This window comes from Cetorhinus maximus, chromosome 10 (assembly GCF_964194155.1).
Source record: "Cetorhinus maximus chromosome 10, sCetMax3.hap1.1, whole genome shotgun sequence".
NCBI classification, from domain to species: domain Eukaryota; kingdom Metazoa; phylum Chordata; class Chondrichthyes; order Lamniformes; family Cetorhinidae; genus Cetorhinus; species Cetorhinus maximus.
In genome coordinates, this window is record NC_135888.1 from 22,110,401 (window position 1) to 22,180,461 (window position 70,061).

The 70,061-nt window shown below is 43.2% G+C and overlaps 1 protein-coding gene and 1 long non-coding RNA gene across 3 annotated transcripts; both read right to left on the minus strand.

Moving 5' to 3' along the window:
- Window positions 1-6,686: 6,686 nt before the first annotated feature.
- pomt1 (protein-O-mannosyltransferase 1) lies at window positions 6,687-56,640 on the minus strand. 2 transcript variants are annotated; one of them, XM_078550139.1, is made up of 20 exons: window positions 56,569-56,640; window positions 53,521-53,658; window positions 51,136-51,242; window positions 37,290-37,340; window positions 33,759-33,905; window positions 31,919-32,030; window positions 31,755-31,820; window positions 30,630-30,723; window positions 28,748-28,903; window positions 25,959-26,089; window positions 25,003-25,098; window positions 24,528-24,620; window positions 22,274-22,370; window positions 20,873-20,965; window positions 18,899-19,019; window positions 16,841-16,938; window positions 10,852-10,965; window positions 9,440-9,566; window positions 8,188-8,365; window positions 6,687-8,012 (listed from the first exon to the last, which is right to left on the minus strand). In XM_078550139.1, the coding sequence occupies exons 2-20, from the start codon at window positions 53,640-53,642 to the stop codon at window positions 7,838-7,840; spliced, it is 2,178 nt and encodes a 725-aa protein (XP_078406265.1). In that variant the 5' UTR covers window positions 53,643-53,658; window positions 56,569-56,640; the 3' UTR covers window positions 6,687-7,837. The 2 variants fall into 2 exon arrangements, with proteins under 2 accessions (XP_078406265.1, XP_078406266.1); XM_078550140.1 differs by lacking the exons at window positions 51,136-51,242; window positions 56,569-56,640 and having other exon boundaries at window positions 53,521-53,650.
- LOC144685535 (uncharacterized) lies at window positions 42,779-49,130 on the minus strand. Its single transcript, XR_013577743.1, has 2 exons — window positions 45,897-49,130; window positions 42,779-45,347 (listed from the first exon to the last, which is right to left on the minus strand). It is a non-coding gene; the product is annotated as an uncharacterized LOC144685535 (long non-coding RNA).
- Window positions 56,641-70,061: the final 13,421 nt, after the last annotated feature.

Genomic DNA, 70,061 nt, shown 5'->3' on the forward strand with positions numbered 1-70,061 from the left:
ATGAGTAATTGGGGATAGGCAGGAAAGTGGAGTTGATGTAGGAGTTCAACCATCGTATTGACTGACAGATTGGGCTCGAGAGGCCATGTGGCCTACTCCTACTTTTTATCTAATAACAACGACTTGCGTTTATATAGTGCCTGCAACATAAAATGTCCCAAGGTGCTTCACAGGAGAATTATAAAACAAAATTCAACTCAACCACATAAGAATTTAGAGCAAGTGACAAAAAGCTTTGTCAAAGAGGTGGTTTTTAAGGAGTGTCTGAAAGGAAGGGAGGTAGAGAGACAGAGAGGTGTAGGGGGGGAATTCCAGAGTATAGGGGCTAGGCATGCTGAAGGCACAGCCGCCAATGGTGGAGTCATTAAAATTGGGGGGACATGCAAGAGGCCAGAAATAGAGGAGCCCAGATATCTTGGAGGGTCGTGAGGCTAGAGGAGGTTACAGAGATAGGGAAGGATGAAACCATGGATGAATTCGAAAAGGATAAGAATTAATAATTGAGATTTTGCTTAACCTGGAGCCAGGGTAGGTCATCTGCTACAAGGGTTTGATGTAAAGTTGGTACACGGACAGCAGAGTTTTGGATGACTTAGTTTGCGGAGGGCAGAATGTGGGAGGTTGGCCAGGAGTGCATTGAAAGAAAAAAGTCTGGGGTTATAAAAGTATCGATGAGGGTTTCAGCAGCAGATAAGCTGAAGCAGGAGTTGAATCTGGAACACATTACCTGAAATGAGCAGATTGAATAGTAATTTTCAAAAAAAGGGAATTGTACGTATACTTAGAAAGCTAAAATTTCCAGAGCTATGGAGAATGAGCAGGGGAAGTGGAGCCAATTGGATAGCTCTTTCAAAGAGCTATCAGGGGTACAATGGATCGAATGGCCTCCTTCCATGCTGCATGGTAGTATAATTGATATTAGATGCTATAACAAAATAAATGCATGAGTACCTAGGATGTGAAGGCGGTTTGGGGACTTAATGGAGTCCAGTGCCCCTCTGTTTAAGGAAACCTGACTTCAACAGTGCGAGTTTGGGTGAAACATTGCAGCAGCCATGGGGGGCCCACTGGGTGTTTAGTCCCCTCATGATATTTTCACACGGAGGAAGCACAGACTCCCAGAGAGCAGTGCGAGGGTCAAGTCAAGACACACACACCTCCCACTACCTGTCCTCTTGCTTGTGATTGGCCCATTAATAATAAAAGCAAAATACTATGGATGCTGGAAATCTGAAATAAAAACAGAAAGTGCTATAAGTACTAAGCAAGTCTGGCAGCATCTGTGGAGAGAGAAAAACAGAGTTACGGTTTTGAGTCGAATATAACTCTTCAGAACTGGATTGGCTTATCTTTGTTGTCCGTGCCCCAAAGCTTCAGGCTGGTTGGGTGTAATGACTGGACACTCTGGAACTCCTCCCAAGTGGCTACACAGAGGCAGTGGCAGCAGGTGGACGTGTGCAGGGACTATCACTCTGCCTGATCAGGGTCAGCAGGAGGTGTCTAGTGGTAAAGTGTGGCACAAAGTCTTTCGATCATTCTCACACCAAGTCACCAGCAGCCCACCTCATCACAATCATGATTGTCACAAGATGTGAACAAGTGTTCTGCCCGACAAACTAACATGTCATGGAATAAAAGCCAAAAACTGCTGGAAATACCCAGCAGGGCAGGCGGCATTTTCTGTTTTTATTTCAGGTTCCCGGCATCTACAGTATTTTGTTACTATATCATGGAGTTGTTAGAAACATGCAAGAGATTACAGACATTGAAACTATTGCTCTAATTGTCCAGCTTCAAAAGAACCCAAATGTTGTATTGAAATTTTAATTGCTCAATTTCATATCTTTTTAATGAGACAATGCACTTGGACGTGGACAATATCTCCCTCAGTTGTTGAAGAACTGAGACTTATTGTGCTGTCCACATTTGTGATAATTTTATTTAAAATTCTAGGTTACCATAAACACGATCGTATACCCAGACCTCGTAGTCCCGTTTGAGGGAATATTGTTTTTTTTCCATCAGGCAAAGAGAGACATAGAAACATAGAAAACATAGACCATTAATAAAAACATATAAAATAAAAACAAAAAATGCTGCAAAAACTCAGGTCTGACAGCATTTGTGGAGAGAGAAACAGAGTTAATGTTTCGAGTCTGCATGACTCTTCTTCAGAGCTAAAGAGAAGTAGAAATGCGATGGATTTTATGCTAAGAGGGAGTGGAGCAGGAAAGCAGGATAGGTCAGTGATAGGTGGGGGCTAAGGAGAGATTGACCAAGATGCCATGGACACAAGACAAAGGCAGTGTTAATGGTGGTGGTGAAGACTAAAGAAGGTGCTGATAGTGGCACCTATCCTGCTCCACCCCCCTTAAACAGTATGAAATCCATCACATTTCTACTCTTTAACTCTGAAGAGTCATACGGACTCGAAATGTTAACTCCGTTTCTCGCGCCACAGATGCTGTCAGACCTGCTGAGTTTTTCCAGCATTTTCTGTTTTTATTTCAGATTTCCAGCATTTGCAGTATTTTATTTTTATTTTATTAAAGAGGGACCTTTTCTCCTTTAAACCGTTCATTCACCTGCACTCCGATGTGGAGCTCTCCTTGGAAGGTAATGGTTACTGTAAATGCACTGGTTCCCAATGATGTCGGTACCCATGTCGCAGAGCAGAATACACAAGTATATAAAGCAGATTGCATTTTCTGTTTGAGTCCTGTGACTTGATTTATTAATGGGAGAAAAATATTTACATAACCTTTAGTGCTCTGAGATGCAAAGTGAGGAAGGGACCTGGTACAAATTCTGGTTTAGTATAGGACATTGTGAAATCTGTCAACAAGGAGTTTTCTTTATCAGTAGATAAAAACAAAAAGCTAAAAGCTACTGCGGATGCTGGAAATCCAAAACAAAACAGAATTACCTGGAAAAACTCAGCAGGTCTGGCAGCATCGGTGGAGAAGAAATCAGTTAACGTTTCAAGTCCTCACGACCCTTCGGCAGAACTGAGTATAGTTAGGAGAGAGGTGAAATATAAGCTGGTCTAAGGTGGGGGGGGGGCGGGGGGACAAGCAGAAACTGCTTGCTTATCCCCACAATCACCCCACCCTCAACTTCTCTCTCCCCCCGCCCCCCCACCTTAGACCGGCTTATATTTCATCTCTCTCCTAACTATACTCAGTTCTGCCGAAGGGTCGTGAGGACTCGAAACGTTAACTGATTTCTTCTCCACCGATGCTGCCAGACCTGCTGAGTTTTTCCAGGTAATTCTGTTTTTGTTTCTTTATCAGTAAGTTGCTGTTGAACTTTTAAATTCACTTTTCTCTGAGCAATTCCCCCACATCGCCTATTTATACCTACCCTGACTCTACATTGGATAATGGAAGAACCAGGCATGACAACAAGAGTCCAGATGGATTTGTACAGTTTCTTTTAATCCATTTAAAGAAATCATACAATTGCACTGCCCGAGTAGTTGCATTGGCTGTGAGCACGGCCAAGGAATCTTTTTAATATTCAGTTGAGCCACTGAAACTGGTGCTTTAAACTGACCACTTCATGTGATCTGTCTGATGAAAGTCATCGACCTGAAACATTAATTGTTTTTCTCTCGCCACAGATGCTACCAGACCTGCTGCATATTTCCAGCATTTTCTGGATTGGCACTTGAGAGAAATAAACTTGCAGGGCTATGGGATAGAGCAGGGAATGGGACTGATTGGGTTCTCTACAGAGAGCGGGAAGGGTCTGGATGGGCCAAAACGGAATCGCTCCACCAAGAGCTGGCATGGACTTGATGGGCTGAATGGCCTCCTTCTGTGCTCTAATTATTATCACTCTATTTCAGATTTCCAGCATCCACAGTATCTTGCTTCATTTCTTGTCCCTCTCCTGCTAGATGAGAGAAACCATATGAGGATCACTGTGGGTATGGGTGACTGTGAACTGAAGAAGGGATAATAGGAAACAATAAGAGCGATAAATAATTAATAAATTATAAATAATAATTAATAAGTAATCATTAGAAAAGCAAAATACTGTGGACGCGGCATCTGTTAATAATACCTTTTTTCATCTGTTTGTCACAGCATAGAGGAAATAAATGGTTTGACCAGATGGATGAGAATTTCTTTTCCCATTTGCATTGATGTTAAGCACCAGGTTTAACACAGATTGGTCAGGATTTTTCGGCCCAGTAGTGGTGGGGCCCACCGCGGGAGATTCGGCGGCCCCCACCAAAAGTCCATTGATCTTCAGCAGGACCGGACGATCCTGGCGGCAGGCAGGGCAGGGCGGGAAAATCCCACCCAAAGGCTTTGATTCCTGACTCCTGCCACATAACGATTCCAGTTGTTAGTTCTTTCAAGTGTTATGCTGCTTAAAACCGGTTGAGTCTTTCTCATTTTCCTCCAAAGTACTTCAACCCTCAAATGTAATTTAATACATTGATGGGGAACGCACGGAATATACTTCATCCCTAAGAGCCACCTCATGTTGTGGCTATGTTGGTCAAGTGGTTTGCCCAGCTCTGTGCCACATTCAGGTTGTAAACCTGAGAAAGCCAGAGGAGTAAAAGAAAGTTTGAACCTAGAATAATAAGCTTCAAGGTGTGCCAGTCAGGGACAGAATCAATTATTTTCTTCTGTTAAGCAGGTATTAGGGTAAACACACTGCATGTCAGGCAGCATCAGCTGAAAGAGAATTAACCTTTCAGGTCAATGACCTTTCATCAGAACTTAGTGCTTGCATATAATATTGGGCTTCTGAGATTTGGAGTTGACTTTTATTCTCTCCCCCTCTAATAGAAGTGGAACAAAGTGTGTCACGGTTCACAAAACATGAAGAATGAGGTGGTAGTGGGGAAAACTGCCCAATTAATAGAAGTCAGATATTAGGGTTCAAGTAGCCAAACTAAGGGGTGCAGAGCCACACTGGAGTCTGGTTCCATGGCTGCTGGTTTTTGATCGTGCGTGTGTTCTAGGTAAATCAGAATCAAACTTGGTCTACCAAATGCAGAGAAAATTTCTTTCCTCCCAATGGTTTTTGGTGGTGGTGGGGTGGGAAATATATGGAGGCAGAACTACAAAGCTAGTAGCCAACATTCTTCCTCAATTGTTCAATAATTACTATTGATGTAGGAGGACAGTAGCGGATCTCTCATTTTCTTGTCCTTCTTGCTTTGAACCTTTTAAAGCCTTGCATGTAGTAGCCTCTGACACAAAAGGCAGTTCTGTCTGCTTCAATAGGCAGGGCAGCGTGATGTGAATGCGTTAGGGAAAGCCACTTTGGGAAGGAATGACCTTCAGACCAGATCTGGGTTATTAAAAGTTCATTTCCATATGATTTGCAAAGTGATGGTTTCCACTGAAGGGCAATGTCAAAGTAAGCGAACTCGAAATGAGATTGAACCAAGTACAGACTTTGTTTCAGGTCACCAGAATGGGAAACGAAAATCAAAGTTTAATGTGTCAGGATCTGTGAAGGTTATCCAACTTAAAAACTCATGGAGGCACCAACTGAAAACACAAGTTAGGTTTGATTTTTGAAGTCTTTTCCCCAATTTAAATGAGTAAGAAGCAGTATGCACTACACCTACACAGTCAACCAGCAATTTAGCAACTCAGTTGATGGTTATCCATTGTTGTTTGAATGTTCTACTGTTTGGCCTATCCTCCAAATTCTAAACCTGAACTTCTTCAAAACTCTGCTGCCAGTATTCTGTTTCAATCACCTACTGCCCGCCTCTTCTCTGGCTCTTGGTCTGCCAGTGTCTCAAATTTCAAGTTCTCATCCTTGTGTTTAGATCCCATCATGGTACTGCCCCTTCCTATCTCTACAATCTTCACCACCTCCTCCCCTGTACACTCCATTCTTCTGACTCTGGTCTCATGCCTTTGCCCCACCATTGGTGGCTGTGCCTTAACTCACATTGGCCCCAAATTCACTCCCTAAACCTCTCTGCTCCTCAAAACCCAATTCTTTGACCAAGTTTTTGGTCACCCCTGCTACTGTCTCCCTTTTTGGCTTGGATTCCATGTCTTTGTGATGCTGATGACAGGTCATTGACCTGAAATGTTTAATATGTTTCTCTCTCAACAGATGCTGCTAGACTTGCTGAGTGTTTCCTGCATTTTCTGTTTGTTATTTCAGTATCTACAGTATTTTTCTTTTGTGATTATGCCTCTGCATGTTTTGGGGCATTTCTCTATGTCACAATATGCTACATGATGAAAGTTGTTGGGCTACTAAAGTCATGCCTGTATGGAAAAACAATCACAAAATAATAATACAACTTCATCAATCTGTCATGTCACGCTAAACAATTTACAATTTTGTTCTGTAGAAACATCTTTCAGAAATGTGGTAACCACAATAAAAATGACAATTTTAAATTTCCAAACAGTATTAGCTAGAAGGGAAAACCATACTGATTTGTGCTTTCATAACTATAATTTTCAAAATGGCTTTCATCACCAATGAACTATCATATAAAGAAGCATCTTTCCAAAAATACCTACATTTTATTTTCATGTAAACTGGACCTTAAAGGAGAGGGTAAAATTCCTTTGTTTTTGGTCAACTTTACATTATTTTGTCTCAGCAGAATCAAGTCTAGATTTGCTGAGCTCCGGGTGCTAGAGGCAATACTTAGATTATGAACTAAATGCAAACACCACATTAACTCAGTGCTTAATTTTTAATAAATGCTCCAGAACTACATCCATTTCAGTGTAATACTGCGCGTTTCAATCTTTTCACAGTATATCCATACAAAGCCTCTATAAACTTGCTCAGCTTCAGTTGCACTCAGAATTTGTCGGTTCCTCCTTAGGGCCAATGTTTCATCAACTCAGATTTTACCATAACTGACCAAGTGTACATTGAACAACAGAACTTTAATAGGCAGTCATAATGAATACAGTACAAATATACAATCTACATACTTGTCTAACAGTAATATGTATCACACATCATGTACACAATTTCTATTCCTGATTTTAATACCATCCATGTGAACCACTATTTAGAAAAAGCAAGGGTAAGTTTGAAATTCTAAGTATTAATTGCAATCGTGTGGGGAGTGATCACTGCAACCCAGATGTTCACAGTTAGTTAGCTAGTCCAATAAAAATAGAAAACTCAATAAGTCAATCAACTAATTTACAAAGAGCTGGGATAGACAGGTTTAAAAATAGTGTACATGTACTTTCAGATCCTTCAACGAACTGGATGAGCCATGAATGTCATTTTACAATCAATCAGTCTGCAAGAGGCTCCTTTACAGTTAGGCAAGATTGGCAGTAGCAGCATTAAACTCTCACTGAGAGCTCTGCTGTCATAAGGCACTAAACCTGTTGCAACAAAGAGCTTTCAAAATTAATCACAATTTGGTTAAGTTAGAAATAACCATAATACTTAAAGTCATGGCAGTCTGGCTCATACTGTAGTGTTATAACCACCAGAACACTGCAATATCTGCTAATATTAATCTTTACCTCAAAAAAGCAGGAAGAGGCATTGGCAGTTGAGGATCTCCCTTGGCAACCAGCATTAGCATTAAGCACCATACGACACAGAGTGTTGGGTCTGATGCACTTGAGAGCTCTCAATACTTCATGGCAACGCAGCATCATATTGATATCAGAAGTCCATTTCACTGCACCAATATAGGTAAATTATTAATGGTCAATAATCCGAACTTTTACTTATCTGCCCAGATTACAAAATTATCGTAAATCGATGTAAACCATAATCCTTTAAAGTGCCTGAATTTTAAAGTACGAGCTCACTCCTTTCTTGCAGCCAGTGTACTGTCCTTTGCCTCAGACCAGTGCTATCGTTTACGTATGAGAATGTCCCAGCTGTCTTTCCAGCGCAACGTAGTTAACTCAGATGCTGAAAGAGCTGGATATCCATAAGTAAGAGGGCTAAAGGTCTGATACACCAAGTAGACAGAGGAGATCCAAGCTAGGACCACAGCACTGAAGGTATTTCTAGTGGCAGAAGACCTGAAATGGGAATAGAAGCAGTTCAGGATTTCGTAATAGTTAACGCTGGATTAGATTTATGGCTATGGTGACGTTTTGTTGCTAAGTAGGTTATTGAAAATGTAACAAGAACTTTGGAAGATACAGCTCAGATGATTAGCAGCTTTCCTTCAAAATGATTGTGCACTGTACATACCTGAGAATGTGATGGTGAATGTGCTCAAGAATTATGGGCAGCAGGAGGATTTTGAAGGTGAGACCAGGCAGGTAATGGTACAGAAAGAGTGTTTTCTCCATCAAGAAGAAAGGCAGATAATTAACAGCCCATCCTCCAACACAGACAGCTCCAGCCAGAACAAAGTGCTCCCAGGAATCTAACAGAGCACAGACAATGAAAGTATTCAAATCAAAACCAGCAGCAGTGAGACACTAAACACATTACATGAGTGGATATTTATGATATGTCAATACTTCTTCAACTGGAACTTAACCTAGTACAAGTAATTCACAACTTCTTCGATTTTTTAAAGTGCATTTATATAAAACGTATTCAAAACTACTTTTAATGAAATACATAAAAAATAAAAATAAATGCACTTTGGGAGGTTGCTTGGTTACAAACTGCATCGGTGAACACTCACTCTTACCACAAACTCCATTAAGTAAATATAGCTGGGCGAACAAGTGCATAATGTTTTCCTTTAACTGTGAAGCAGCATAATCAATGACAACAGTCAGTCATTTATTTCAGATTAATTGAACCCAGTTTCACATCATGTCATGGTGGTTTTGGTACTCAGGACCCCTGGGGTGTTAGTACAAATCATAACCACTGCCAGGAACCAAACTTACCAAATGCTTGATAAGTTAAGGCAGATGGGTACACGTAATCTGTTTTATCAGATGAGACATTGGAGCTACTGTAAAACAGAAACTTCTCAAATTTTAATGCGCTTAACAAGCAACTTAGTCACCTTCCCACTGAGGGAGTGCTGCACCGTGGGAGGTGCGTGTTCCGGATGATTTAAATGAGGCCCCATCTGCCCTCTCAGGTAGCTGTAAAAGATCTTGTGTCTCTGGAAGAAGAGCAGGGAAGTTCTCCCTGGTGCCCTACCCAACATTTATTCCTCAACTAACATCATAAAGACAGTGTGTCTGGTCATTATCTCATTGTTGTTTGTGGGAGCTTACTTGGTGCAAATTGGTTGCTGCAATACACACTTTATAATAGTGGCTAGATTTCAAAAATACTTCATTGACTGTAAAACACTTTGGGACATCCTGAGGTCTATGTAAAGTGCCATATATATGCAAGTTCTTTCTTACTTCCACATTTGAAAGGCCAAGTGAGTGCATCAAAGTGCTGTCTGTAGGGGGAGCTGCTTAAACTTGATGCACTTTTAATCTGAAATGTACCTAACAAAAAAAATTAAGGGAGCAAAAGTTACCTTCCGGGATGGTGTAGATTCTCCGGCGTTGCCTCAGCAGATGCCAAAGGAAAAGTACCAAATAAACAAAAATTCCAATAGTTGCCGATGACCACGTCACAATATTTCCAATCAGCTGTATCTGTGCCTGTGGAGTAAGTTTCGGAATTCAAAAGGTAAAGATGTTGTACAAACTATTAAATGTAATTAGGCTTATAATATTCCTGAAAATATGGTTTAGATCTTTTAAAATAAAGTTTTCGCAATTAGAATTATCTGTTCATTCAAATTGAAGATACTTCCTGTCCTGTTGCATTTTAATCACTTAATTTCAGCTAGTGAATAATTCAAATCTTTGATTATATAAAGCAAAAGACATAAAATTAACAGGAGTGGTCTATAGCTGGAAGGCCAGTGATGTATGCCGTTGCCCTGGGACTCAGACTTGCTTCAGTCATTTTCTCCATGGGGAGTTCCAAGTCTCAGCTGAATTATTGAGGAAGTTATTGAGTGGAGGCAAGTGCACTTCTCCATTGAGGAATATCTATTACAGGAGACATTCCCATCTAGAATTCCTGATTATTCCCACGTAATAAGGGAGGTAGCTGTTCACTGGAAATAAAGGAAAATTGTCACACTCCAAGCCACCAAAGTCTGTCTTCCATATCTTTTTAAGCTAGTTACAGGCAATTATGGGAAGTACAACATTGTTCATCTCAGCCTAGGAACTGTTTTTTTAAAAATTCTTTTGTGGGATGTGGCCATCGCTGGCAAGATCACCAGCATTTGTTGCCCATCCCTAATTGCCCATGAACTGAGTGGCTTGCTAGGCTATGAGGACAGTTAAGAGTCAGCCACATTGCTGTGGATCAACAGTCACATGTAGGCCAGACCAGGTAAGGCTGGCAGATTTCCTTCCCTAAAAGACATTAGTAAACCAGATGGGTTTTTACAATAATTGATGATAGTTGTCATGCTCACCATTACTGAGACTAGCTTTATATTCCAGATTTATTAACTGAATGTAAATTCCACCAGCTGCCGTGGTGGGATTTGAACCCTTGTCCCCAGAGCATTGGCCTGGGCCTTGGTAATACTAATTACTAATAATATTAATCACTGGATTACTAATCCAGTGATATTACCACTATGCCATATTTTCGCTAATATTAGCAGGGCACCATTATAGAAGCAAATACTTGTTTTTTAAAAAAGCTTTCTGGTTTAAGCCTGGTCTCCATTTATGAGACATTCACTTCAACATTCAGTCTGCACTGGCATTTTGCACCAGAATTGAGCCGTTTATATGCTTCGAAGAACAAGAGGAAAGCTAGTAAGCAAATCCCCAAGTAGTACAAATATGAACTGAAAATATCAACCACACACTTTTACAACAAAAATATAAGTATTGTTCAGTTAAATCTGTTCATTACATTGGTGCTGGGGTGCAGCCAGTAAGCAATATTGGTATCCATGTTTATCCATTCCAGAGGGGATGAGCTGTACTTGTGTTCAGTCTCTTCACTCTTCAACATCATCATCTTCAGCTGGAGAAAAGATAGAAGTTGTTCATATTACATAGAAAGTACAGCACAAAACCAATCCATTCAGTCCTTGCCAGTGTGTATGCTTCACATGAGCGTCCTCCCACCCCTCTTCATCTCACCCTATTACCATAAACTTCTATTCCTTTCTCCTTTATGTTTTTATCAAGCTTTCCCTTAAAGGCGTCTATACTATTTACTTCAGCCACGCCCTGTGGTAGCGAGTTCCACATTTATACCACTCTGGGTAAAGGAGTTTCTCCTGAATTCCTTAATGGCTTAATGCAACAATGCTGATTTATAATCTTCTCAGCTCTTCCTTCGCAATTTCAATGAGCCTTTGAATTAGGTATATATCTTTGTCAAGTTGTTTAAAAATTATATTTTCCTCTTGACATTCTTCATGCTGCTGATGGACAGGTAGCCTGCACCAAATTCCCTGCAAATGCCACTGGATAACTGGTCACTGGGAAAAATGCAAGAGCGCCATGGGTGATTCCCTGTCCCATGTTCCCAGCTTCCTGCATGGAGGCAGCTGTGCTCATCACCATTACAGGTATCAGTTTTGGCTCAGTGCATAACGCTCTCACCTCTATTTCAGAGGTCATGGGTTCAAGCCCCACTCTAGAGACTTGAACACAAAACTTAGACTGACACTCAAGTGCAGCACTGAGGGAGACGACAAATTTTGGATGTGACGTTGAACCAAGACCCTTGTCTTCCCTCTCAGGAGGATGTAAAGGATCCCGCGGCACTTTACAAAGAAGAGCAGGAGTTTTTTCTTCAGAGCATGGGCCAATATTTATCTCTCATCCAACATAACTAAAACAGATTAATTGGCCATTATGACATTGCTGTTTGCGGGAGCTGTGTGTAAATTGGGTGCTACTTCTGCTACAACAGTGACTACACTTCAAAAGTGCTCTGGGACATCCTGAGGTTGTGAAAGGCACTGTATAAATTCAAGTCTTTATTTCATTCTTACTGTGATGGCAAGGCTGGATTACAAACTCACTGAGGGAATCAAGTAAATGGACCTGTATTTTAGCAAATTACAACACAGGACGTTACAGTTCCAACTCTCTGCTTTTCCTGTATATTATGTTGGACTTATTGTGTAGAAGGTAGTTTACAAAATAAACTCTACACTTCAGAGTCCATATTCACCTGCTTTTACACAAGTGAGGGTAGAGGATAAGTACTTTGTTAGTTTGCAACTTTACATTTCTTCTTTATACTCGCTTTTAAAATCAACAAAAATATCAATGCAGATGGTTTGCTCCTGAAATGCAGTTAACATTTTTTGAGCATATACCCTTCAGTAAATTGTTCAAATTTTTCATACCAGAATGCACAAGTTGATGCTTCACTGATTTTTACATTATTTTTCAATTAATGAAAGCCCAGGGATAAACCTAAGAGGGGCAGCATTTGTACCTCAAGGTGACACAGCACAGAAGGCAGTGTTTGAAACCTGGAATGTGAGCACTTTCAGCATGTTTCCAATTCCCTCTTGCCTCTGATACACCCAGACCTCATATAACCTTAAAAGTCTAAGTCAACTTTCATCGAAAAGTCTCCCTCCTGTTCAATGCCTTAAATAGGAATGCCATCTCCTGATCATGGTCTCTTACAGAGAGAGACACGTGCAGCAAATATTGGTTGAAAGTGCATGTAGCCTTCACAATCTGAATTTTCCCCGGAGTGGGAAAAGACCAGTTTCCGATTGGGAGAGAAGCTGGAATAGCTGGTAGCCCGGTAGTAGTCTCAGTTTTCTCTCTCAGTGTAAGAGGTAGTGAAGAGGCATTTTTATGCCATGTTGAGCAGAAATGAGGATTTGGTGCCATATTTGGAGGGCTTTGCTTGGGTCAAAGGAAGAGCTCTGGAGCACAATGAGTATGAGGGATTCTTTTTAAAGTGCCTCAAGAACACCACATTGCTTGAGCATCAAGTGTTCATTATTGTTGAACTGCATCTCAGTAGGTATAGGATAGAATGTTGAAATCCTCATTCGTCAACTTAGGTTCAAAATCTGCCTCAACTGGCATTTAAATTTAGTTATTCTGAATGGACGTATATTGGCAGATCTGAATTAGGTCAGTTTAAGTGAGTTTTTGTGATGGTGAAATGATCTGACTCAAATTCAAGTGGTTTGATTTAAAAGGGAAAAGGAGGAGAAAAATATCAGTGAGATCTACAACACATCCCATTGCCTGGTAGTTGGCAGCATTGATGCCAACCAGGCACAAGTAGATTTAATGTTAGTCAAATAGAGACAACTTCTGACTGCATGATGAAGCTGAGTGGGACTGGCAGGGTAATAGGAAATTAAATGCAGAGAACATAAAAATCTAAGATCTAAAAGTAAAGTGGAAATACTTGCTTAATTTCTTAAACTAAATGTACTGGGGAAAAAAATGTCACCAAATCTGACTGCCTACCTACTAAGAGACTTGATTTGCATTTAATCTGGCGTCTGCTTCATATCAGAGGTAGCACTCTCGTCTCCAAGTAAGGTGGTCATGGGTTCAAACCCCACTCCAAAGACTTGGAATATATTATCTCGGTTGACACTTCTTTGCAGTACTGAGGGAGTGCTGCACTGCCCGAAGTGCTGATTTTTGGATGAGCTGTTAAACTGATTCCCTGTCTATCATCTTGGGTCGATATAAAAGATCCAATGGCACTTTACAAAGAAGAGCAGGGGAGACTGCCCCAGTGGGTTGGCCAATATTTATCCCTCAAACAACATCACCAGAACAGATTACCTTGCCATTATCTTATTGCTGTTTGTGGAACCTTGCTGTGCACAAATTGGCTGTCACTTTTCCTGTGCTACAACACAGGACTTTACTGTTTGTAAAGCACTTTGGGATATCCTGAAGTTATGAAAGGCACTAAGTCTCTTTATTTCCTTCTTTTTGTGTGTTATGCCTACTAGCTCACAAAAGTGAAGTCCATAAAATTAATAAAAATACCTGGAAAAACTCAGCAGGTCTGGCAGCATCTGCGGAGAGGAGCACAGTTAACGTTTCGAGTCCGTATGACTCTTCAACAGAACTAAGTTAAATTAGAAGAGAGGTGAAATATAAGCTGGTTTAAGGGGGGGTGGGACAAGTAGAGTTGGATAGAGGGCCAGTGATAGGTGGAGATAACCAAAAGATGTCACAGACAAAAGGACAAAGAGGTGTTGAAGGTGGTGATATTATCTAAGGAATGTGCTAATTAAGGGTAGAAAACAGGACAAGCAAGGTACAGATAGGCTCTAGTGGGGGTGGGGTGAAGGAATCGAAATAGGCTAAAAGGTAGAGATAAAACAATGGTTGGAAATACATTTAAAAATAATGGAAATAGGTGGGAAAAGAAAAATCTATATAAATTATTGGGAAAAAAAGGGGGGCGGGGATCGGAAAGGAGGTGGGGATGGAGGAGAGAGTTCATGATCTAAAATTGTTGAACTCAATATTCAGTCCGGAAGGCTTTAAAGTGCCTAGTCGGAAGATGAGGTGCTGTTCCTCCAGTTTGCATTGAGCTTCACTGGAGCAATGCAGCAGGCCAAGGACAGACATGTGGGCATGAGAGCAGGGTGGAGTGTTGAAATGGCAAGCGACAGGGAGGTCTGGGTCATGCTTGCGGACAGACCGAAGGTGTCCTGCAAAGCGGTCACCCAGTCTGCGTTTGGTCTCTCCAATGTAGAGGAAACCACATTGGGAGCAACGAATGCAGTAGACTAAATTGAGGGAAGTGCAAGTGAAATGCTGCTTCACTTGAAAGGAGTGTTTGGGCCCTTGGACGGTGAGGAGAGGGGAACTAAAGGGGCAGACGTTGCACCTTTGGCGGTTGCATGGGAAGGTGCCGTGGGAAGATGGTTGAGGTGTAGGGGGTGATGGAGGAGTGGACCAGGGTGTCCCGGAGGGAACGATCCCTGCGAAATGCCGCCAGGGGGGTGAAGGGAAGATGTGTTTGGTGGTGGCATCATGCTGGAGTTGGCGGAAATGGCGGAGGATGATCCTTTGAATGCGGAGGCTGGTGGGATGATAAGTGAGGACAAGGGGGATCCTATCATGTTTCTGGGAGGGAGAGGAAGGTGTGAGGGCGGATGCACGGGAGATGGGCCGGACACGGTTGAGGGCCCTGTCAACCACCGTGGGTGGAAAACCTCGGTTAAGGTAGAAGGAAGACATGTCAGAGGAACTGTTTTTGAAAGTGGCATCATCAGAACAGATGCGACGGAGGCGAAGGAGCTGAGAGAATGGGATGGAGTCCTTACAGGAAGCGGTCGAGATAGCTGTGGGAGTCAGTAGGCTTGTAATGGATATTGGTGGACAGTCTATCAGCAGAAACTGAGACAGAGAGGTCAAGGAAGGGAAGGGAAGTGTCAGAGATGGACCATGTGAAAATGATGGAGGGGTGGAAATTGGAAGCAATATTAATAAATTTTTCCAGGTCCAGACGAGAGCATGAAGCAGCACCGAAGCAATCATCGATGTACCGGAGAAAGAGTTGTGGGAGGGGGCCGGAGTAGGACTGGAACAAGGAATGTTCCACATACCCCATAAAGAGACAGGCATAACTGGGGCCCATGTGGGTACCCAGAGCCACACCTTTTATTTGGAGGAAGTGAGAGGAGTTTAAGGAGAAATTGTTCAGTGTGAGAACAGATTCAGCCAGACGGAGGAGAGTAGTGGTGGATGGGGATTGTTTGGGCCTCTGTTTAAGTAAGAAGCGGAGAGCCATCAGACCATCCCGGTGGGGGATGGAGGTGTCGAGGGATTGGACATCCATGGTGAAGAGGCGGCGGTTGGGGCCAGGGAACTGGAAATTGTTGATATGATGTAGGGTGTCAGAGGAATCACAGATCTCCGGAATCTCCGGGACACCCTGGTCCACTCCTCAATCACCCACTACACCTCAACCCCCTCCCACGGCACCTTCCCATGCAACCGCAGAAGGTGCAACACCTGCCCCTTTACTTCCCCTCTCCTCATCGTCCAAGGGCCCAAACACTCCTTTCAAGTGAAGCAGCATTTCACTTGCACTTCCCTCAATTTAGTCTACTGCATTCGTTGCTCCCAATACGGTTTCCTCTACATTGGAGAGACCAAACGCAGATTGGGGTGACCGCTTTGCAGAACACTTTCGGTCTGTCCGCAAGCATGACCCAGACCTCCCTGTCGCTTGCCATTTCAACACTCCACCCTGCTCTCATGCCCACATGTCTGTCCTTGGCTTGCTGCATTGCTCCAGAGAAGCTCAACGCAAACTGGAGGAACAGCACCTCATCTTCTGACTAGGCACTTTACAGCCTTCCGGACTGAATATTGAGTTCAACAATTTTAGATCATGAACTCTCTCCTCCATCCCCACCCCCTTTCCAATCCCCCCTCTTTTTTCCCTAATAATTTATATAGATTTTTCTTTTCCCACCTATTTCCATTATTTTTAAATGTATTTCAATCCATTGTTTTATCTCTACCTTTTAGCCTATTTCGATTCCTTCACCCCACCCCCACTGGGGCCTATCTGTACCTTGCTTGTCCTGCTTTCTACCCTTAATTAGCACATTCCTTAGATAATATCACCACCTTCAACACCTCTTTGTCCTTTTGTCTATGACATCTTTTGGCTATCTCCACCTATCACTGGCCCTCTATCCAACGCTAGTTGTCCCACCCCCACTTAACCAGCTTATATTTCACCTCTCTTCTATTTTTACTTAGTTCTGTTGAAGAGTCATATGGACTCGAAACGTTAACTGTGTTCCTCTCCGCAGATGCTGCCAGACCTGCTGAGTTTTTCCAGGTATTTTTATTTTTGTTTTGGATTTCCAGCATCCACAGTTTTTTGCTTTTATCCATAAAACTAATGGTTCCAGTACTTGCAATTCCAGAAATTTAGCCATAAAGCTGATGTTTTTGCTGACATCCATCTGTGCTGGAGTTTGAAGCTCTAGCTCTCTCTCCTTCTGTTCCTCACCTCAGGGAGAAAATGAAAAAAAAAAAGTTTTAAAAAACAAGGCACCTTCCTGAAATGTAAAAGGGCAAACAGAGATACCTGAAGGTTTAAGGGGAATTATACCATTGCATTTCTAAGCTCATATTCACAATTATTACAGGACAATTATAGATGTTCTATTTTTATTACTTCCATTGACTAATATTTTAGGAAATCATAGTGGTTAGTGATTGCAAGGCAATATTCTGATCAAGCACCTCAAATATCACACCACATAGGTGAAATTTCTGCTTTTTTCTGCCCTTTAATTCATTTTTCAGAAACCTGATGGTAAGGCACATTTCAACAGAATGTTGTTTGCAGAAAAGTATGTTTTGGATGTTGGTGTGTTGGTGTATATACACGGGGATCAGTGTGTGTTTTAGTGATCAAAGCCAGTGATTTGCTTGGAAAAGTAATGAGGGGAGAGGGAGAAAGTAGAAACAAAATGGAACTTTTACGATGAGCAACAGTCCTGCCTTTTAAGGGAGAGATGGTCTGCACTGTTTGCATGGTTTCAAATAGGGCATCGATATGGATTTATTTCCCTCTGCTGTATTGACCTGCCTGCTCCTTCTAGGGCATGGTGTGGGTGTTTGAGGGATTTAAGGGGATGGGGGTGTTATATGTGCCTCCCAGTAGAGGTACTAACTACTGCGGACAAGTAGCATTTTAAACTCAAAATTCATCTTGCTCAACTTTCTAATGAAGTTATGGAAACAAAATCTTCCTCATTTCAACTATTTGATTGTACTTATATACAATAAGTCCTCACTATAAGTCGTTTAACATGATTTACTCTTTAGGATCTGTTTTCAATTGACGTCACCATTTTTGATTTTACGCTGTCTGCTCGCTGGCCCCATCCCCCCATGAAGAACTATGAGCCAGCTGCCGCCATGTTCTGATGCAAGAGCCACCACTGCAGTCACCAGAGGCCCAGGTTGTGGGGAGAGAGCAAGGTCCGAGCTCCCGGGAACAGGAGGACAGGGCAGGGATGGGAAGTTGCTGGCCGCTGATCGGGCGATGAACCCAGGCCGGGGTGGCAGGATGGTGGGCGACAGAGCCCTCTGGCTCCTTCCACGGGCCCACTGCCCCCCCGGCTCCTTCTGTGGCACCCCCGCACCGGCTCCATTACGACCCCGTCCCCTCCAATCCCCACCCCAGCCTTAATCCATGGTACCCCGCAGGACAGGGTGGAAAAAGAGAGAGGGAGAATGTGGGCGAGAAGGAGAGAGTGAGAGAGATGTGCTACTTGGCTTGGGTGATTTAATGTTATCTAATTTCAATGTATATAGTATTTCTGGTATATTCAGTAATATATTTTATTTTGCAAGTTATTCCAGCTAGGAATGCACAGAGCTGCACACATACAATACAGTATTTCAACTTGTACATTGGTTTTGCTGGATAAGAAATGTCTGAAGGAACCTAACTCTGGCTTTAAGCATTGATTCCTATGGGAAAACAAGACTGTTTCACTTAAAGTCTCAATTTTCAGGAACACAACCACAACTTATAGCGAGGACTTATTGTGGCGCTATTAACATTGCAAAACATCCCAAGGTGCTTCACAGCAGCGCTATCAAACATAGAACCACATACTGCAACAAAAGGTAGGATTTAAGGATCGCTTAAAAGGGGGGAGCTGGAGAGACAGAGAGGTTTAGGGAAGAAATTCCAGAGCTTAGGGCCCAGGCAACTGAAAGCATGGCCGCTAACGCTGCACTGAGTAAAATCTGGATTGCGTCATAGGTCCAAATTGGAAGAGAGCAGATATCTGAGAGGGTTGTAGGGCTGGAGGAGCTTACAGGACATAGAGACGCAAAGCCATGCAGGAATCTAAGCGAGGGTGAGAATTTTAAAATCCCCAACTCTGCAGGTTTGGATGCTTCAGGATTCTTTTTTATATCCTCAACTTAATATCAACAAAGAGTCTTACTTTTCCCGTATCGGTGTTCCTCGACATTCCATGCCATGTTCTGGTGATAAACCTTAGAGCTTTTATCTCCAACAATCTCCAACTGGCGATATCCCCAATCAGGCAAAGCAATACCACTGAGCTATAAGGGAAAAGCACAACAAAACAATTACAGGACTGAGATGTTTGCAAAGTAGAGAATAGTTCAAAATGGAACTAATCATGCAAGCTTTGATCACATTTTCTCAAAAGCTGAAAGGGGTAAAGGCAGCGGCTTCCCAAATGAAAAGGTATTTACACACCCAATAGGAAATGGACTTAGTGCAGGTATTAATGATATCGCTTTGCTTTATTCCTTTTATGAAGAAATGCACCATCAACTACAACCCAAAGATGAACAGTTAGCATTGCGTTTCCTATTGCAATACCTGAGACTTCACTCAAAACTCAATGTTAATTCAGTGAGCTGTAAACTCTGCACAGAAAGATTTACTTTCTGGCTTTCTTTGTGGGAATTCATCTGGCTCCTCAATGGTGCAGTCAAGGTAAGGAATCTGGAGTGTAGCAAATGGGAAAAAAGCACATCGACCCCTCCCCGTTCCAAGGCAGCATCTTCTGTTACAGCATCAGACAGGTACCCTTTGCAATTTCATAATGACTGGATTGCTCTACAGAGTCAGATGGGCTGAATAGCCTCCTTCTGTGCCGTACTGATTCTATGACAAGGATTTTCAAGGTACGAGCATCAAAAATAAGGTTCTCGGAACAAATCATATTATTATAAAAGGGGTGGAAACCTAGCACTCGCTCCCGGAGGCAATTTCTTTGAACATTCTCGAGTCAGTAACATGCTGAATAATTTTACTTGGAACTTTCCACCAGCCTCAGTGTCTAAATTTTCTTTAAAAAATTAAACATCCCAAAACTCTGAACTTTGAAGGCTTATTAACTCTTTAAAAAAACTTCCTCCCAATCTCAGCTAACAGTATGGCACAAAGGAACAGTTTATGCCCTTCAGTTCAACAACTATAGTGCAATACATTCTTGTCTCAAGAGGCTGGCAGACAGTAATAAACATGACTGAAAGCACTAGGGAGCTATCTAATCCAGCAACCATTTAAAATGAGCTGAAGTGGGGAATTAGCATCATTAGTTTGAACCCTGTGACAGTGACCTGAAATAACTTCATTCTTCAAAAGCTAATGGACATGTTAACACAGATATGCAGCCTCACTGTAAATAGTATCAATGTTTACATTCTAAGATTACTGGTCAGTCTTGGCGGGATGCTAAACTCCTCTCATTATTTCCATCAAGGAACTCAAAACATTGCATCTTTACTGAACATAAATCCCTATACTTTACTCCTGATAACTCAATCATTTTCCCACCAAAAATGATTTGAATTAAGCAATGCAAATAACAAAAAACTGAGATATTTGCTGCTAAAAACTTGAATTATCAGATAATTTAAATCTTTGAATTAATAGTAGACTCTACATCACTGGAAATCACTATGTCCAGAGAGACATTAGGTAGCATTGTATGCAGCAGACATAGATTGTTCTTGAAAAACTGGACAGGTTTTATAAATTTAAAGGTAATAAAGCCAAGTGGTGAATCATTAGAGATATAAATTGCAATTGTGAAGTGATATGCACAACTGCAGTATATTATGTTGAGAATTTTGGATATATTCATCCAAGTGTCAAAGGAGTACATAGACAAATTCAGTCTAAACATTAAGTGTTTGTACAAGAACAGCACATGGCCAGAAAATACAAGCCCTACAAGAGACCAAAGGAAGTAAGCATTTATAACGGGCTGTTAAAGCTTATTATCAAACAAATGGCAAAAATGTGAAGGGCTATGAATGCGCATATTCTCCAGATCCTCCAACTCCTGGGAGGATAACACACTCAAGATGCAACAAACAAAGATTAGAGCTCAGAACATCAAGGCTGTTAACAGCCTGTGCGTATCCCACAAACGTACCTTTAACACTGCAGATGTGTTTACATGCAAAAGCTTGACTTCTGATAAGATGGTTTTCCACACTTCATTGTTAGTGTCACGATTGACAATTTCCTGGAACATCAAAATACATGGAATTAAAATGTAATGGGAGACATTAATAAACTATAATCTTGAGGATTATTGGTGGTGGTGGGGGGCGGGGGGGTGCAAGCTAGGCACAATGGCACCTCATTTCCATTTCTATATCCCTAACTGTGTCTTTTGGAAAACCAAAATCTTACTGAGCTTAAATAAATTATGCAACTGAAACCAATGATACTGAGTTTCAGTAACCAGTTTTAAATACAACATCATGCAATAATTCATGGGGGATCTGGTCTAATTGCGTGGCCTAGAGGAAGGATAGATTCCGATGTTGTGCAAAATGAGTTAATACAAACGTATTCTAAAAGCAGGAATTAAAGTGGGACTGTTGGGATTTACATTTCAACTAATCATCATAATGTTGGTATGTTCACTTTAACAACTGCTATGCTACAGCCTGTGCAGCAAGTAGAAATCTAACACCATGCTTTTCAGACTTGAGTTCCTGGATGCTAATGAGTCCATGAAATCCTGAAGCTCATCCGTTTTCTGGTTGCCCTTTATCTGTTACATAGAATTACAGTATTTACAGCACAGAAACAGGCCACAGTCCAACCGGTCTATGCTGGTGTTTATGTTCCACATGAGTCTCCTCTCACCCTATCAGCATATCCTTCTATTTCTTTCTCCCTGTGTTCCCCTTAAATGCATTTATGCTATTTGCTTCAACCACACTCTAATGATTCTCTGGGTAAAGAAGCTTTTCCTGAATTCCCTATTGCCTTTATTGTTGACTGTTTAGTGCTGATGGCCCTAGTTGGTCTCGCTTACAAGTGAAATCATTTTCTCTACACCTACCCTATCAAGCCCCTTCATAACTTTAAAGGCCTCTATCAGATCACCCGTCACACTTACTAACTTCTTACAGCTGTCCCTTCAGCTGCCTCAGCCCCAGGTTCTGAAATTCATTCCCTAAAGCCCTCCATTTCTCGCCTCTCCTTTAGAGCATTGCTTAAAACCTCCCTTTTTGATCAAGCTCTGGTCATCTGTTCTAATATCTCATGCAGCTTGGTGTCAAATTTTGTTTGATAATACTCCTGGGCATTTTACTATTTTAAAGGCGGCGCTATATAAATGCAAGTTATTGTTGTTATTTTAGCAACTGTACACTAATGAAAACTGTTAACGCCAATTCCAGCAGTGTTTTCTTTTTGGGCACCAGGCCAAAGTGGGCTTGGAGCATTGTTAATTATCTGCAGGGGCTCTCCCACAAAGGTTTGAAAACCACTGATCTAATCTTTGTGATAGGCCGGACAAATCCCACTCAGAGCTTACCACTTTCCAGAGGTTCTGTGATGGCATCGAGACATTGTAATCAACGTAACAAGAAATCTCCTGCCAGTGAGGGCTCATAGGAGCTGCAACATCATGCCTAAAATCAAATCACCAAACTTCATAACAGTCAAAAATAAATGCATTTTATTCATCCAATATCTTAATGCAATATGAATCAGTATCCTGAGGTGATTTAATGGCTCAGTTGCTGTCATTACACTGCATATCATATTATAGTAGATTCTAAAATGACACTGGGGGGAGTGCATTTATGGCATCTTATCACATTACTCAAAGACGCCAATACACTTCACATACAGTAAACAAGTTTGAAGTTTTAGCGATCTGGGTTGAGGGAGGAAATATAGCACTGAAATCTTTAATGCCCACGCGAATAATCAGAAAAGGCAGCTGGGAACTCCATTTAAAGCATCATCCTGAAGACTGATCCTTCAGCAATGCAGCATTCCTCAGTACTGCAGTGGAAGAGCATCAGCCTAGAATACACACAAATCCTATAGCCTAGTTTATGTGCATAAATCCCACAGCAGCTCACAACCCACTGACTCAGGGATGACGGTGTGTGACGGCTGTTTACAGAGACATGTAGAATCGAACCAGGCTGATACACCAAATTAGGAGAGAAACAAAACAAAAATCGTCAGGGGCAGAAGGGAAAAATTTGCAAGGTAATGGGGAATGAGGGCAGCGGGACTAATTGGAAAGCTCTTTTAGATAGCCAGCACAGGTGCGATGGGCCAAAGGGCCTCTATCTGTGCGTCAATATCTCCACCAACTTGCGCACATCCTGTAGTGACCAATCAAAAGCGAGACATGAAGACAGACCCAAGAACTGGTTCTATTCTGTTTGTTCTGATGAATAATTGTGTGTGCAGTAAGTAGGAGGAAAGGAGGATTTTACTGTCTGCAATTCTGGTAAAATAAGTTTAGTCTTTTGTCAGGGTCAAAAATAAATTGTTGCGATTTAAAATTCAGTCAGACAAACGTATAGAGATTTAAATACAACATAAATTTAGCATACCATCTTCTTGTTCAGAGAATTATGCTGAAACACAGCAAGTGCATCACCATCAGATGATGTTCATGGATCTGCTATGTGTTTCCAGCATTTTCTGCATTTACTTCAGGTTTCCAGCTTTTCTCTATTATTGATTACCTTCCAATTCAATTGGCTAAATATTCTGAATTAAGGTCCAATGTATACAAGGTTTTCTGCTAAGAGTTCATATTTAGGAACAGACAAACTCAATTATTCCACTGTCCAGACTGATCAACACAAATGTAAAAATAGTGGTTTGGTAGTGCAGAACTTGAGAAGTGCTGAAAAAAAGAGACATGTCAAAGCTTTTTGTCTTGCACTCATCAGGACACCATATGTGAAAAGAGCACTGATTGGTTGGCATGTGGACTCTGATTGCTGGAGGCTTTGGCATGGAGAATGCACCATTGATAGTGACTGACAGTTAACTGCCAAGCATCATTTGAAATTTAAACCAAGCAGCTTGACCATGATTGGTCAAGGCATTGCCCTGAGGAATGAGTCAACAAATCGCTGTCACTTATTTTGTTTAGCTGAAACAGGCGCAATGCAACATGTTCGCAACGGGCAAGGTACAGGCCATACCCAACCAGCCTGTGCTTCCAAAACCCAGAACACAGTGTCCAACATTAGATTTGATTCCGCGATTGGATAAAATTTGCTAAATAATCCTCAGCGTGCTAAGATATACACTGACAACCAATTTAAGATTGTCAGTTGAGCTCACAGTGTGGCATATTTGCATGTACTGGATGCTACATATATTAATACATGGGGCCCTGTTCTTTGCAGACTGAGAGAACATGTACACACATTACGTCCATTTCAGCTAAACAAAATAAGTGACAGCCATTCGCTGACTCATTTCTCATGGCAATGCCTTAACCAATCAGGGTCAAGCTGGCCTGGTTTAAATTTCAAACAATGCTTTGTAGTTAACTGTCAGTCACCATCACTGGTGCATTTTCCATGGCAATGCCTCTTCCAATCAGAGTCCACTTGCCAATCAGCACTCTCTTCACATACAGTATAAATTGTTGTTTTCTCCTTATATTGGTATTCGTGAAGTGTCCTGATGAGTACACGACAAAAAGCTTCAATATGTCTCTTTTTTCAGAAATAAAAAATGTAAATGTAAGATGATGTAAAGTACAGAAAACGCCAACAAGGTAAGAGCAGGTATTCCGAACGTACGTGTTGAGGTAACGTGCTGTCATCCCATGGACTAGCTGCACAATATCACCATGGCGAACTGGGCGAGGGGGGTCGCTGACAATAAGCTCCTGTCTGACAAAAGCAAATAATCACATTATAGAGTCTACAAATTTTAGATTAAGATAACGGGCTAGATGGCCCTAACCGGGTTTAATTTCCAGTCCCATCTGACGTTTTCCCAAGATTAAAATAGTTTGGGCCACAGCATATGTCCCCTGCCGAGTGCTAAGATTGGGCTTTCAGAAAAGTGAAAGAATCTTCTGTTGCAGATGATCTCTGCTCCTGCCTCCATTTTCCTTTAGTTCTGGATTACCACTAATGCTAACAGCAGCAGCAAACATGCAGTATAACTACATGAATAGAAGTCGCCATTTACACACTGAATAGGTGCCTAATTTTCCTTAAATGCCACCCATTTCACAGTCACGTTAACAAGCAATCTGCTACCACTTACTTGCCAGGGTCCTTTACAATCCACCAATTGTTCACATCCTTAAAAGGATAGCAGGTTACTTGCTGCTGGTGGGAACTACCTCTGCCACTGTCATACCTGCAAAAATAAAAAAACAATTTTAGTTGAAAGATGGCACTTCTGAAAGTGCAGCACTCCCTCGGTATCTTATGGAGATGTCAACAGAGATTATATGCTTTCAAGTCACTGTTCTTCATCTTTTGCCACCCCAGGATATAAGGTTACATATTTTGGGAGCATGGTGTAGAAGGTTGCACCATCTAACGGACAGGGCGAACTCAATGGACCTTGTCAGCTACTCTTGTCCTCCTTTACCATATGCATTCAGAATTATGCTGCTTTACCTGCACCAAGTCCTGTTGAACCATCGCCCCAGTGTTCGCTGACCTACACTGACTCCCCTCCAGGTAATGCCCCAAATCTAAAATTCTCATCCTACATATCAAATTCCTCCTTGGCCTCACCCCTCCCTATCTCTGTAACCTTCTCCGCCCCCATAACCCTCTGGGGTCTCTGTGCAGCTGCAATTCTGGCCTCCTGAGCATCCCTGATTTTAATCACTCCACCATCAGCTGCCTGCGCCCAAGCTCTGGAATCCCTCTGCTAAACTTCTCTATGCTTGGAACGTTCCTTCAAATCTCCTTATGTGGCTCAGTGCTAAATGTTGTTTGATAATGCTCCTGCAAGATGCCTTGGAATGTTTTATGACATTAAAGGTGCTATAGAAATGCAAGTTGTTGTTGTTACATACACAGCACAAAATCGCCCTGACGAAGCTCATTGCATATTGATGGAAGATTCAAGCACTGCAGCAACTGTACACACAAACAGTGGGTGCCAGAATCATCACCAGCTCCCCAGAGAACATACATGCACCCAGAGTTCATAAATAACGCTATTTCACAGAAGAATGTTTTCTTTGTCACGTGAATTTCTACCTGATAGGGTACATGTTCTTGTGGGAATGGAGCCAGCAGGGAACAGGTTTGCTCCACACATTCCGCAGTGTAATCTGGGAACCATAGGCTATTTCTAGAGGTTGACCCTGTGTGATCCTTGCGAGTCCACCCTGTAAAGGAAACAAAGTGCAACTTTCTGACCCGTTCGGGAAATGCTGTTCAAATATTACATATCTTTTGGTGAATGTTATGCTTATGAAGGTGAGGAATATCAGCAGCTCACTGGAACAGATTATTTCTGCATTCCTTCCTACCAGAGTTATTTCCTGCCATCCTCCTCCCCTGAAGTTACTGATTCCTCACTGGATATAGCTCCACAGCTGTTCTCTGATACCTCTCCAAGGTGGTCCTTCTTGTGTTAGCCTCAATCATGAATACTGGCAGATTGTTCAACTCTGATTGCTCAATTCTGAATGCCTTTGGAACTCATCTCCTCATCCTACTGAGTGAAGAAATTTTTCCTTATCTCAGTCCTAAATGGCCTGCCTCGTATCCTGAGACTGTGGCTCCTGGTTTTCGACTCCCCAACCAGGGGAAACATCCTCTCTGCATCTAGTCAGTCTAGCCCTGTTAGAATTTTATACGTTTCAATCAGATCCCCTCTCATTCTTACAATTCTTGATTTCCAAAAGAGGTTGTTGGATAGCCATCAACTGCAGGAACATTGTCTGCTTTGCCTCTTCCCAATGAAGGGACAATGAAGCCACTGCCTACTGTGTCCCTTCTGCTATGCCAGCTGACCAGAACTACTGCTCCTTATTGAAAGACAAACTAGTTCCCTTAACTAAATCACAGCAAGGCATACTGCAATTTCATAGAAATTTACTGCATAGGAGGCCATTCAACCCATCATGTCTGTGCTGGCTGGGAAAAAGCTATCCAGTCTAACCAACTTTCCAGCTCTTAGTTTGTATCCCGGTATGTTAAAACACTTCAAGTACATATCCCAATATTTTTAAATAAGCTGAGGGTTTTTGCCTTTCAGGCAATGTGTTCCAGACCTCCATCATCCTTGGGGTGGAAAAAGATTTCTCAATTAATCTTTCAACCAATTACTTTAAATTTAGGCCTCTTGGTTATTGAGCTCTCTAAGGAAAATAGGCCTTTCCTATCCACGCCTCTAGTTCCCTCATAATTTTATACACCTCAACTGAATCTCCCCTCAGCCTCCTCTGTTCCAAGAAAAACAAAACCACAGCCTATCCAATCTTTCCTCACAGCTAAAGTGCTCCATTCCTCTGTACCTTCTCTACTGTGATCACATCCTTCCCATAATGCAGTAACAAGAATTGTAAGAATGAGAGGGGATCTGATTGAAACGTATAAAATTCTAACAGGGCTAGACAGACTAGATGCAGAAAGGATATTTCCCCTGGTTGGGGAGTCTAAAATCAGGAGCCACAGTCTCAGGATACGAGGCAGGCCATTTAGGACTGAGATAAGGAAAAATTTCTTCACTCAGTGGGTGGTCAAGCTGTGGAATTCTCTACCACAGAAGGCTGTGGAGGCTGGGTCACTGAGTATACTCAAGAAAAAAACTGATCATTTTTTGTATATTTGGGGCATCAAGGGGTATGGAGAGAAAATGGGAATATGGCATTGATAGAGGATCAGCAATGATCATACTGAATGGCGGAGCAGGCTCGAAGGGCCGAGTGGCCTATTCCTGCTCCTAGTTTCTATGTTAACTGTATGCAAAACTCTAGCTGCAGCATAACGAGTATTTTAGCTTAACCTCCCCAATCTTACATTCAATCCCTTGGCTTTTAAAGGAAAACATAAAATACATGTCGCAATTATAATTTGGAACCCGTTTAGAGCTGTGATAGTCAATGAGAAATTCTGCAAAGTGTTTGCATTTAACCTTCCTGTTAGCCTTGAGGCGAACTAATCCAAGTTATTGCAACAGACTTGATAACTAGTGCATCCTGGTGCCAAATTAAATTGCTTACGTAAGGATTGTGTACAGACGCTTAAAACATTCTTCAAGCAATCTGATCAATGTCTTGTTTCTGAGAACCACAACACTCTGTCAAGAGTCACTTTAGAACCACATTGCTTATGTAGCATTCAGCAAGAAAAATTAAGCACACAATGCCAGAAAGAAATAAACAAGCATGGGACCATAACAAATGAGGGGGAAACAGTGGCTTGTGGTAATGTCACTGGATTAGTAATCCAGAGGCCCAGGCTAATGTGTGACATAGGTTCAAATCCCACCACGGCAGCTGGTGGAATTTAAATTCAATTAATTAATCAATTCAGTTAATTGAAAGTTAGTCTCAGTAATGGTGACCGTGAAACTATCACCGCTTGTTGTAAAAACCCATCTGGTTCACCAATGTCCTTTAGGGAAGGAAATCTGCTGAACTTATTTGGTTTAGCCTACATGTGACTCCAGACCCACAACAATGTGGCTGACTCTCAGTTCAAGGGCAGTTAGGAGTGGGCAATAATGAAGCCAACATCCCATGAAAGAATTTTTAAAAAGGCCAGCTCACAACATATGCATTTCAGACTCACATCAATTCCCCACCATTCCTCCGGCTCCTAGTTCTGCTCCCAATCTTCTGTGCTTTCATTTTCCTTTAGTCCTCCCTCATCTGCAGTCTTCACACTGCCTGCAGCTCTCCAAACTCTCATCCACTTTTTTTTCAATACAATACTTTCTACACACTTCTCTTTCTGCGCCTCTATTAACAGGTTAAATGCAAAACAGAACTGGTGCAGTGACAGCATTGTCCAGCATGTGCACATGGTGCTCTTACCTCCAAACTGGCTTGGAATGTGCTTGTCATTATTTGGTCATGTGGTCCAGAGCGGTACAACAAGGTTAGGTGAACGTAGAAGAATCCCAAATACAGGATTACTGGGAGGACTAAAAGTGCACACACTCTCGCCAGAACATGATAAAGCACTGTGACCTAAATGAAGATTGCAAAGAAATTACAAGGTTTAAATCTGATGACCACCAAAACCCCCTCCCCTCCAAAAAAACCAAACCAATCGATCATTTAAATTTACAAATAATGCAATCAACTAGTGAATTTTCTGGAATCCACAATGCAAGGACTGAGAACATGTAGTGCCACTTCCATGTTCAGAGTCCTGCTTTAACTGCTCAATCCTAATTCAACCAATAAGCAGATAACACATGTTAAAATGGTATGAGTGAGAGCTTGGAACATTTTTACTAGTTAAAATTAAAAAGAGAGATAGAGTCATAAGAATGCGCAACATCCTGTGACAAACTTCACCAGGACAACTGGTATTGGTTAAAATGCTGTCAAAATTGAAATCCATTTGAAACCTGCTATTCAGTGCATTACCTCTCTGTTTGCTGTGTTGTTACGATAGTAATATCAAGTGGTATCAATAGTATTGCTTCCTTTCCTTCCGTGCTGCACTTTAGTGGCCAGTTTGAATGAGTCTCAAAACAAATAATGAACTCAAGTTCATATAGCTTTGTTAGAACTCAAGATTTCAAGGCCACTTGAGAGATCCTTCTCCAGAAGCCAGGGGCAAGCAGCCATAACTGCGATCAGTGTCTCAGGCAGGCTTTCATAACCTGGAGCCAAAAATTTACAAGCAGTTACAACTGCCTTCTAAAATGGGAGCAGCTACAATTCCCAAGTAGCATAGTGATTACATTAATGAATGAGTAATCCAGGGGCCTTGACTAATGATCCAGAGACATGAGTTTAAATCCCACCACAGCAGCTGAGGAATTTAAATTCAATTAATTAAATAAAAATCTGGAATAAAAACCTTAGTACCAGTAATGGAGACCATGAAACAGAGTATTGTAAAATGTCATTTGGTTTACTCATGTCGATTAGGGCAGGAAACCTGCTGTCCTCATGTGATCTGGCCTATATGTGATTCTAGACACTGAGCAATATGGTTGACTCATAACTGTTCTCTGAAATGGCCTAGCAAGCCACTCAGTTGTATTGGGATGGGCAATAATGCCCACATCCTATGAATGAACGAAGGAATAAAAAAAAATTCCTACATTCACAGTTTAGATTAGTTGTCTGTGGGGAATACATGAGCAATGGCTTTACATAACAACCCCCGTTATCAGCCAAACATCTCAACTGTTCTCCCGACTCCATTCGACCTGTTAGCAACACAGTTTGAAAATACTCTTAAAATGTTATCACCTTTGTGATTTTTCTGACCATGGACGGGATCCAATTTACCAGAGACTGCATACAAGTGTTGACACCTTGCTCACATTGTTGTTTGTGGGACCTTACAGTGCACAAATTGGCTGCCATGTTTTCTATATTACAACAGTGACTACGCTTCCAAAATGTACTTCATTGGCTGTAAAGCATTTTGGCAGGTTGTGAAAAGCGCAGTAAAAATGCAAGTCTTTTCCTTTCAACCTTCTAACCCACCTCAGAATGCACCTATATACAGCATTCAGATTCTGTGGCTTTAATGGAAAATTACACCAGTATGAATACGATATTACATGGTGTATTACTCTTGTCCTAATCCTGTGATTTATTGTAGCAGTGCCAAAAGACATCTGCTAGTAAAGATGCGTATTCAGGCTCCAAAATTTTTTAACCAATTGATGTACTAAATAAAACCTCTGCCATACAAAGCTAAATTAAAATCAACAGCAGAGATACCTACATTTGATAATGTTGTATCCCCAATTATCTGCCATGTATGTACTCCAGCAATAGTCAATAGAAGTAGGTAAGTGAACAAGCCCATATATTTGACCCTGTAAACACAAAGTAAAAGTCAACTTACTCTTTTAATCAGGCTAATAACTGAAGATCTAATTTTTCACAGTAAAGAATAAATTATAATGAATCATTATCTGACAGACAGAAAACACTGTGGCATTCATATTCCAGGTACACATGAACTTTTTGTTAACTTTTTTTTGAAGAATCATTGGAACAGAGCAGGTGAAGAGATGGACTAAGATTTTTAAGGTAAGAGGTATTGATAGAGTAGATAGAGAAAACTACTCCCTCTGGAGAATGGGTCAGTAACCCAAGGTCATAGATTTTAAAGTCATTGGCAAAAGATCTGCAAGGGGGATTAAGTGAAATTTATTCACTAATGAGTTGTGATCTGGAATGCTATAGCTGAGCACTTGGTGGGAGTTGACTCCATCAGTAATTTTAGAAGGGAATTAGATAGGCACTTAAGGATGAGAAACTTACAGGGCTATGGACACAAAGGGAGTGTGGAAACAAGCACAGCTGTTCTTTCAAAAAGCCAGTACAGGGCACAACAGGCCAAATGGCTTCCTTTGGTGCTGCAAGTTTCTATTACTCTATGATAAAGCTCACATGAATTTACCAAGATGGGTCACCGGAAAATGATCTGGATTAGAAACCCGAGCTGGATCAACTTCTCACTTGTTATCTCATGGGAGGGCAGAGGCCAATTGGAGGACCCCTAATTTCACCCTGGCTGAGAATTACCTCTCAACACACACTGGGTAGCAATTTTAGCACCCTCCTGTTTCTAGTAGCTCAGCAAGACCCCCAAATGCACAAAAGGAGAGCCCAAATCTCCATTCCTACTTCCTCACCTGGTTCTTAATTGTGTTAAAATTAAAACGAAATCCTGTAGATTACGCAAATACAGATTGGAGCATTGCAATAATTTTATCTTTTCATGGAGATCATATTTAAGAGCATTAATTCAGCTGCCACCTTCTCTTGTTCAGCCTGCAGCAGTGTCACTAGAGCAGATGAGCTGCAGTCCCTAATTTGAAAAATGTATTAAGAAACTCACCCAATAGCAAGTGCACATGCAATTCCGGTTAGGAAAAGCCAAAACCACCACCTCACTGAGAACAGGCTGAAACAAACCACAATTGACATGAGGCATTAAACTTCTTCATCACATTCTTTCCAATGTTTACAGCATGAAGACATCGCTCGAATGTTTCATCGTACCTGTCTCGCTGCATATTGTAGAATTTCAGATAAGACAGAACTGCTAACAGTACAAAGAAAATGAGAACGGATTCCAGGAGCATAAACCGTGACTGGGTTATTAAGGAGTTTTCTGTTTCAAAAAGAGAACAAACAACAGAGCATAACTACAGCACTGGAACTAATCAGATACATTACATAAATGCTTTGTAGCTGACATCAATGCTTATAAAGCAGATATACAACATAAGAAATAGGAACAGAAGACAACCATATGGCCCTTCAAGACTACTCTGCCATTCAATATGATCCTATTTTATCTTCTGTCTCAATTCCACTTTCCTGCCCTCTCCCCATATCCCTCAATTTCTAGAGACACCAAAAACAACCCTTTGAGCCAGTAATTTCTCATCTCAGTCCTGAGGCTGTGCCCCCATGTTCTAGATTCCCCAGATTTCTCAGTGTCTACCCTGTCAAGACCCTTCAAAAACTTGTATGTTTCAACGAGATCACCTCTCATCCTTCTAAACTCCAGAGAATATAGACCAGGGCTTCCCAAACTATGGGTTGCAACCCTCAGTGGGGTTTGATTGGACTGATTCCCAACAGCCAATGGACCCTTTAAATCCTTGTATTTCTTTTTGGTGGGTGTGGCCTAAGTGACTGCTGTCTGAGACTCAATTGCTGCTGCAAAAAAGCCTGTGAATAGGTAGGTGTTCGCCGTTTTTTGGAGAAACCCGGTTGTCATAAACTCCACCCGCAGGCTTCAAGGGACGTGGGGGGGTGGTGTGACCGGGGCCATTGGAGAGGCAGGTGAAGACCGGGGCCAGAGGTCGAGGTGGGGGGTGGGGCGAAGGAGGTCGAGGTGGGGGGTGGGGCGAAGGAGGTCGAGGTGGGGTGGGGGTGAAGATGGGGCACGCTTAGCACTACCACCACCGCCTCCACCCTTCCCCCCATCCCCCACCCCATGCTCAACAACTAAAACTTCCTCCACTTCACCTGCTCAGCAACTCTTGCCCCCAAATTTTCACCCTGGGATCACACAATGTCTGAGGCAATAAAATGAGGTCACACCGGGAAAAAATTTTGGTAGGACCAGTATTAACCCAACTTTTTCAGCCAAACAGCAAAATAAATGGAACCACAAATGACAAAGTAGAGGGTTTAGCTCACCTTTATCCACTGGATACATAAACAGAACCTCACTGATGATCTGGCATCTCATATTATATAGATTTTAAAAATAATCCAAATAGTTCAACAAACTCCTGTGGATACAAAGGACCACCAGCTTTCCAGACATGATATTTGCCACCTGCACTTCCCCTCCCCATGGCCCGCCTCAGGGCAGGGTAAGAAATTGGTGCCACACACAAAAATGGGGATAGAAAGATCAAAGCTCTAGACAATGGTTAGTAATCTGAGATCATACTGACATAAACTAATGAAGGGGAGTAGTAATCAAAACTAAGTCAGGGATGCTCTTTTTATTTAAAATTATAGAGTCAGAGTTATACAGCACAGAAACTGGCCCTTCGGCCCATTGTGTCCATGCCGGCCATCAAGCACCTATCTATTCTAATCCCATTTTCCAGCATTTGGCCCGTAGCCCTGTATGCTATGGCGTTTCAAGTGCTCATCTAAATACTTCTTAAATGTTGTTATAATAATGATTGAAATGCCGTATCATTACGTACGCATATTAAAGTTGACTCCCCACGCTACACTGAAGAACGAGTACAAGGGTATACAGCTTCTTACTCCCAGTATCAACCACTAAATTACAATTCTACATGCTGTTATGTTTACTAAAGGACAACTTAAATATCACGTTTCTTTTTGTAATTATTGTAGCTCTTACCAAACATGATAAGAAGAGCAGCAATAACAGCGGAGCAGTGTGAATACTTGAGCTCTACTATGATCTGATATGCCAGCGAGATGCAGAGTGCACCAGCTAGAGCAGGGAGGAACCTCAGGTTCCAAACAGGGACATTCCCGGTGTATTCTGAGAAAAAGAAAGTACAAATGTTACTCAATAACACACCTTTCCAACTGGTAGAAAAGGAAGATTATTCATCAATGTGAACTTTCCCCACTCTGACTGACATTCAAGCTTCATAGACAACACAACAGGAGAAATCACGGAATACTGCCCATTCCACAAGTTCTGGCAAAGATTCTGCACAGTTTAAACTGCCTCATTTTGACTGGCTTGTCCCAGATGTCTTAAACAGCTATCGGCAGAGCGATCATTGAGAAGAGGAAGAATTTACATTTTTACCAACTCCAAGTCAGAGAAAAATACTGGGGGAAAATCGGGCAGCTTTAATCAGTGCGAGATAAACTTCAAAGGGTAAGGAAAAACAAACCAAACCAAAGTAAACAACAACAACTTGCATTAATATAGAACCTTCACAGAGAGTAGTGATAAATGGTTGTTTTTCAGATTGGAGGAAGGTCTGTAGTGGAGTTCCCCAGGAGTGAATGTTGGGATCCTTGCTCTTCCTGTTATATATTAATGACCTAGACTGTGGTTTTCAGGGCATGATTTCAAAATTTGCAGATGATACAAAGATTGGATACATTGTTAACTGTGATGAGGATAGTCGAACTCCAAAAGGACATAGACATGTTGGTGGAGTGGGCGGACAAGTGACAGATGAAGTTCAATGCAGAGAAGTGTGAGGTGATTCATTTTGGCAGGAAGAATATGGAAAGACAGTATTGAATAAAGGGAGAAATTCTAAAGGAGGTGCAGGGACAGAGGGACCTTGGTGTATTGAAAATGGCAGGTATGTTGAGAGAGCAGATAATAAAGCATATAGTATCTTAGGCTTTATTAATAGGGGCATTGAGTACACGAGTAAGGAGGTCATGTTGAGCTTGTATAAGACACTAGTTAGGCTTCATCTGGAGTACTGCGCCCAGTTCTGGGTGCCATACTTGAGGAAGGATGTGAAGGCATTGGAGAGAGTACAGAGGAGATTCACAAGAATGATTCCAGGGATAAAGAACTGTAGCTATGGGGATATATTGGAGAGGAACTGTTTTCCTTGGAGAAAAGGCGGCTGAGGGAAGGCTTAATAGAGGTATTCAAGATCCTGAGGGGTATGGACAGGGTAAATCGTGAGAAACTGTTCCCACTCAAGAGAGCATCAAGAACAGATTCAAATTAATTGGCAAAGGGAGTAAAAATGATGTAAGGAAAAATTTTCCATCCGAAGGGTGGTTGGAGTCTGGAATGAACTTCCCGAGAGGGTGGTGGAAGCAGGTGTTCAACCGAGGCACTCAAAAGGGAATTGGACTACTATCCGAAAAGAAAGAATGTGCAGGGTTACAGGTATAAGGCAGGGGAGTGGGACTAGGTAGAATGCTCTTTCAGAGAGCCAGTGCAGATTCGATGGGCCAAATGGCCTACTTCTGCACTGTAAAGATTCTGTGATGTAGCAAGATGTCCCAAGACACTTCACAGGAGTGTCAGCAAACAAAGTTTGACACCCAGCCATGTAAGGAGATTAGGACAAGGTAGTTTTTAGGGACTCTCAAAGAAGGGAAGAGCAATAGAAAGGTGAAGGTTTGAGAAGGGAATTCCAGCAGCTAGGGCCATAGTAGCTGAAGGCATGGTCGCCAATTGGTGTAATGACAGTTAGAGATGCACGAGAGCAGGGAGAGAGGTGGAATGGTCGGCTGGGGAATGGAGTTTTTGGTGGGAACTGAAGACAATGACTTCAGGTCTTCCCAGTGTTTAACTGGAGAAATTTTCAGCTCATTTAACACAGGATGTCAGACAAGCAGTGAGGTAAATTGGAGGCACTAGTGGCTTTACAAGGGGTAGTGGTGAAGCAGAGCTGTGTGAGGTGCAGCCTACATATGGAAATGACGCTGTGTTTAGATGATGTCTCTAAGGGGCAGAATATATATGATGAGGGAGGCCAAGGGTAGATTCATGTAGGACACCAGGGATAAAGGTGCAGGAATAGGATGATAAAGGTGAATCGCTGCCTTCAACTGGATAGATAAGAATGGAACCGGGCTCTGATTTGGTACATCCACTGTCAGGCCACCAAGCTGATTTTTTGATGTTCTCTACCTGCTAGCTCCGTCAGTGGGAACTACCAATTCACTCTTGATGATCCACATTGAAATTCCCTGTCCAGAGTGCATTTTTCCCCCCAAATGGATGTAGTGTGAATAACATCTAAGAAACTTGACACCGTCCAGATCACAGCAGTTTGCCCGATTGGTATTTTGGTCATTCGAATCAATATTCACCCCCTGCCATCAGGAGCACACTGCAGATGCACCATATACAAGCTATAGCATTGCAGCAAATCGCTAAGTTACTTTGACAATACCTACCTTCTGCGGTCTCTGCACAAAGATGAAAAGCAACAATGCTACGGGAACATCATTCACTACCCTGATGGACATATATCATTATGCATAATTGTCAGCAATTGCTACAAACTTCAGCAAGAATGAAGCTGAATGGGTATCAACACAAGACTAAGGTAATCTCAGCCCAGTCAGCTGAGGGCTAGTGCCCAGGTTGGGAGAGCTGTCCCACTGACTCATTAAACAACAGTTTGATATAGAATCAGATTTATCAGCTAACAACCAAAACTCGTCCATGGCTGAACCAGTAACCATGTATGGTAATTATTCCAGTGCTAGCCCAAAAGTACCAGGTTTATTGAATTTAATTTCTCAATTTGCCAGGGTGCCAGATTTGACTCATGACCTCTGAGCTGCTCGTCTGGTACTATAAGGCCAGGCCCTCTGTAAAGTGTTAAATGAATCTGTTGCAACGTAAAATGTCCTTAAAACACATGCTAGCAGCTGTTGATAAGTAGATACGGTCACTATGTACGAAAGCTCTTGAAACCCAAGTTATTTCTTTTAACTATGTGCTGGTTTACAGCTTGGCTTGAGGCTCATTACAGCCCCATTTTTCCTATCCCCAAATCCTCAATCTTGTAATGAGAGAGCGCCAAGAGTTGTAGCATTGTTAAAATGCATAAGCAATATAAAGTGTACCCACACTTTATTCTTTAAATTAGTTACACTGCCAGAGAACACTCTTATGCCCACTTACCAGAGCAACCACAGAGGTTATGAATATGATTATGACTGTTTAAATCAGTCTTGTGTAAGTAGAAGAATGACTGCAAACTTAACATTCCTGAGTGGGAGCTGGTAGTACACATGAACAGAACACAAGATTTTAATTAGAGCCAGTAGATGGCATGTGTACAACACATACAAAATGCTTATGTGAGCTACTGTTCTCTATTTTCACTCGTGCAGGGTTACTTATCTTGTGCTATCACATTACCGCTCATTTTCATGAAAATAAACACAATAGTGAAGAAGACTGAGTAACTCCTACCTGCGCCAATTCTGTTCCAAGCAAAATTCCCATCAAAGCCACCAAAATATGCTGGAAATGAAAAAAAAACTTTTTAAAAGCAAGGATACCAAAGTTCTTTCACAGATCCTTTGCAATTTTACCCTTTTGAAAATAGACAGGAAAATAAAATCACAGAATCTTTATCTTTACAGTGCAGGTGGTGGTCATTCGGCCCATCGAGTCTGCACTGGCTCTCTGAAAGAGCATTCTACCTAGTCCCACTCCGCTGCCTTATCCCCATAACCTTGCACATTCTCTCTTTTCAGGTAGCAATCCAATTTCCTTTTGAATACCTCGATCGAACCTGCCTCCACCACCCTCTCAGGAAGCTTGTTCCATCACTTTTACTCCTTTTGCCAATCATTTTGAATCTATGCCCTCTAGTTCTTGATGTTCTCTTGAGTGGAAACAGTTTCTCACTATTTACTCCCTCTATACTCCTCAGGATCTTGAATACCTCTGTCAAGTCTCCTCTCAGCCTTCTTTTCTCCAAGGAAAACACTCCCAACCTCTCCAATCTATCCTCATAACTACAGTTCTTCAGCCTGGGAATTATTCTTGCGAATCTCCTCTGTACTCTCTCCAATGTCTTCACATCCTTCCTCAAGTATGGCGCCCAGAAATCGATGCAGTAATCCAGATGAGGTCTAACTAGTGTCTTATACAAGTTCAACATGACCTCCTTACTCATGTACTCAATGCCCCTATTAATAAAACCTATATGTTTTACTAACTGCTCTCTTTTGAGTCTCAGATTCAAAATAATTGCAGCTCGAGGAACATCGGATCAGAGTTGAGGAACTGGAGTCCGAGTTGCACACATTACACCACATCAGGGAGGGGGAACATTACCTGGACATTTTGCTCCAGGTGACGGTCACACCCTTCAGGTTAGGTAATTCAAATTTCGTCTGTGATCAGGGACAGGAGGTTGTAACTGCAAGTGAAGCAGGTATGGGGACCCAGGGGGTAGTGTTTGAGGAGCCTTGGCCCCTGCAACTGTCCAAGTTACGAGGTTCTTGCAAGCTGTGTGAATGAGAGCGGGGACTGCAGGGAGGGTGAGCAAACTGACCACGGCACCATGGCACAGGGACTATTCAAGTGGGGGGAGGAGATGGGAAAGTAGTAGTGGTAGGGGACAGTATAATTAGGGGGATAGATACTGTTCTCTGCAGCCGTGAGCGGAGTCCCGAAGGCTATGTTGCCTGCCCCATGCCAGGGTTAAGGATATCTCCTTAGGGCTGGAGAGGAACTTGGAATGGGAGGGGACGGATCCAGCTGTCGTTGTCCACGTTGGTACAAACTACATAGATGGGACTAGAAAGGAGGTTCTGCTGAAAGAATTTGAACAGTTTGCAGCTAAATTAAGAAGCAGAACTTCCAAGGTAATAATCTCAGGATTACTACCTGAGCCACGGGAAACTGGCATAGGGTAAATAAAATCAAGGAGTTGAATGCATGGCTCAAAGATTGGTGTGGGAGGAATGGGTTTCAGTTCATGGGGCACTGGCATCAGTACTGGAGTAGAAGGGAACTGTTCCGGTGGGATGGGCTTCACTTGGCACCAGTATCCTGGCGAATCGAATAACTAGGGCTGTAGAGAGGGCTTTAAACTAAATGGGGGGGTGGGGGAGGGTTCTGGAGAGGGGATACGTCGGCTAACAAAGGAAATGGATGTGGCAGCATTGCAGGACAGCTATTTAGACATTGATACCCAGAGTATGACAGGAAGGGACATAGTGGACAAACGTAAAAAAAAAAAGCAGCAAATAGGGCCACAGGGGGGAAGAAATGGTAAAAAGGCAAAATTAATGGCTCTTTTCTTAAATGCATGTAGTATTCAGAACAAAATAAATGCACATAGTATTAGGAACAAAATAAATGAATTAACAGCACAAATAAAGGTTAATGGGTATGATCATACAGCCATTACAGAGACGTGGTTACAAGAAAGTCAAAGCTGGGAACTAAATATTCAGGGGTATGTCACTTTTTGAAAGGACAGGAAGGAAGGAAAGGGTGGTGGGGTAGCTTTGTTAGTACGAGATGGTATAAATACGATAGCAAGAAACGATCTTGGATCAGAAGATGTGGAATCCATATGGGTGGAGGTAGGAAAGAACAAGGGGAAAAAGATACTGGTGGGAGTAGTCTATAGGCCCCCTAACAGATGCTATACTGTAGGACAGAGAATAAATCAGGAAATAACGAGGGCATGTAAAAAAGACAGTACATTAATCATGGGTGAGTTTAATCTTCATATAGATTGGGAAAATCAAATTGGCAGAAGTAGCCACGAGCAGGAATTCAGAGAGTGTATTCAGGACAGTCTGCTAGAACAATATATTGTGGATCCTGGATCCAACCAGGGATCAGGCTATTTTGGATCTGGTAATGTGTAATGAGGCAAGTTTGATACATGATCTCAGAGTAAAAGATCCCCTAAGAAACAGCGCGCATAACATGAGAGAATTTAGCATTCAGTTAGAGAGTGAGAAACTTGGGTCAGAAATGACTGTGCTAAACTTAAATAAGGGTTATTATAAAGGAAGAGGGCAGAGTTGGCTGGAGTGGACTGGGAAAGGAGTTAAGCAGAAAACTTGGTTGATGGACAATGGCAGGTGTTTAAGAAAATAGTTCATGACTCACAACAAAGATATTTCCCAGTGAGAAAGGAAGGTTCTAGGAAGGGGATAAGCCAACCATGGTTAACCAAGGAAGTTAAGGATAGTATCGAATTGAAAGGAAAAACATACAAAGTGGCAAAGATTAGTGGTAAGCCAGAGGATTGGGGAAGTTTTAAAAACCAACAAAAGATGACCAAAAAAATAAAGAGGGAGAAAATAAGAGCTTCTTTAAATATATAAAAAGGAAGTGAGAGGCCAAAGTGGACATCAGCCCCTTAAAGAATGAGGCTGGGAAAATAATAATGGGGAACCAGGAAATGGCAAAGGAGTTGAATAAATACTTTACTTCAGTCTTTACGGTAGAAGACACTGATAACATTCCAAAAATACAAAATGATCAAGGGGCGAAAGGTGGGGGGAGGAAATAAATAAACTATCACTAGAGAAAAGTTCAAGGCTATCCCCATCACAGTTGACAACATTTCCAATCTTCATATCATCTGCAAATTTTGAAATCATGCCCTGCACACTATAGTTTAAGTCATTAATATATCAGGAACAGCAAGGGTCCTGACACTGATCCCTGAGGAACTCCACTACAAAACTTCCTCCAATCTGAAAAACAACCGTTTATCACTACTATGCTCTGAAGAAGGGTCATACAGACTCAAAACGTTAACTGTGTTTCTTGCTCCACAAAGGCTGTCAGACCTGCTGAGTTTTTCTAGTATTTTCTGCTTTTATTTCAGGGTTCCAGCATCTGCAGTATTGTGCTTTTATAATTTATCACTACTCTCTGTTTCCTGTCACTCAGCCAATTTCTTATCCAAGTACCTACTTTCCTTTTTATTCCATGACCTAGAATTTTTCTCATAAGTCTGTTGTGTGGCACTGTATCAAATGCCTTTTGAAAATCCATATACACATCAACAGCGTTTCCTTTATCAATCTTGTTACCTCCTCAAAAAACTCCAGCAAGTTAGTTAAACATGATTTTCACTTGATGAATCCATGCTAGCTTCCCTTAATTACCCTGCACTTGTCTAAGTGGTTATTGATTTTATCCTGCACTATAGTTTCCAGAAGTTTCCCTGCCACTGATATCAAAGTGACTGGCCTGTAGTTGCCAGCTTTAACCTTGCACCCCTTTTTGAACAAGGGTGTAACATTTGCCGTTTTCCAGTCCTCTGGCATCTCCCCTATGTCTAAGGAAGACTGGAAGAATATCACTAGTGCCTCTGCAATTTCCACTCTCACTTCCCTCATTACCCTTGGATGCATCTCATCCGGTCCTGGTGCCTTATCTATTCTAAGTAAAGATAGCCTTTCCAACATCTCCTTCCTCTCGACTGTAAGTTCTTCTAGTGTACCACTTACCTCTTCTCTCACCTCGCTGTGGGTAGCAAGTTCTTCCTTTATAAAGGCAGACGCAAAGTACTCGTTCAACACCTCCGCTTTGTCTTCAGCCTCCACACACAAGTCCCTTTTTTTGTCCCTAAATCGGCCCGACCCTTGCTTTTACCACCTTTTCATTATTTACATGCTTATAGAAGACCTTGGGATTCCCTTTTATCGTCGCTGTCAGCCTCCTTTCATGCTCTCTCCTTGTTTTTCTTATTAGTTTCTTCACTTCCCCTCTGGTCCTTCTAATCAAGTTTCTTAGTGTTATCTGTTACAACTGGATTGGAAGGAGTGCACAGGTGATTTGGCCCCACTACTCCACAGGTCACACCATTAGTCTCAAGCTTTAATTCACTCACTAAAATGCTCCTGTTAGACCCAGGATAAAAGAGACTTTAACTCGGCTTCTTTCAATAAATTCAGAATGATTGATTTATTATAAAACTCCTTTTTAAAACAAGTTGCAAGAACTGGTTAACACACAATTTGTAATCTAGACGTATAACTATCTATCCCTCTTAAAATTCCCCAGCATCCACACACGCACAAACAAACAAAGGACAAATAAATAGAGTCTCTGCAGAGATGGGCGGTTAATGAAGAGACTTTATAAAACAACAGATAAAGTTCACAGGATTTTAACGTTGTTGATCTGGTACTCCCTCATGTGAAGACAGATCAATGGTCCCAGTAGATGCCTGAAGTTTCTCACCAACGGAGCTTCAGTGTGGAAGAAAATAGAGCTGGATCAATCCTTCTCGTCTCAGCCTTTCGGGTTTCCAAGGACAGATAAGTTCCACTGAGAAGATGATTCCTAGCTGGATACTGATAACCACTCTATTTCAAGCAAGGAAAAGAGAGTGCGAGCTGGGTAGCTTTCCACTTCTCAATTCCCAACTGAGTTCAAAAATAAAGCTCAAAACATAAAGCTCCTCCGTCAGGTGGTTTCCAGTATATCACCAAGCCTTTGCCTTTAAAATAGCTTTTTTTTCCATCAGGTAAAGTGATTGCAGTTCAAATAGCTCCCCCTGCTCAAGTGCCATGCTGGTCAGGCGATTTCATGGAAAGAGGCATGCTTGTTCACAGTCCAAGGTGAACATATGACCTTTTTAAAAAAAAATCCAAGTCAGCTTCCAAATAATGCAAAGTCCTTACAGATCTTAAAAGATTGTCCTGGAAGATATGGTTCTAACATATCAAAAAGGTCACTGCTTGACCATGGCTGAAGGGAGACTCAATAACCAAATGGCAATTTAACTGTTTTTTTGGCTGATGTTTTTTATTACTTCTTTGTTATGGCACAGCGGATGGTAAATTCTAAGCTGCTCAAATCCCAGAGGGAAACTTGAAACAACTGACACAACCGTTCTGTAATTTGTATTTTGATTTAAAGAGGCATGCCTTGAATTCAATACTAATGAGTCTACCGAGACTTAGAGGTTTTTATAAACTAAACATTTATTAATGAAAGAAATAATTTTAAGCACATACATAGGTCTACAAATTGCTACTATGATAATTTCTAGCTCCCCTAATTAATCTAGCTCCCAGTTACACCTCCGTTAAGGCAACAGTAAAAACAAAATAGATTTTAACAGACCCAGGCGAAGCACACGATACACTGGACAGGGGCATTCACAGTGAATTCTCTTAGCTTCAGTTCCAACAGGCAACAGCTTGGTACATTGAGGCTGGAGGCTTTTAATATTTGTTAGATCTTGGCATGCCTTCTTTCCTTACATATAACCTCATTTCCTTTATACATGTTTCTCCCTTTTTAATGTAAATCCCATTGCTTCAATATGTCTGGACTTTACCTTTCTAATAATAAAAATCTTTCATATTACCAATTTTATCACTAAGCTTTGGGAAAAAATAAGCACACTGTTTGGCTTCTTCTGACTAAGTGTAACATTTCATCCGTTCTTTGAAATTCATGACTACTCTGGTCTATCTCAAAATCCATCTGAATAGCCTTGCACTGCTCTCTTGAAGTTTGTCCAGAAACTTTATAGGATTGTGGTCTGTATAAACAATTGTTTCTGACGAATTTTTTGCCACATAAATCTTAAAATGCTGCAATGCTAACACCAGACCCAAAGTCTCTTTTTCAAACACTGAATATCTTCTCTGTTTTACATATAACTTCCATGAAAAATATCCTATCGGTTTCTCAATTCCAATGTCATCTTCTTGTAACAATATGGTCCCAATGCCTATATCACTTGCGTCAACAGCCAACTTAAATTGCTTGACACACTTGGGTACTGCCAGAACTGGTGTCATGGTCAATACAGTTTTCAAACTATTAAATGCCTTCCGACATTTCTGTATCCATTGAAACTTCTTGTTCTTTTTTAATAATTCAGTCAATGGAGCAACCACGCTGCTAAAATTTGCTATAAATTTCTGGTACAACCCACTCATGCCTAGAAATCTCAAAACTTCTCGTTTTGTTGTAGTCTCGACTTTCACATCTCTTGGATCCACCTTACCATGACCAATGGTATGACCTAAATATGTAACTTGCGCTTTTGCAAATTCACTTTTAGCCAAGTTCATCCCCAAATTAGCTTCTTGTAATCAATAAAACAATCCTTCCATGTGCTGTAAATGCTCCTCCCATGAAAACTATCAAGTTGTCAATATAAACAGCACAATTGCTCAGTCCTGCAATTACTTTGTCAGTCATTGAAATTTTGTAGATGCATTTTTCATACCAAACGGCATGACTTTAAACTGATACAGTCCATCTGGTGTCACAAAAGCCGATATCTCCTTTGCTCTCTCTGATAACGGTACTTGTCAATATCCTCTTAGCAAGTCAATCTCTGTGATAAATTTCGATTGTCCCACTTTCTCGATGCAATCTTCCAACTGTGGTATAGGATATGAATCCATTTTTGTCGCCGCATTCACCTTTCGATAATCCACACACAAGTCTGTGTGTTCCATCCAGTTTCGGTACCAGCACAATAGGCGGACTCCAGTTACTGCAACTAGACTCAATTATATCATTTTGAACCATGAATTCAATTTATTTCTGTACTTGTGATAACTTTGCCGGACTTAATCTACAAGGATGTTGCCTTATCGAAGATGAAACTTCTATACATACATCATGTATAGCTTATTCCAATAAATAGCTTTCAGTGACTGCAATAGCTTCTCCAAATCATTTTAACACTTCTCTGGAAGGTAACTCAATATTACATTTAAATTTTCAAGTACCCCTCATTATCCAATTTGATTAGAGGAAAATCAGTTTTCAGAATCCTGCATTTCTATCTCTTTCTCTTTATATACCATCACTACGACCTCCTTTTGGTCCTCTTCCCCATCAAAGTATTTTTTAAGCATATTTACAAGACACACCCTCTGCTTCTTTCTTCTATATTGAGTACTTATTAAATAATTTACTTCACTCAGTTTCTTTTCAATCCTGTAAGGCCTGCTAAATCATGCCTTTAACGAGTCACCCGGTACTGGTAACAGAACTAGCACTTTTACCCCAGCAACAAAACTACAAGCTGTAGCTTTCCTGTCTGCCTTCACTTTCATCACTTGCTGTGATATCTTTAAATGTTCCCAAGCCAACTCACATGGTCTGTCCAATCTCTCTCCGAAGTTTGATACATAATCCAGGAGACTAGTTTCTGAATTTTGACCCACCAATTTCTAATGAGTCAATTTCAGTGGTCCCCTGATCTCATGACCATAAACTAGTTCAAAAGGACTAAAACCAGTCAATGCAGAAGCATCCCTAATACTAAATAACAAGAATGGAATTGCCCTATCCTAATCCTGACTATACACTCTCATCATAGTTTTTAAAGTTTGATACCGTCTTTTCAAAGCCCCTTGTAACTCAGGATGGTAAGCTGTTGAACATAAACTGTTTTATCCCAAACTGTTCACTACTTTCTTAAACACCTCTGATATGAAATTTGAACCCTGATTTGATTGTGTTTTTTTTGGTAAAGCATGTCTTGTAAAAAAAATTAGTCAACTCTTCTACAATTCTCTTTGTTGTAATATTTCTTTTTTTTATTCATTCATAGGATGTGGGCTTCGCTGGCTGGGCCAGCATTTATTGCCCATCCATAGTTGCCCTTGAGAAGGTGGTGATGAGCTGCCTTCTTGAAATGCTGCAGTCCATGTGGTGTAGGTATACCCACAGTGCTGTTAGGAAGGGAGTTCCAAAATTTTGACCCAGTGGCATTGAAGGAACAGCGATACATTTCCAAGTCAGGATGGTGAGTCACTTGGAGGAGAACTTGTAGGTGGTGGTGTTCCCAACTATCTGCTGCCCTTGTCCTTCTAGATGGTAGTGGTCGTGGGCTTGGAAGGTGCTGTTGAAGGAGCCTTGGTCAATTCCTGCAGTGCATCTTGTGTATGATACACACTGCTGCTACTGTGCGTCGGTGGAGAGAGTGAATGTTTGTGGACGTGGTGCAATCAAGCAGGCTGCTTTGTCCTGGATGGTGTCAAGCTTCTTGAGTGTTGTGGGGGCTGCACTCTTCCAGGCAAGTGGGGAGTATTCCATCACACTCCTGACTTGTGCTTTGTAGATGGTGGACAGGCTTTGGGGAGTCAAGAGGTGAGTTATCCATTGCACAATTCCTAGCCTCTAACCTGCTCTTGTAGCCACAGTATTTATATGGCTAGTTCAGTTCAGTTTCTCGTCAATGGTAACCTCCAGGATAGTGGGGGATTCAGTGATGGTAATGCCATTGAACATCAAGGGGCGATGTTTGGATTCTCTCTTGTTGGAGATGGTCATTGCCTGACACTTGTGTGATGCCAATGTTACTTGCCACTTGTCAGCCCAAGCCTGGATATTGTCCAGGTCTTGCTACATTTGGACATGGATTGCTTCAGTAGCTGAGGAGTCACGAATGGCGCTGAAGATCGTGCAATCATCAGCGAACATATCCACTTCTGACTTTATGATGGAAGGAAGGTCATTGATGAAGCAGCTGAAGATGGTTGGGCCAACGGCACTACCCTGAGGAACTCAAAGGTATCGCTTCAGGAAACCTTGTAGACACATCCATTAATGTCAGTAAGTACTGATTTCCAATTTTAGTCTTAGGGAGGGGTCCTACACAATCAATCATGAGCCTAGGAAAAGGTTCTTCAAATGCTGGAATTGGAATTAAAGGAGCCCGCTTAATCACTGCTTGTGCTATCCCTGACATGTGTGACATGTTCTACAGAATTTGACATCATATTGATGCAATCCAGGTCAATAAAAATGTTTTTGTATTTTTGCCTGTGTCTTCCTAATTCCTAAATGTCCCCTCATTGGAATTTCATGAGCTATCCTCAGAATATCATTTATATATCCAAATGCTATAACAATCTGATGCACTTCCCTCCAGCTTTCATTTGCTGAAAAATGATAAGGCCTCCATTTTCTCATTAAAACATTACCCTTAAGGTAATAACATTCCGGAATACATTCTGCCTCTGTTTCTGAGTAAGCTGTCTTATTTGCGTATCCTTTTTCTGTAACTCTACCAACTGCCTCGATTTAAACACCTCGGCTGCACTGTCTTCCAGTCTTTCTTCCTGAACAACCTTATCAAACACAGTGCCAGCCAATTGGACTTCCACATCTTCCTTCTGCCTTTTAACTTTCTGTTCTTCTTGTTTCAACCTGTGAGCCTGTGATCTTGTTATCACTCAATCCGGAAACAATCCAGGATGCTCTCTCTGCAACACTTCTGTTGAAAACACTTCTACAGGCTGCTCAACTACCGTAGGCAACACCCACATCTGGGACCCTGTGCCTGAACCTCAGAACCCACAGTACTTTTACTTCCAGAACTTTTCTGCACCCCAATAATCCCAACAGATTTTCCCTGCAATTTCCAACACACTGACTTCATGTGTCCAACTTTATTACAATGAAAACACCTCAATTTTCGAGTGTCACCTCTACCCTCAACACCTTCCTTTTTATTCTGAGAAAAAGCTTCCTGGGAATTTCCACCTATTCCTTCTCTTCCCTGGCTACCCACCTTCCCTTCACCTTCCCATTTTTTATCCTTCTCTGATTTAAAAGGGTGACGAGAAAAGGTTCAGCTCTATGAACTAACTCATAATCATCAGCTTATCTCTGTTGCTTGACTTACCATTTCAACCCTCTGTCCCTCCACGAGTTCTCACGACCGAAGGAATTGAATCTTTAAATTCTTCCAAAAGAATTACTTCCCTAAGAGCTGCACGTCATCTTTATCTTTAGTGCCCGTATCGACTAGTCAAAATTACTTTCTTTTACTCTCTCAAGCTCAATATAAAAGTTTGCCCAGGCTGTTTTCTCATATTCTTAAATTTCAGCCTGTATGCCTTGGGAACGAACACATATGCACTCAAAATAGCCTTTTTTAACCACATCATAGCTCACCAACATTTCTTCTGGCAATGAAGCATAAACCTCAAGTGCTCTATCCATCAACCTGGATTGTAACAACAATGTCCAGTTTTCCTGTGACAATCTCATCTGTTTAGCTATCTTCTCAAATGAAATAAAGAATGCTTCAACATCTCTTTCCTCAAACTTTGGAAGAGCTTGTACAAATTTAAAAATCTCCCCACTGGGTTCTCATCTGGAAATAAGTCCTTCCACACGTTCTGGTGTCTCTTTTTTAACTGCCAGCATTTTAAGCTGGAATTCTCTCTCTCTTTTTTCTCTTTCCTCCTTTTCTAACCTTACCATTTCTATTTCCCTTTCCTGTTTAATTTCTCTCTCCTGCCTTCCTGCCTGTTCCCTTTGGAATTCCCTTTCTCTTTCCTTTTCTTTTTCTGCCGCCTCTAGTTCTATTTTTTTCATTTGCAACTGAATTTGAGCCCATTCCAACGACCCACCCCTTGGAGAACTCAGTCTCTCGGGTATACCTTCCAATTTTAAATGCTGCGCTATATCTTCAATTATGTCTGATTTCCTTACCCATGCAGGTAATCCTAATTGTAATTTATCTGCCAATTCCATTAACTTAGCTTTATTTACCTTTTGTAAACCAACCAAAGTTATAACTTCAACTCCCAGACAAGCCTTAGCATCTGCCAAAGCCATATTGCAGTCTCACCACTTTAAAAAAAACCTCACACCAACTTCTGAATTCAAAGTGTTTCTCATACTCGTAACCTTAAGATTCACCAACTCCAAACTAATCAAGGAATATCAAATATATCCCGCAAAGAGCCCCCAATTTTGTTTTGGCACAGCAGATGGTAAAGCTTTGGGAAAATTAAACACACTGTTTGGCTTCTTCTGGCTAAGTGTAACATTTCAGCCTCCCTTTGAAATTCACGACTACTTTGGTTTATCTCAAAATGCAAATCTTCCTTTTACCCTCACACTAAAACTTCAGCCATATTTACTTATTTAGCATTTCAAACCTAGCTTCTCTTCTGATACGCACACATACACACACGCACACTCCAGCCCCCTCCCCACTATTCCTACTTTACATTAAATCCCAATAACCTTATAAAGACTATTAAAGTTTCATGACATTCTCCTACACTTGTGATGTCATTACCTACCTGGATGTACATTATTTCCCTACAATGCTTTAAAAAGTGGTAGCCGTGCCAGAATGGATGGCAGCCCACTGAGACCTATCTTTAGAGTACATGACTGTCAATGGGTTATCTGATCAAGGCAGCCTAATCCTTCGCATACCTGGGGATTTTCAGCAAGAGCCACTGGTTAACCATTAAGAGTTGAAACTTTGGCACATTTAGTCTGTCCCAGGCCACTCAGGCTGAAGGGCAACAGGAACACTCCAATATCACAGAATCACAGAGTGCAGAAGAGGCCCTTCAGCCCATCGAATCTGCACCGACACGTGAGAAACACCTGACCTACCTACCTAATCCCATTTACCAGCACTTGGCCCATAGCCTTGAATGTTATGACGTGCCAAGTGCTCATCCAGGTACTTTTTAAAGGATGTGAGGCAACCCGCCTCCACCACCCTCTCAGGCAGCGCATTCCAGACCGTCACCACCCTCTGGGTAAAAAAGTTTTTCATCACATCCTCCCTAAACTTTCTGCCCCTCACCTTGAACTTATGTCCCCTTGTGACTGACCCTTCAACTAAGGGTCCCTATCCACCCTGTCCATGCCCCTCATAATCTTGTACACCTCAATCAGGTCGCCCCTCAGTCTTCTCTGCTCCAACGAAAACAACCCAAGTCTATCCAACCTCTCGTCATAACTTAAATGTTTCATCCCAGGCAACATCCTGGTGAATCTCCTCTGCATCCCCTCCAGTGCAATCACATCCTTCCTATAATGTGGCGGCCAGAACTGCACACAGTACTCCAACTGTGGCCTCACCAAGGTTCTATACAACTCCAACATGATCTCCCTACTTTTGTAATCTATGCCTCAATTGATAAAGGCAAGTGTCCCATATGCCTTTTTCACCACTCTATTAACATGCCCCTCCGCCTTCAGAGATCTATGGACACACATGCCTTTGTTCCTCAGAACTTCTTAGTGTCATGCCGTTCATTGAATACTTCCTTGTCAAATTACTCCTTCCAAAGTGTATCACCTGCCAATTTCTAAGGTTCCATGCCTCTGTGAGATCCTCAAACGCTTCATCACCTCTACCATCATCATGTCATGCATAGCCTACATGCCACCTGTAGCATGGAGACTGTTTTAGTAAAAATCACTTAACTCCACCCTGTGACTACCATGTTAATATTCCATAAAGCGAGATGGCAAAGGAGAGAACTGGAGCCAATCTTTACACAATTTTATAAACATTTATTTACAGAGTTACGCATTACAAGCATATACCTTCTAACCCAACAATCTATTTATAGGGACACAGGGGGAATCAAAAAAGAAAAAGCAATAGACCATGGCTAGATCTGAGATGCTTTAAACGGTCAGGCTATTCCAGCATTACTTTCTTTTAGCATTTTCTTGTGGTAAACATGGAAGAATGGGAAATTTTAATCTTTTCTCTCTATATATACACAAGTCAGTTTGGAAACACAAGTGCAAAGAATGGAAACTCCCAGATCAAGAAAAAGGCTCATAGCCTTATAAAGGGCTAGTTTTTAAGGCATCTCTAACCACGGTAAATGATAAAGTCTGGCCTGCAAATTTACTGCTTTACAAAGCTTGTAGATTTGAGGCAAAGACTAAACCGATTTTTAAAAATTCTTTCATGGGACGTGGGCATCACTGGGTGGGTCAGCATTTATTGCCCATCCCTAATTGCCCTTCAGCAGCAACAACAATAAGCAGGGTAAACAGCTAAAATGCTCAGTCTACGTATTAATTCGCCACAAGATAAGGTTGTATTGTAGTATAATAGATCAGGTTTCCTCTTTAAGGCACAGCATTCTCAGAAGAATCAGGAGCCATGCAGAGGGTGTACAGAACTGGAGCTGGTGGTTCCAGGACTTGGAAACAGATGTGTTGTTCTCTTGTTTGAGCCCATGTTCTCAAGATGGTTGCAGCCAGGAAGCCAGGCATGCCATCTTGTCATTGAACATAATATGGAAGATGGCCATCAGTCAATTTAACATGGCTTGTTATAATAAAAATCACTGGTCCAAGAACCATAAGCGGAGTTACTATTGTTGGACTAATCTTTGTTGCGATGTTAACCACAGAGAGAAATCTCCAACAATGGCCCAATCTCTGTCAGTTCACTTTCACAAACTATCACAGATATTAAAAAGCCTTAAAGAAGTGGCCAATAACAACGGTGAATTTAGCAAATATTCAAAAACTTTCCTTAAAAGCTGAAGTTTCTTACCTCCAACGGCCAGAATCATGTGACCAAGTGGAGGTCCGCTGTCATCAATAAAAAACATTTGTTTCATGTACAAGGAAACAAATTGTCCATAATAAACTTCATCAAACCTGGGGAGAGATTTTAGATGCTACAATCAATGAGAATCGAAGGAACTGGGACAAAACTGAGCTATGTGCAGAACCAGCTTGTCTGGTAATGGTTTCATGAGGAATCTAAATGATGAGATTACGTGATAGCAAACTGGAAAGTTGCAAAAGATTGGTCCATTATACACTAAATACAGGTTGGCTGTCAATTTTCAAATTTTCATGGTAACTTTTGATAAAAAGTTTCTTAAAAAAGGCATGATTCGAAATTCATTTGTCTACAAAGAAGCCACTGCCAACCCAGCCACGACCTTTCAGACTTTCAACTGTATTCTCTAAGATATCAGTGTTTTCACTGTTTCTCAGGGTAACGGACAAAAACATTTGGGGTCAAGCAAAGTGCTTGAAGAAGAGAATGAGGAGAATAGGGCCTTTTGAAATGACTCTCCAAATGTTCTGCTTTTGCTCTGAATCTTTGGGATCAGTATTTTTTTTTAACTAAAGAGATGCTGAAAAGCTTTAAAGCTTTATAACACATAATCATCACACTCTGCAAGATATTTTGAATATGCTTACCTTGACACCCAGTGCTGTGGCTTCCTCACTTCATCAAAAGGCAAATGCCACCTATTTTAGAGTAATCTTTTCCATTGGTAGAAGGATCGAGAATCAGAGGACACGAATTTGAGACAAATGCAAAACAACCACCATGAGGAAGAACTTTTTCTTTTACCCCAAAAATGGTTAGGATCTGGAATGCATTGCCTAAGAGTGTGGTGGAGGCAGATGGCACATGGCTTCTTGGGAGTGCATTGAAAGGGTTCTGTGAAAACCATCATTCTTCAATACATCCATTACTGTCAACACTGCACCTAATATTAAATTAACTGGCTATGTAAGTTTTGCCCTTTAACAAAGGATCAGCTTACAGAAACGTACTTTTCAGTGTTAACATCCTCTGCTCGAGTTAAACTGTAAGTTATAGGCTTCTCCGAGTTTGGCTCTCGATGGCATTGCTCCCTGGATCACCAAATCCCACAAGCCCTTTTGACACCACAAACTAGCAGCTCTCAAAGATGTTCAAGCAAGTAAACTATTCGATCAGGAATTAATTTCTTTTAAATCACTAATTTTGTTCCTCTCTCCACAGTATTTGGTTTGGAGAGATGTTTTGAGGACAGTCATATCACTAAAATTCACACAGACACTCAGGAGCGAGCAGCGCTGGCAGTTGTGTAAAGTACGAAGGAAATTTGGAAGAGAAGTTCAACTTCAGGAGTGGATTTAGTCATTGGTGTGATATGTCCCAACGGTGTTTATTATCTCTTAGACGACATCATAACAAAGGTTACAACGAACAGTGGAGTTTAGGTGAAAAATGGGCACAAGATCTGGAGTCTGGACTAACAAAATTATCAATCTCACCCTAAAAGGGTCATGTACAGAGGAAAGTCAGCCAGCTTGCCCATCTTGGAAATATATTAGATGGTAGATTTTGAAAGCCTTTGCTTCATACAAAGAGAAGGTAGACCCTATAACATACTTTAAACGCCTACTCAGACCCTGAGGAAATCCAAGAATCAAATGCCACAAGATTGAGAGAAATCAGAAATGCAGAGAAGGCCATGGGAAAGAGGAAGAGGAGAAACAAACAGGCCTAAAGTGGAGTTGAAGAAGCTACCATCCAATGTCAAACAGATAGTTAAGGCCATTCCTGATGGTGCTGACTACTTACTCAGGTCATATACAGAGTGTCAGCCAATGTCAACCATTTATGGGTAAGCCACATTAGTAAAGTATTGTAAATGCCCTCAGCATGGCATTTTGAAAGGGTTGCATTTAATTGGTCACGTCACTCTTACAATTCACTTAGGTCATCAAGTTTTTAGCTTCTGACCTGCAGGTTATTGAGTTTAACTTTGCTGTGCATCTTATGCTCCTTAGGTCAATAACTGGATTGCTAAACATGCACAACACAGCAGCCTTATCCTTATCAATATCCAGCTCCCATTGTTTACAGTTGTCATCCTTTTCCAGTGTTATGTCAGCAACCTTTGCTTCCTATCTTTGCTCTTCCTTAGCGATGACTTTACCAGGAGTGTCATTGCGATCAAAAGATTGGAGCTGCAAGCATCCAATTTAAACCAATTCTGCCAACATGGGCTGTTGTGTGTGAAAACATCTCTATATTCTTACACAGTATCGTGGCAATACAGCAACAGATAGCAAGTGGATCTGAAAACTGGAGATAACTTCTGATGAAAAAAACATTTCAAACAAACAATAAAAGCCTACTTACACAACAGCTTTGGGGTACATCAAACCCCATAGTCTATTTCCAACTCCCAGTGCAGTAAGAATGGTTAAAACCACATCAACCTGCACTGTGACTATAATCGGCATTTTCAGCAATCCCAGCATTGTTCAATTGGTAGAGCTGGAAAAAAGATTAGATACCGTAAAGATAATCAGATAACAACCCTTTGATTTGATTCAGTTGGATAAAAACATCCACAGTAAAGATGATGGGAGAATAGTGGTAACGTTACTGAACTAGTAATCCAGAGGCTGGGACTAATGATCCAGAGTCATGAGTTCGAATCCCTCCATGGCAGTTGGGGGTATGTAAATTCAATTAATAAATCTGGAATAAAATGCTGATATCATTAATAATGATCACAAAACTATCAGATTACAGTAAAAACCCAACAGGTTCACCAATGTCCTTCAGGGAAGGAAATTGTTACCCAGTCTGACCGACATGTGACTCCACAGCAATGTGGTTGACTCTTAACTGTCCTCTGAAATGGCCTAGCAGGTCATTCAGTTGTATCAAACCGCTACAGAAAGCATTGTGGGTGTGCCGACACCAGACAGACGGCAGCAGTTCAAGGCGGCAACTCACCACCAGCTTCTCGAGGGCAATTCAGGATGGAAAGCAAGTGCTGGCCTGGCCAGCAATACCCACATCCCATGAATGAACAAAAAAGTAAAACTTCCTTCAGGCAGAAGAGCTTAATCCATCAAGCTCACCTATCCATAGTACACCACTACTGCATTTCCAACAACAATGAATCCCAACATTACTCTCATGATATTCAAAAGAATCCAAACGAATAGTAAATCTATTCCACTGCTGAACAAAACTGCAGAACTCTCAAGCAATAATATCACAATATATATCAATGATTTGGATGTGAGGACCAAATGTAATGTTTTCAAGTTTGTGGATGATACAAAGCTAGGCGGGAAGGTGTGTTGTGAGGAAGATGTAAAGCGGCTGCAAGGTTTTGGACAGACTTAGTAAATGGGCAAGAACATGGCAGATGGAATATAAGGTGGAAAAATGTGAGGTTATCAACTTTGGGTAGGAGGAATAGATGTGCAGTGTATTTCCTAAATGGTAAGAGATTAGAAAGTGTAGATGTACAAAGGGACCAGGGTGTCCTCGTCAATAAGTCACTGAAGGCTAACATGCAACTGCAGCAGGCAATTAGGAATTGGCCTTTATCGCAAGTACAGGAGTAGCGAAGTCTTGCCTCAATTGTGTAGAACCTTAGTTAGACCACACCTGGAGTAGTGAGCAGTTTTGGCCCCCTTACCTTAGGAAGGACATTATTACCATAGAGAGAGTGCAACCAAGGTTCACCAGACTTGTTCCCGGAATGGCAGGACTGTCCTATGAAGAGAGATTGGGGAAACTGGGCCTGTATTCTCTAGAGTTTCAAAGAATGAGAGGTGATCTCATTGAAACCTACAAAATACTTAAAGGGGTGGACAGGGTAGATGCAGGCAAGGTGTTTCCCCTGGTTGGAGAGCCTAGAACCCAGGGACACAATTTCAAAATAAGGGGGAAGCTACTAAGTAGCTGAGATGAGGAGAAATTTTTTACTCAGAGGGTTGTGAATCTTTGGAATTCTCTACCTGAAAGAGCTGTGGCAGCTCAGTCATTGAGTATGTTTAAAGTAGAGGTTGACAGATTTCTAAATGCCAATGACATACATGGAAATGGGGATAGTGTGAGGAAAATGAATTGAAGTGGATATCAGCCATGATCATACTGAATGGTGGAGCAGGTGCGATGGGCCGAATGGCCTACTCCTGCTATGTTCCTGTCTTACAGGCACAGTAGGACCTAACCACATGGTGCTCATTACATATTCATTTCTAATTTATTTATTCATGGGATTTGAGCATTGTTGGCAACGCCAACACTTACTGCCCATCCTTAATTACCCTTGAGAAAGTGGTAGGTGAATGAGTTCCAGCACTGCTTTTCCATAAGGAGTTCCAGCAACATCGCTATATCCCTAAGTTAGGCTATCAGAATCTGATGCCAGGTGATCTGTCCAGTTTTATTCTTATTATAACTTTGCGTAGCACTTTAATATAACTGAGTGGCTTGCTAGGCCTTTTCAGACGATTTTAAAGAGTCAACCACATTGCTGTGGGTCTGGAGTCACATGCAGCCCAGGCCAGGCAAGAATGGCAGGTTGCCTTCCGGAAAGGACATTGGTGAACCAGGTGGGTTTTTACGATAATCCGGCAGGTTACCATTACCAAGGCGATTTTTTACATTTCAGAATTTTTATTTCTCCACACATAATTCAAATTCAAAAACTGTCATGTTGGAACTGAACTCATGTTTGCGGGCAGGCACCGGTGAAGGACATTGACCCCCTACACTCCTCCATGAGGGGAAAGCTGACCCCCACAGCCACCCTTACCCCCAATACGGGGGCAATTTGATCGCACCCCCCCCCCCTCAGTGAGGGGCAATTTGACCCCCCAACACCCCCCCAATGAGGGGACTTGACCCGCCAACCTATGCACCCCCACCTCCCCAAGTGAGGGGACATTTGACACCCCAACCCCACCGTGAGGGGCAATTTGACCTCACCCCACCCTAGTGAGGGACAGTTTGACCCCCACTACCAGTGAGAAGCACTTTGACTCCCATCCCACCACCCCTGTGATAGGCAGTTTGACCCCCCCAGTGAGGGGCTATTTCACACCCCTCCCCCCCTCCGCCCGGGTGAGGGGCTATTTCACACACACACCCCCAGGGTGAGGGGCTATTTCACACACACACCCCCAGGGTGAGGGGCTATTTCACACACACACCCCCAGGGTGAGGGGCTATTTCACCCCCCACCCGCCGCCGCCACCCCCACCCCCCCCCTCCCCCTCCCCTCCCCTCCCCCGGGTGAGAGGCTATTTCACCCCCACCCCACCCCACCCCACCCCACCCCACCCCCCCCTGGGTGAGAGGCTATTTGACCCATCCATCCCGTGAGAGAATCTCCTCTCCGCCCGCGCGCGCGCCTCCCCCCCGGGGTTTGACTACCTTTTAGCTCAGCTCCGCTCACTCTCCGACACTTGTCTCTCCGCCGCCGACAGCTGGTGATGCCGGGGCCTGTTCTCTCCGGGCGGGCGGCCGATCCGCTCCAGCTCGCCGCCCCCGAGAGCGTTGGGGATGTGTCTGCGCGATGACCTCATTAACAGCGTCTCCCCATAGCAACCGCGTCCTCGAGACGCACAGGCGCCTCCAACGTAATGGGCGGAGCGACCGCACGCAAAATCTGCATATTTGCTGCGGGTGGGATGAGTACCACCTCCCCATTGATCACAATAACCCCTGGGGAAAGGGGGCAACTCCCCATTGATCACAATAACCCCCGGGGAAAGGGGTACAACTCCCCATTGATCACAATAACCCCTGGGGAAAGGGGGCAACTCCCCATTGATCACAATAACCCCCGGGGAAAGGGGGCAACTCCCCATTGATCACAATAACCCCCGGGGAAAGGGGGCAACTCCCCACTGATCACAATAACCCCCGGGGAAAGGGGGCAACTCCCCACTGATCACAATAACCCCCGGGGAAAGGGGGCAACTCCCCACTGATCACAATAACCCCCGGGGAAAGGGGGCAACTCCCCACTGATCACAATAACCCCCGGGGAAAGGGGGCAACTCCCCACTGATCACAATAACCCCCGGGGAAAGGGGGCAACTCCCCACTGATCACAATAACCCCCGGGGAAAGGGGGCAACTCCCCACTGATCACAATAACCCCCGGGGAAAGGGGGCAACTCCCCACTGATCACAATAACCCCCGGGGAAAGGGGGCAACTCCCCACTGATCACAATAACCCCCGGGGAAAGGGGGCAACTCCCCATTGATCACAATAACCCCCGGGGAAAGGGGGCAACTCCCCATTGATCACAATAACCCCCGGGGAAAGGGGGGCAACTCCCCATTGATCACAATAACCCCCGGGGAAAGGGGGCAACTCCCCATTGATGTAGGGTAGTGAAGAAGGAGGAGCAGCTATGGACCGGGCTCTTTTCACCAGGAGGATCCTGCTGAAGGTGTGCGGCTTCGAGGCTGTGGATGTCTACTGCCTGCAGGATTTCCCCAGCGCCGGATACTTCGACGTGACATTCCAGCGAGTGGCAGACTGCGTCAAGCTCCTGAAGGTTTTAGGAAAAGAGTGACCTGCCAGAGATGAAAATCCTGACAGCGGAGCCGCTCTTTGCTCTGCCTTTGCAACGGGACCGTGTGGTGACGGTGCATCTATACAACCCCTTCGTCCCTGTCACCGACGTGGTCACCTTCCTCGCCAGGCACTTCGATAAGGTGGGAAGCTGCACCGCGGTTAGAGACGATTTGGGGATCTGGACATGCAAACGCCAGGTGAAGGTCACGCTCAAGACCGACGGCAAAGGAGCCATCTTCCACCCTCCATCCAGATTCGCTATCGGGGGAAGCCGTGGCTACCTTGTCTATGCTGGGCAACCCAAACTTTGTCGTTCATGCGGCAAGTCTGGTCATGTGGCGGCCAACTGCAGCGCCGTCCTCTGCAAGAACTGCAAACAGGAAGGGCACCAGACCAAAGACTGCAAACAGGCTAAGTGCTGCAACCTGTGTGGCGAGGCAGATCACCTCTACAGGACCTGCCCCAAACGCTGCCGTACTTACGCACAGGCAGCCAAAGCCAACGAGGGGGAAGCAAAAGAAATGCTTCGTGTCACTCCAACCATCAAGGCCCCCAGTGAGAGCATCGGGAACAAGGAAGACACAGAGAGAGACAAGGTGGAGGAAAAGAGTGAGGCAACAGATTTGCCTCTATCAACAGCACTGCCCCCTGAATCTCCCACTCCTCAGGAGAGTGAATCAATGGAGGAGGAGGAGGCAGCAGTGGGAAAGCAGCAGGGGGAGTGGCAGCTGGTGAAAAGAGCCAAACGGAAGAAGGGGCTAAGAAGGAACCAAGCCATTTCCAAGACAAGTGGCAAGAGGCGTCTCCCATCCGACACGGATGACAAAGGAAGCAGCTCTTCGGATGAAGAAGGGCCAGGGCGGCACCCACAGTAGAAGCGGCAAAGCTCTAGGGGTTTGGAGGACGAGACCCCCGAGCTCCAGAACATTGGAGACAAAGAGGAGACCAGCGCTCCCCAAATTTGTCCACAACCCGAAGAGGCCAGCGCACCCCAGCCCCAGGAATCTGGGAGCGGTGAGGCGCTCAGTACACCCCAGCTCCGGGAAGCCGGGAGCGATGAAGCGCTCAGCACACCCCAGCCCCAGGAATCTGGGAGCGGTGAGGCGCTCAGCGCACCCCAGCTCCGGGAAGCCGGGAGCAGCAACGCCCCAGAGGGGGAGAGGATTGGAGAAGCTTCTCCAACAGAGGACAGTTCATATCCCGTTCTCTACACGAACCCCCAGATGCCACCTGAGCGGAACATCTCCAATGGGGAGTTTCAGGACCTTTTCCTCAGCCCGTCCAAAGTGAAGCAATTTGAGCTCACTACGGGTATGAAGGAGCAGACTGAAGGTCTGGGGCCCTCAGAGACAATTGGTTTGGTAAGAAAATAAACGCTTTAAAATGGGTGTAAAAATTGTATCCATAAATGTGCGTAGCATTAAATCTACTACGCGATGTGTGGCGACCTTGGACTACCTTGCCAAGGTTAAAGCTGACCTGTTGTTTCTGCAGGAGTGTGCGATTCCACACCTCAGCTCCTACAGGCAATGGTCACGATGGTGGTCCCATGGGCCATCGATCTGGTCGGGCGGAAACGACTCTCGTTCCTCCGGCCTGGGTATTCTGCTGCGGGGAGGCAACTTCACCGTCTCCGAGGTTAAGGAGGTGGTGGGCGGGCGCCTCCTCGTAGCAGACGTAATGTACAAGAATGCTCCGCTCCGGTTAATTAATGTGTACGCCCCGTCACAAGGGGCCGAGCGGCTGGAGGTTTTTCAGCAGCTCCCACTGCTGCTGGCGACCTCCAGGCCGGTCATTCTGGGCGGTGACTTCAACTGCATCATCGAAGCGGCTGGACGATCCGGCAGGGCCGACAGCAGATTGGACACTTCATCCAGATCCCTGATGGAAACAGTTAAGGATGCCAAGCTGCACGACATCTTCAGCAACCCTGCAGATGGAGCGCAGCGTAGATACACCTGGTCGTGGCCAGACGGGTCCATCCGTTTCAGGATAGACTTCCTGTTTGTGTCCCGTGCATTCACAGTCAGATCCACCGACATCAAGCCGGTGTTCTTCTCTGACCACTGCCTCCTACTGGCTGACTGTCACTTAAAGGAAGACCAGAGGGTGGGCAGGGGGGCATGGAAGCTAAACGTGCAACTGCTGACCCCGGAGAACATTGAGGAGCTCAAGAGGGATTACAAAGGTTGGAGAACCGTGAAACCCCTCTTTGAGTCCCTGACACACTGGTGGGAAGCGATCAAGGGAAACATCAAGAGGTTTTTCATCCTCAAAGGCACCCAGAAAGCTAGAAAGGAACAGAGGGAAATGTCCCGACTCCAGAAAAACATGCAGAATCTGCTCCGGCTGCAGTCGATGGGGGTCGATGTCAAGGAGGAACTCCAAGAGGTGAAGAGCCAGCAAGCCTCGCTCTTTGCCTCGGAAGCCTCCAAGATCATCTTCCGTTCCAGAGTCCGCTCCGTGGAGCAGGATGAGACGTGCTCACGTTTCTTCTTCCAAAAGGTACACAGAGAGAGCTCTGTGATCAGCAGCCTGAAGGAAGAAGACGGCTCAGTAAAGTCATCCCAGTCCGACATCTTGAGGATCAGCAAATCCTTTTATGCCGGATTGTATGACGTGAAGCCCACAGACAGCACGGCCTCCCAGTCCTTCCTGTCCTCTATCACGGAGGTCTTAGACGACAGTACACGAGAGAGCCTGGACAAACTGCTAACTCCTGACGAACTGTCTAAGGCCCTTGAGTCCTTCGAGAAGCGTAAAACTCTCGGAAGCGATGGCTTGCCAGCGGAGTTGTATTCGGCTCTGTGGGACTTGATCGGCCCAGACCTGCTAGAAGTGTACAAGAGTATGCTCCTGGCCGGCAGCATGTCAGAATCCACGAGGAAAGGCATCATCACCCTCATCTACAAGCACAAGGTGGAAATGGAGGAAATTAGAAATTGGCGACCCATTTCACTGTTAAATGTGGACTATAAGATTCTGTCCAAGGTCATCGCCAATCGGGTCAAATCCGCTCTGGAATTGATGATCCACCCTGACCAGACCTGCACTGTGCCGGGCAGGAAGATCTCTGACAGCCTCGCGCTGCTCAGGAATACGATTGCCTATGTACAGGACAGGGGTGTGGATACCTGCCTCATCAGCCTGGATCAGGAGAAGGCCTTTGACAGAATATCGCACACCTACATGGGGGATGTGCTCTCCGAAATGGGGTTTGGGGAGGGAATTCGCAATTGGATCCAACTGCTCTACACTAACATCAGTAGCGCAGTCTCAATCAATGGGTGGGAAACAGATAGCTTTCCTATTAAATCTGGAGTCAGGCAGGGCTGTCCTCTCTCGCCTGTTCTGTTTGTGTGTTGCATAGAACCCTTTGCTGAGTCCATCAGGAAGGATCCGGGCATAAGAGGAGTGACAATCCCAGGCAGTGGAGGCACTCAGGTCAAAGCCTCCCTGTACATGGACGATGTCGCCGTTTTCTGCTTAGATCTGCTGTCGGTGCGCAGACTGATCCACATCTGCGACCAGTTCGAACTGGCCTCGAGAGCCAAGGTAAATCGTGGGAAGAGCGAGGCCATGTTCTTTGGGAACTGGGCTGACCGATCCTTTGTCCCCTTCACCGTCAGGGCTGATGGCCTGAAAGTGCTGGGTATATGGTTCGGAGGGACCAGAGCATGCATTAGAAACTGGAAGGAGCGAGTGTCTATGGTGAAAAGGAAACTGGGCATGTGGGAGCGACGCTCCCTCTCCATTGCGGGCAAGAACCTGGTCATCAGGTGTGAGGCACTCTCGCTGTTGCTGTACGTGGCGCAGGTCTGGCCCATTCCAGACTCCTGCGCGATGGCGATCACCCGAGCCATCTTCCGCTTTATCTTGAGGTCGAAAATGGATCGGGTCCGCAGGGACACGATGTACAAGCCTCTAGATAAAGGGGGAAAAAACGTGCCCAACATCGCCCTCATACTGATGGCCACCTTTGTGTGCGGCTGCATCAAGCGGTGTGTAGACCCTCAGTACACAAACACCAAGTGTCACTATGTGCTGAGGTTCTACCTGTCCCCGGTGTTGCGAAGGATGGGTCTGGCCACGCTGCCGCGGAACGCTCCAAATAGTTGGACCGTGCCGTACCACCTGTCCCTGGTGGAAAAATTTATGCATAAAAACACCTTTGACCACAAGTCCATCAGGCAGTGGTCAGCACGTAACGTCTTAGAGGCCCTGTGGGAAAAGGAGAGGGTGGATCCTGTGGGATGGTTCCCCGAGCAGACTGTCAAAGTCATTTGGCAGAATGCCTCATCGCCAGAACTTTCCAACAAGCACCAAGACATAGCTTGGCTGGTGGTGAGAAAGGCCCTCCCTGTCAGATCATTCCTACATGCCAGGAGTCTCACCCCCTCTGCACGTTGCCCGCGAGATGGCTGTGGTGGGGAAGAGACCGTTGTTCACCTCCTGGTGGATTGTGCCTTTGCAAAGAAGGTCTGGAGAGAGATGCAGTGGTTTCTGTCAAGGTTTGTCCCGAGCAGTTCTGTGACACAGGACTCTGTGCTCTACGGGCTGTTCCCAGGGACACACACCGAGACAAACATCAACTGCAGCTGGAGGATCATCAACTCGGTGAAAGACGCTCTTTGGTCTGCCCGAAACTTGTTGGTCTTCCAGCGCAAAGAGTTGTCCCCGACCGAGTGTTGCAGACTGGCACATTCCAAAGTCCAGCACTACGTGCTGAGGGACGCACTAAAGCTTGGGGCAGCCGCCACAAAGGCGCAATGGGGAAGGGTCGCTGCCTAAGACCTTTCTGCCATAGTGCACCAAGGGACTGGGAACTGTTTAAATCCCCTCGGGCTGTACAGCTCAAAATGAATGTAATATTTATTGTATGTATCAATGGATTTCGTGATACGTGTTGTAAAAGTTTGAACCTGTTTGTATTTTTGCGTTGGTGATTTTGAAATGCTTTGGAATGTTGTTTGAAGATATTTTGTGAATAAAGTATATTTTTGCAAAAAAAAACTCCCCATTGATCACAATAACCCCTGGGGAATGGGGGCAACTCCCCACTGATCACAATAGCCCCTGGGGAAAGGGGTACAACTCCCCATTGATCACAATAACCCCTGGGGAAAGGGGGCAACTCCCCATTGATCACAATAACCCCTGGGGAAAGGGGGCAACTCCCCATTGATCACAATAACCCCTGGGGAGTGTCAACCTGAATTGATGCTGGAAATGAGAATGTAAATATCAGAGATTGGTTTCGATCCATCAGCCTCTGGATTATGAGCTGAGCACAATTCCTCTGCGCTGCTCTGCTCCATGTAGAATAATCCATGGCACAAGAATTTTTCCCCCAAAAATATACTTTATTCATAAAATTCATAAAGTACTTTACATCACCTTTCAAAGTTAATATTCCACAAGGTGCTAACCAGATCAGTTTCTTCCAAAGCTGTACGTTACTCGTTACATTTACAATTACAGTTAATATTCACAAGATTCATTACATAGAAATACAGAAAATAGGAGCAGGAGTAGGTCATTTGGCACTTCGGGCTGCTCCACCATTTAATATGATCATGGCTGATCCTGTATCTCAACATTGTACTCATGTGCTCTCTCCATTCCCCTTGCTGCCTTTAGAGTCCAGAAATCTATTTCCTTCTTAAATATATTCAGTGACTTGGTCTCCATAGCCTACTGTGGTGGAGAATTCCACAGGTTCACCACCCTCTGAGTGAAGAAGTTTCTCCTCATCTCAGTCCTAAATGGTCTACCCCATGTCCTGAGACTGTGGTCCTTGTTCTAGGCACCCCAGCCTGATGAAACATCATCCCTGCATCCAGTCTGTCCATCCCTGTCAGAATTTTATGTTTCAATGAGACCGCTTCTCATTCTTCTAAACTCCGGTGTATACAGGCCTTGTTGGCCCAATCTCTCCTCATATGACAATCCTGCCATCCCAGGAGTCAGCCTGGTGAACCTTCACTGCTCTCCCTCTATGGCAAGTATATCCTTTCTTCGGTAAGGAGACCAAAACTGCACACAATACTCAAAGTGTGGTCTCACCAAGGCCCTGTACAGCTGCAGTAGGACATCCTTGCTCCTGTAATCAAGTCCTCCCACAATGAAGGCCAACATACCATTTGCCTTCTTAACGCTTGCAGTACCTTGCATGCTTGCTTTCAGTGATCGGTGTACAAGGATACCTACGTCCCTTTGTACATTAACATTTCCCAATCTAGCACCATTTAAATAATACTCTGCCATTCTGTTTTTCCTACCAAAGTGGATAACTTTGTACTTATCCACATTATACTGCATCTGCCATGTATTTGCCCATTCACTCAACCTGTCTAAATCACCTTGAAGCCTCTTAACACCCTCTTCATCTCTCACATCCCCACCAAGTTTTGTGTCATTAGCAAACTTGGAAATATTACATTTGGTTCCCTCATCCAAATCATTGATATAAATTGTCAAGAAGCTTGACACCATCCAGGACAAAGCAGCCCACTTGATTGACACCACATCCACAAACATTCACTCCCTCCACCACTGGTGCACAGTGGCAGCAGTGTGTACCATCTACAAGATGCACTGCAGGAATTCAGCAAGGCTCCTTCAACAACACCTTCCAAACCCACGACCATTACCATCTAGAAGGACAAGGGCAGCAGATACATGGGAACACCACCACCTGGAAGTTCCCCTCTAAGTCATTCACCATCCTGACTTGGAAATATCTTGCCGTTCCTTCACTGTTGCTGGCTCAAAATCCTGGAACTCCCTTCCTATCAGCACTGTGGATGTATCTACACCAAATGGACTGCAGTGGTTCAAGAAGGCAGCTCACCACCACCTCCTCAAGGGCAATTAGGGATGGGCAATAAATGCTGGCCCAGCCAGCAAAGCCTACATCCCAAGAATGAATTTTTTAAAATTGTGAATAGCTGGGACCCAAACACTAATCCCTGCAGTACCCCTCTAGTCACCGCCTGCAACTCCGAAAAAGACCCATTTATTCCTACTCTCTGTTTCTTGTCTGCTAACCAATTCTCAATCCGTGCCAATATATTACCCCCAATTCCATGTGCTTTAATTTTACACACTAACCTCTTATCAAAAGTCTTCTGAAAATCCAAATACACCACATCCACTTGTTTTCTCTTATGTATTCTGCTAGTTACGTCCTCAAAGAACTACAGTAGGTTTGTCAAACATGATTTCCCTTTCATAAATCCATGTTGACTTTGTCTAATCCCGCTGATATTTTCTAAGTGTCCTGTTATCACATCCTTTATAATAGGTTCCAGCATTTTCCCTACTACTGATGTTAGGCTAACCGGTCTGTAATTCACTGTTTTCTCCTCCCTTCTGTTTTAAATAGTGAGGTTACATTTGCCATCCTCCAATCTGCCAGGACTGTTCCAGAATCTACAGAATTTTGGAAGATGACAACTTTCGCATCCCTTATTTCCATGGTCACCTCCTTTACTACTCTGGGATGTAGATTATCGGGCCCTAGGGATTTATCGGCTTTCGGTTCCATTAATTTCTCCAGCACTATTGTTTTAGGATTACTAATTTCCTTCAGTTCCTCCTTCTCACTAGACCCTTGATTCCCTCGTGTTTCTGGGAAGTTATTTGTGTCTTCCTCCGTGTAGTTAGAACTAAAGTAGTTGTTTAATTGCTCTGCCATTTCCTTGTTTTCTATTATAAATTCTCCCGTTTCAGACTGTAAGGGACCTTTATTTGTCTTCACTAATCTTTTTCTTTTTACATACTTGTGGAAGCTTTCACAGACTGCTTTTATGTTCCTTCCAAGTTTACTCTCATACTCTATTTTCCCTTCTTAATCAATCTCTTGGTCCTCCTTTGCTGAATTCTAAACTGCTCCCAATCCTTAGGCTTGCTACTTTTTCTAGCAACTTTGTATGACTCCTCTTTGGGCCTAATACTATCCTTAATTTCTTTTGTTAGCCATGGTTGGGCCACTTTTCCTGTTGTGTTTTTGTGCCAGACAGGAATGTATAACTGTTGCAATGCATACATTCGTTCCTTAAATATTAGCCATTGCCTATCCACCATCATGCCTTTTAATGAAGCTCCCCAATCTATCTTAGCCAACTCACTCCTCATACCTTCGTAGTTTCCTTTGTTAAGATTTAGGACCCTAGTTTCAGATCAGGCCATTTCACTTTTGATCCTAATGAAGAATTCTATCATGTTATGGTCACTGTTCTCTATTCCCACGGAGCAAGATTATTAATTAAACTCTTCTCATTGCACAATACCAAATCCAGAATGGCCTGTTCCCTAGTTGGTTCCTTGAAATACCAGTCTAAAAAACCATCTCGTACACATTCCAGGGGTGGGATTTTACGGTTCTGCCGAAGGCAATGCAGTTTTGAAGGGCTCGCTGCATTTTATGGCTCTGCCCCCGCCAAAACAGGGCCGTAAAATTCCGCCCCAGGAATTCATTTGCCACAGTATTATTGCTAATTTAGTATGCTCTGTCTGTATTTGGATTAAAGACACCCATGATTAACGTAGCACCCTTGTTACATGCATCTCTAATTTCCTGTTTAATGGCGTCCCCTAACTTATCACTATTGTTGGGCCTATTGACAACTCCCACTAATGTTTTCCGCCCTTTGTTGTTTCTTAGTCCCACCCAGACTGATTCTACATCTAGATTTTCTGAGCCAATATCCTCTCTCACTATTGCACTGATTTCATCCTTAACTAACAATGTCACACCACCATCTTTTCCTTTTTGCCTGTCCTTCCTAAATATCGAGTACTCTTGGACATTCAGTTCCCAGCCTTGGTCACTCTGCAGCCATGTCTCCGTAATTGCAATCATATCATGCCCATTTACACTTATTTGCGCATTTAAGTCATCTACCTTATTGCGAATGCACTGTGCATTCAGATACAGTGCCTTTATACTTGTCTTTTTAACATTTTTACATATCTTTTTGTGTACTGTGGCCCTATTTGCTACTAGCCCTTGTTTCCTCTGTCTTCCACTTTTGCTTTCTACTTTTCTGTATTTCATTCCTATCTTTGTTTCCCTCTCTTGTGTCTCCCCACTCAGATTCCTATCCCCCTGCCAATCTCGTTTAAACCCTCCCCCACAGTACTCGTGAATACCCTTGCAAGGATACTGGTCCTGGTCCTGCTGGGGTGCAACCCGTCCAGCTTGTACAGGTCCAATCTTCCCCAGAATCGGGTCCAATGCCTCAGGAATCTAAATCCTTCCCTCCTACACCATCCCTCCAGCCACGCATTCATCTGGTCTATTCTCCTATTCCTGATCTCGCTAGCACGTGGCACTGGGAGTAATCCTGAGATTATTACCATTGAGGTCCTGCTTTTTAATTTATTTCCCAGCTCCTTAGATTCTGCTTTCAGGACCTCACCCCTCTGTTTACCTATGTCGTTGGCACCAATACGGACCACAACCACTGGCTGTTTGCTCTCCCCCTTCAGGATGTCCTGCAGCCACTCAGTGACATCCTTGACCCTGGCACCAGGGAGGCAACATACTATCCTGGTGTCAAATCTGCAGCCGCAGGAACGTTTATCTGTTCCCCTTACAATAGAATCCCTTGCTCTCCCACTCTTTTTTCCTCCATTCTGTGAAGCTGAGCCACTTGTGGTGCCATGAACTTGGCTCTTGCTGCATTCCCCAGAGAAACCATCTTCCCCAGCAGTATCCAAAGTGGAAAACCTGTTGGAGAGGGAATGGACCCAGGGGACTCCTGCACTCCCTCCCTAGTGCTTTTACTCTGCCTGGCAGTCACCCATTCCCTTTCTGCCTGTGCACTCTTTACCTGCAGTGTGACCACCTCACTGTACATGCTATCCACAAAGATCTCATCCTTGTGGATGCTCCATAGTGGCTCCAGGTGCAGCTCCAGCTCCAAAACATGGGTCTCAAGTAGCTGCAGCTGGAGACACTTCCGGCACATATGGTTACCCTGGACACTGGAAGTGTCTCTAACTTCCCACATTGCACAGGAGGAGCATTCCACTTGGCCGAGCTGCCCTGCCATGACCTACCCTTAAATTACTCACTTTACTTTCACTTCCTTTAGTTTAAAGAATATTAAGGACAGAAGAAATACTTACTAAGTCCTACTTCCCAAGGCTACCGCTCTTGTTACTGAGGAAAGGTAGAAAATGAAAGATCACCTCCTTCCCTCTTCACCGAACTCTCTCTCTCTCACCAAACTCCAACTGAACCAGTACAGACAAAAGCAGCACTGTAGATGTCTTGCTTTTATGGTATCTGAATCTAGCTTCTGAAAACCTGTTTAAGCCAGTTAACTAATTTACTAGCTGCAGCTGTAAGCAGAGCCTGTATAACCCCGGTTTTAAAGCTGAACTAAAACTCACCTTCTCTCAACCCAAAGAGCAACTATTAGCTAGTTGCTAAATTAAATTAAGATTAGATTTTAAATAGAAATTAACCCTTAAACATTCCCCTCTCACCAAACTCTAATTGAAGCACTCTAATGCAGCCTAAAGCAACACTCCAGTGCAGTGCAGTTACATGGCAAACATACAGCCCAAGGGGTTCTACCCAGTTTCCAGGCCCTCAGTATACCATGGCTCAAAGGCCTTAGACAGTGGCCTTTCCTCATTGTCCCTCTGCGGCGGCTGCCCCAAGCTTTAGTGCGTCCCTCAGCACATAGTCCTGGACCGTTTTATTCCTTCATGGGATAAGAGTGTCACTGGCTGGACCAGCATTTATTGCCTATCCCTAATTGCCCTTGAGAAGCCCTTGGAATGCGCCAGTCTGCAACAGTTGGTCTTGTACAACTCTTTGCACTGGAAAACCAGCAAGTTTCAAGCCATGCCACATGGTGTCCTGCAGACATCCAAGATCAGGGCATTAGTACCAGCTGGATCTAATCATCATCAGACATGACTCTCTGAATAGTATTCGCAACACATGGAGCTACCACAGTGCTGACTGTGATACAGATCACTTCATGGAGTGCACTGGGTTGAGGAAGCTTTATCATTCAAAGCGAAAATACCATCCTCATTATCAACGTCATCAGTATTGCTTACCCAGATAAAAGCGAACAGTTCTGTCACTCAATTGAACAGGCGCTCTCCGACATTTCCACACAGAGTACAGAAACGAAATGGAATATGCTTCGAGACTCCATCTACAATACCGCACTCTCAACGTATGGGGAGCAAGAGCTGAAAATTGCTGACAGGTTCAAGGCTAACATCACTGTGATGGAACCTGTCACTGAAACCAGGTAATCCACTCTCGTTAATTACAAGAGAGGTCTGAGCAAGAAGACTCTGGATGCGGGAGGAGTCACGATGTAAAATCCAACAAACTGGTAGGCGGTGCCCCAATGGCTACTGGTTATAACTCTGCCAGAACATCCAGCTGTCCTCTGACACAGAGAATGTTAGGGGCATGTATGAAGGGATCAAAAAGGCAACAGGTCCATCAGCAAAAAAAAACGACTCCATTGAAAACAAAGACAGGGGAGGTCATCACCAACTGCAATAGCCAGTTAGAGAAATGGGTGGAACATTATCTAGAATTGGACTCTACAGAGAACACAGTCACTGAGGAAGCTCTACACACCATAGAAAGCCTGCTTGTCATGGCAGATCTGGATACACAGTGGAGGAGCTTAGCAAAGCTATTGGCCCACTTGCCACTGGCTAGCAAAGTTATTTTACGAAGGGAAGGGAGAATCTTCATCCAGTGGGAGGGTCACTGTTCATCAAAAAGGAAAACTTACATTTAAATAGCACCTTTCACCACCTCAGGACAACCCAAAGCATTTTACAGCCAATTAAGTGCTTTGGGATAATAGGATCAGGAAATGCTGGAAATACTCAGTATCTGTGCAGAAAGAATCAGAGTTAACAGGTCAATGATCTTTCATCAAAACTGGGAAAAATTAGAAATAGAATAGGCTTGGAGCAGATAAAACAGGAAGAGGGTAGAAAAAGAACAAAAGGGAAGGTCTGTGATGAAATGGAAGTGAGGAGAGACTAAAGGACTAAAGAGTTGATGGTGTAGAATCAGAGTGGTCATGGAACAAGAAACAGAAGATATGTCCTTTGTACTTTGTGAAATCTGGTCACTATTGTAACGTAGGAAACTCAGCAGCCAATTTGTGCACAGTAAGCTCCCACATATAGCAATGAGATAAACGACCGGATAATCCAGTTGATTGAGCCCAGGACACCGGGAAGAACTTCCCTGCTCATCTTAGAATAGTACCAAGGGATCTTATATATCCATTTGGGTGGCAGACGTTTAACATCTCATCCGGTAGATGACGC

What these genes read in the sequence shown, in the direction of transcription:
- pomt1 (XM_078550139.1), bottom strand. Translation starts at nt 53,642, where the DNA reads ATGCTGGGATTGCTGAAAATGCCGATTATAGTCACAGTGCAGGTTGAT. An exon ending in TACAATATGCAGCGAGACAG is followed by an intron (nt 31,821 to 31,918) that starts GTACGATGAAAC and finishes GGTTTGTTTCAG; the next exon opens with CCTGTTCTCAGTGAGGTGGT. An exon ending in AATCTACACCATCCCGGAAG is followed by an intron (nt 8,366 to 9,439) that starts GTAACTTTTGCT and finishes GTGCTCTGTTAG; the next exon opens with ATTCCTGGGAGCACTTTGTT.